Here is a 72,089-nt window from a genome sequence, read left to right as displayed (position 1 = left end):
TTTTTTACAAAAATGGTCCACAAATGCAGCCATTGGTTCTGTCTTTGAGCCCTTTGCAGAAACAATTGGTCTAAACTGCACATTTTCTATCCCTTTGTGGACCTCCGGGATTCCAAAAAGTTTGGGCATAGTGGGAAACTTCACAAAAAGAAATTCATATTCAACCTCATTAATAACTCCTTGATGTAAAGCATCAAGCAGAAACATATCTATTCCTCTATAGGCTCTATTAGTTTCATTAATTGATGCTCTAGCATACGTGTTTTCATCTCCAAGCAGCCTAAATATACAATGCCTGCCTACACTAGAGTCTGATCTGCTTTCACATTACCTGCTTCTTATGTGCATGCAAACTCAAGATCACATACTATCCTAAAGGATACTGCATGAGAACAGCTTATTAGAGCCAAGTTCATGTCGCCAGCCAATATACTGCATTCTGTGCACCACGTTTCCAGTGGAAGTCAGAATTGCAGTAGACCAACTCACTCCTTTGCAATAGTAAAGCTGTTATCAGGCCCTCACTTCCACCTCCTCTAGCCAACCACTCCACCATATAGCTTGTTAACTGATCCCACTGCATCTAAGACATAGTTACTAAGCTGGCATCCTTTACCGTTTTGGTACAAACAAGAATCAGGAACAGTATCCAAGTCTGTACTGGTTTTGATAAAGCTCCTGGATAGCTCTTTTCTAAAGAAGATCCTGAGTTTTTTTCTTGCTAAATTCACCCGATGAGGGAATATCGTGTGAGTGTAGTTACAGAGCAGGAGAAAGGAAGAGAATATGGCTTGATGATATTTGACTATGCCATTCCTTGTCCATATCTCAGTGGTAGTATGGTGGGTCTACTTCACATTGTCGTAAACTGACAATATCGAGTCTGATATTGTAGGCATGACAATATCAAAAGTGAAGAACATTGTGCAAGTAAAATGGAAATCTCTGTAAGGGGAGATTTCTGTTTATCTCAATGTAGCACAGTCTCGGAGTTGGTATATTTAAGTGGGGGGGGTGTGGGGGGGGCACAGTTTTTTTTTGTTTTAATTTGTTTTTTTATGTTATTCAATGTTTTACTTAATTGATCAATAAAGTTATTGTTTCAATTAAGTAAACTTACCTCCTTCAGAAGGTGATGAGGACATGGTTGAAGACTGTTAAAGGCTCCAGTGGTACTGTCCACAACTACCTTTAAAACACCAAGGACGTTGTCTTCTGACCCAACATTTTTGCTGAACCTCAGCTGGATGTGTCTGCTGGTAACCATAAGTATCTTGTTGTTTGAGCTGTTGATTTGTACAGAACCAACAGCTTCACTGACTTTTCTGAGTCCTAGTGAAGATGTTGTGGAAACTGAAATCTCACACCAGCAGCCATAAAGGTTTGGAGATTTTCCTTCTTCAGGTTTAGCCAACTTCCTATGGTTTAAGCAACAACATTCCCAAAACAGGGAAACTGCAAAGGACATCTTAGCAACTTCAGAAGATGGGGTAAGGTAAAGACAAATGTGCCAGTGAATTGTTATACCAAATGCTGCTATTATAGCAGTGCAATCTACTGTATTACATACAACACAGGTAGTGAGGTTGCTCATTATAGTTAATGTGAATCTCTCTTTCTCATGACTTTCCTTAGAATATGTCACAGTTTTTTTTTTTTTATTTATGTACTGCCTTCAGAATTATCCTGTATTTTCCCATGTTGGTTCCTGTTTAAATCACCAAATTTAAAGTTAAATGTTGCATAAAAATATATGTTTCTACATGATTTCACCAAAAAGTTAATTGAATTTTACTTTCAGTACTATCAATGTAGGACATGCATGCAAGTGCATCCATAGACTTAAATGGACACACTAAAAAAACTTTCATGGGTATATGTCTGTTAAAGTAAATGGTCTCAATCTATGCAATCCCTCAACTTATATTAGTGAAGGATTCAGTAAAATTATGTGAATGTATTCTTAATAAAAAGTTAATTTGGGTAAAATGGGGTGTAACATACATCACAGCACTTTAGTTATAAAGTACTGCAATGTATATTAAAACTGCAATGTAACACTTTAAGGTTATTTTACATTAAGATATCGCCCGGGATTCATGAAGCTTGCGTCAGGTGTAGCGTAGGGGGTATAATGCCAAATATGGCCACCGAGCGATTCAGGTACGATCCAATTCCACGTGCACTACCAGCGTACACCAGATCTGCGCAGCTCTCGGCGTAGGTATGCTAATCACCCCATGTGCAGTACTGCAGCATGCAAATGAAGGTACATAGCGATTCATGAAGTTGCGTAGGTGTAGTGTAAGCCTACAGAAATGTAAACCAAAAAAAAAACGGTTTACATTTTGCCAAATAGAACATCGGAGCCGTGAAAGCGGACAAGACTCATGTATTACAAAGTTAACATATGCCAATTGCTAAATATATAGCCAATGGCATAAGAAAATATGCACAACACATAAAAAAATAACAATGTCATGGCCACAGTAACGCAAAATACAACCACAGGGCATGTGTGCGCAAACGGGAACACAAGGAAAATATATACAAATGTCATAAAATACCAATGTAACACAAATCATGATTTCACCATAATATTCAATGGTATGCATGCTACACCACAACCAAGCTACAAGGGTTGCTAAGGGCCTGTGACAGTGTTTGGCATGGTAACTATGAATTAGTAGTCAATGCCATGCAAATGAGGCAAGTAATAGTGAATCACAAACATCTCGCCGGCCTAAGGATGTACCATATGGCGCAGCACTACAACATAGAGGAGTGGTCTGGAGGAATACATGACATCAGCAGTGGGGTGTGCCACTGCAGCTGTAAGCACAGTGGAGCAATGCAAATCCAGGCTGCCCATTGCTAAGCAAAGCCGCAGGACAGGGGCATGGATGTAGGTATAGCTTTGCTTAGCTGAGAGCACACATGGTGCCCGAAAGCGCATGTGTACATGGATGAAAACATGCCCAAAACCCAGTAAGCAGATGCACGCGCTGTGCACCACAACCCAAAAAGGAAGTTTAGGGGAAGATAATAAGGAAATGCCGCAGTAGGGTAATTGGAGTACAACTGATCAATTAACACCTATTAACTCACAGTGGGCCATTGACAGCAGCTAACAAGGCTGCTAGCAGCAACCTGCAGAACAGGATAGGGGATGTGTCGGATTGCAAAGAAAAGAGAACTGTAACCGCAGAGCAAAGCAAACCTGCAGTAGATCGGTTATAGAACACATTTCGCAAGACAATCCTGGTTTGGGAAAGTACAAAACAAGAAAGCAGGCTGCTGGATGCATGCCAGACAATGGGAGGGGAATCATTAAGAAAAGTTAAGGCAAGGGCAAGACGTAATCCACGGCAGCTAAATGTAATTCAACACCAAAGGCAGCACAATAGCAGTACCTGTGGTAAAACACATAAGATACCCTGCAGCTCTGAATGTACATACACACCCTATCACATCATCAGTGTTCAAAGCACAAAAGTATAAAGTGTGAAGGCACCTCACACACACTTGTGTATTCCCAAACACTGCACCATTGGTGTAAACAGATGGGGAACTTTTACAATGTACTTAATGGGAGCTGCCATAGCTGTGATTCATCAGCATGTGTTGGAGACTGAAGGTGTTGTGGAGGATGATGCTGACAACCACCTCAGGCCCCAGAGGAGGAGTAGAGTGTTCAGACCAAGGGTAACCTACCAGGGGCTACATGATCTGGAGATAGTAGAGCATGACAGGGTGGACAGGGACATCATACAGCAATTAGTTGAGCTGTGCCAGCCACGCCTGAGATCCAGAAACAATAGAGGGGAATCCATCCCAGTGGACACAAAGGTATGTGTAAGCTTGAGAATACTAGCCACAGGTACCTTTCAAAGGCCAACTGGAGATATCATGGGGATCTCACAGGCATCAGCATCCAGGGTACTTCACCAGTTCCTGGATGCCATGTTACCACATGCCAGTGAGCATATATACTTCCCCCGAACTCAGGAGGAGTTGGCCAGCAATATGTGTCTCTTCCACCATGTGGCAGACTACCTGGAGGTACTGGGCGCAATAGACTGCACACACATACATATCAAGTCACAACCCAGTGAGCATGGTAGGCGCTTCATAAACTGCAAGGGATAACACTCCAACTGCCAGGTCATGTGCAATGCCCAGGGCATTATCACGGATGTGTGTGCAGGCAGCCCTGGAAGCTATCATGACTCCCACATCTGGCATGCCTCACAGCTGTATCAGGTATTTGTCAGGGCGGACATCCCATATGGCCACCTTGTGGGGGATGCTGACTATGCACTGGAGCCGTGGATGATGACTCCCATCAGAAATGCACACACACACATGCAAGAATGCCATAATGAGGCACACGCACAAACCAGAATCATCATAGAGCGTGTGTTTGGGATGCTGAAATTACAGTTCCGTTGCTTGGACATATCTGGTGGAGCCTTGCAGTACTCTCCAGGCATGTGTGCCCACATCTTTATAGTATGTGCCATGCTACATAATATGATCCTGCAGAAACAGCTGCAGCAGGGACATAATGGTAAAGGGCCTCACAGCCCACTGCAATTGCCAAGGCCATCACAGGCACAGAGGGATTCAGACCACGAACACCCTGTGCCAGCCCCAGTAGGCAGACTGAGGTGTGCCCAATATGCCCATGCCTTGGCAAAGAGGGAATGTATAGCACATACACTGACAGTGTAGGCTGCTATGGACTGACACACTTCTCCACCTGCACACACAGTAAAACAGATGGCACACACACACGACCACCTGCAAATTGTAATGTATAGGTGGCCTACTGTGTGAATCCTACATAGGCATCCCTCAACTATTGCACACACACCAGCTATTGGAACAAGGACAGTGGTCTCACCTTCAATAACCACATCGCCACAACAGTCAGGAAATCCTTCTATGGGGCACACCTCATAATGAAGGGCTTTTCATCCAGAAAAAAGGAGGTCATTGTCCCACTGTACTCATCCCTCATTAGACCCATTATAGAATACAACGCCCCATTTGGTATGTACCTCTCAAGACATCTGCAACAACTGGAAAGGCCTCAGAAATACCTCACTAAAAGAATCACAGGCCTAAAGCAGATGCCCTATGCTGACCGCCTTAAACTCCAGCTATACTCTGTCGCATATCGTCTACTCAGAGGCGATCTCTGCTTAACATACAAGGCCATGTCAAACCCAGAGCTGTTGGACATGCTACACTTAAAGAAATCCCAATCCTTCAGAGCTACACGCTCCAGGGATCTAAACCTTGTCATCACAATAAACAAAACATGCTGGAGGGATAGGTTCCTGACCCAGAGACTCCCCAGACTCTGGAATAGATTGCCCATACATGTCAAGCAGAGTGCCTCTTTGGACCTCTTCAAGAGGAACCTTGACGATTGGATGGGAGAAAGGAAATTCACCCCAGGGATCACGTCAGTCGCCCTGCTAGACAGGGGTCCAGGAAAGTAGAAAATGTGGGAAGAAATAGCCAGGGAATTGTTATGGCTAGGCTTGTATAGGCCCTAGGGCTGATAGCCTAGTACCAACCTATGAACACCTGAGCAGTAAACGAAGCTAACAGCATATGTTGATACTGTATGTATAGGTTCCTAGGTATATCAGTAGGTACATGCCCGATTGTCAGAGGCCATTCATCAGCCTAGGCAAAATGTGTCTGCTATCGCCACCCCATTGATTACCCAATTGTCCCTCTGTGGAGCAGAGCCAGTTGTGAGATCCATGTGTGTAATCACTGTTCCCCACCTACTCTGCATGGATTCCCCTGTGTGTTAATGAGGGCCTCCATATAATGTAATCAGGGATGTGGTGCCAAAGCATGGGGAGTACCCATGACAGGTCTCTGCCACCCCAGCATTCTCCAGTTATGGTTGTGTCAAGGTGTAGCACATTACAGTCTGTGGTTCACTGTGACATAGATTCCCAGTACTGGAGCACATCCATTAAACATCACTTGGACATGCCATTAATAGGTATCATCCATATGTAAACTAACTGAGTTACACATTTGATTGCAGTATGGAGGAACAGCCATAGTACAGTCCACATACATAACACCATAACACTTGTACAAATCCCAGACAACCAAGTGGTAAAGCCACTGACTGTGTCATGCATGTTCCTGGTTCCACGTCCTGCAAGGTCCGTTATGTAATCCTGATGGCATGAGTAATGGATGTTGGATGCAGGTCATTAGAGCATGTTTAAGCACATGTTAGCAAGTTTATGTGGCGGCAAGTGACGGTAAGCATCGTTTAAACATGACTACACGGATATGCGCAAAACAGGTCTAAGCTTTGCTGAATTCCATGCAGATTACGGTCAAAGATGTCCAGAACAGGTGAAACCAGCATTATTCACCCTTGTACTAATAGTGCCTGCTCTGAGAGGTAAAAGGACCACTGCCAGGAGTAGAACATGCAACCATGTACACAATCACCTACCACTAAGCTACCCGAGATGTACCAATGGCGGGTGTGTATTGTGACAGGTTAAAACACAAAAGGGCGGAGTTCAGGATACTGTATACACCGCCATGTACCCAACGAAAGGTGTGTTCACTCTCTCTCTCTCACTCTCTCTCTCCCTGTCTATATATATATATATATATATATATATATAGGGATAGAAAGGGTGATAGAGAGATGTATGTCGATATATATGGATATACATATATCTGCAAATTTATAGACAGGTTAACAACTTGTACACAACCATGGAGGTACAAATAAATAAGATACTGCCAACTACCGAATGCTTTACATACTGGCGCGTGTAATCACGAGGCTTAAAGACCGAAAGACCACAGTACCGGAACACTATAACCGCGTGTAATATTATCACGATGTTAAGGGACATTTAGTTATTGCTGCTGGTGCTGCGGCCCAGGTAGGTACTGTGTTTAAGTGTGGTTCTGATTGCTGTAGTGTGTGTAACTGCATGTTGAGAGTGCGGTGTGTGTTTCTGTGGGACTGTAATGTGTGTGTGTGTGTGTGTGTGTGTGTGTGTTTGTATCATGTGTCTGTTCGTGCTAACTCAGTGGTAGATTATTACAGTAGTTGTGGTCATAGCCGGCCTTAGGCATACGGTTACCACCTGTCCCACTTTGAGAGGGACAGTCCCTCTTTGGGCAGCTGTGTCCTGACAACAAATATTAAAAAGGGCAAATGTACCGAGATTGTAGGACATAATGATGTCCCATATATTATGTAATAGTTGCATTAAATAGATATTCCTGTATCTAAAATACGTAAATTGTACAAGAAACATAATAAGCGACTAAAGTGCTACAAGAATAAGGTTTTATTTTATTATTTAGGACAAAAGTAACTTCTATCCTTTGTACTGAAAGTGGGTATGTTTCCGCCTCTAAACCCTGATGTGTGTCCTGCAAATGTCCCACTATGGCCATTTGAAAAGGTGGCAACCCAAGCCAAAGAGGTTCAGTCACCAACACAACTGCAATGAGTGCAAATATCTGTGACAGAAATTCATGAGACAGCTTTCATGTAGCAACATTTCATTACATATCTATGTATTTCGGAGAGATTGAAGGATCAACATCACCTGCATGCTATATAGGAACCAATTAACAATGGCTTAATGAATAATCCTACAATAACCATAGTATTAGTCTACTAAATGCAGGTCTTCAATTAGGGAAGGAGCCTCCACACACATATGGAATATGTATAAATGTAGTCCCCACAAACCTTTATCTGCTATGTACACCCACCTACATCTCCCCCACACCTGAAACAATTGCAATACAGACTGTAATAACATCACAAACATCCACTCACTCAATGACATCTGCAGAAGTGTTAACATACCTTGTGAGAGACACACTTGTAATGGCGCCATGGGAAATTGTTGCTGTTGTACAATGGAACAGACGCCGATGTTACAAGTTTTGTTTGCAATAGTCTCGTACCAGATGGTTGAGATAACAGCTACACTCACATGTAGAACTATATACTCTAGCCATCACACACAATCCACGGGGGACATGAATTCAAAATATCTCTGTCTCTCCATATAGCAATTGCAATTCATCACAATAAAACACATCCAGACCGTCTCCCCCGAAGGTAGGGCAAAAGTACAACGCCCAAGTGGAGTATTCAATTATACCCCAATGTTGTCGTGTAATTGGCCAATGGAGTAGCTGCACAGCTGATGTGCATGTAATAATTTACTCCAGAACACCAATTGGTGGCAGGATACCACATGTTACAGGTATCTACGTATAAAACGATGGCTTGCCATACATTCAAACCGTATGCTCATACCATAGAACCATTTAAAGAGGAAAGGAGTAACACAGATATTATCGTAAATTCGGACAACTAAGAAGGTATGTAGAACACTCAGTATGTTAGTGTATGTAGTGCCTGTTCTGTATTAATGAAAGTGTACGCAATGCATACAGTGGGAAAAGGTATTATGTAGTGATGTCTTGTTGAGCATAGTAACGCTTGTAGAAATTGTGTGTACTGCTGTGGGCCACAAGGTAAACACCTCTTACACCACAAGGGATGCTACATAAGGGCTTTAAACATAACAATTCCACTCCAGCCGCTGTCGGTGGTAGGGTTTGTCCAACAAGTACGTGCCATAACAAGGGGTAGTATATGTTGATATACTGTAACAGTAGGCATATGTATGGGCATATAACGAGAATAACATGCCTAAGGTGGTCCTACTGTGCAATTATGCTTTGCATTATGGGATATGGTTTCAAAAATGTGAAATGTACAGTATTGTAGGTAGATATGTCAAATATTTTACATAGCATAACTGTTATATTATGCAAAGATAAGGTATGTCTATTGGAATGTACAATACACAATAACAGGATACATATGACTTGTAGTCACCAGACAGTGTAACAGCATGATAGCTAATTGAAATGGAAGAGCTAATCAATTATCCATGCACAAAGGACATGTAATAGCTTCATAGGTTCATAGTTAGGTACTATGCTGCCTGGCCAAGTCCATTTGTAAGCCCAAATACAGTGTTTTCACTGGCGGCACCTCCCTAGGATAGTGCCCTGTGCCTGTGAACAGCAGAGCCATTTGTTTCCTGCACCTTTGTACAGTACAGCCACTGCAGTGATCCCTGGTGTACATGTCTGTTCCCCATCCACCCATCGAGGTATCTCATGAAGAGTGCTAGTGAGGGTCCCTGCCAGATGTACATAGGAATCAAGTTCCAAAGCATGGTGAGTGTCCGTTTCAGGAATGTATCCCTCCAGCACGTGCTACTCATCGTTGCATTTGGGTACATATCCCAGAGCATGTTGCTCTCAGTGGCTTTTGCTTATGTTGCTTATGTGGAGCATATCCATCAATATTGTTGTGGACATGGGCCTTGTATGTTCAGCAGAGGTCACCTCTGAGTATGCAGTATGCAAATGAGTACAGTTGTGGTTTCTGTAGTTGTGCTGCATACATCATCCTTCGGAGGCGAGTAATCCTGTTGGTGTGTTAATGTTGTGGTATTTAAAGTCATTGCTGTTCCGTAAGGTACACCCCAAATGGGGTGTTGTACCTTTGAAGTGTTTCATAAGTCAGGAGTATAGAGGTACAATGGCAGCCTTTGTTCAGGCTACAAACCCATTACAGATTAGGGTGGCCATGTAGAAGGATATCCACGTCACCTTGGCAATATGGTTATCAAAGGAGTGAGTGCTATTTACGTGTGTACTAAGATCCCTTATAATGTCTTATGTATGTAGGGGACTACCACCTATGTGATAGTCACTAGGTGATTGTTGTAATCCAAAGGGGATATCTATGCACCTTGTGGCATGCCACTTGAGGCCCTGTTACCGGCACCAGGTATCAGTCACAGTGACAACCTTATGGAGGGAGTCTGTATTAGCTGGTGAATCAAACATGGCCCCTAGTTTGCAGTTGTCTGGAAACCTATTCAGGGAAAGTCCTTCTGTGCTAGACTGTACCTCAGGGAAGCATATAACGAACATGAGGGGCACTATGACCGAGGACTGGGGTACGCCAATTGTAACTGATGTACAGTAGGAACTACAGTATGCTACCCTCACTGCGTGTGTCCTGTCTGTGAGCCACTTTGCATAGCATCTCGAGACGTATGGGTCGCTGTGCAGGTGGATGTGCATATTGACAATACCAGAATGGTGAACGGTGTTGAAAGCCAATGAGAGGACAAGGTAGGCTGTGTGGACCTCCTTACCATCATCTACTACCTTGGTAACTGTCTCAATGGACTCCACCAGGTGTAGGAGCCATGGTGTGGCCCTAACAAATCCAACCTGAATGGTATCAAAGGTTTGGAGGCCACCAATGTCTCTGTGAATGACTTCCATGATGATGTTCTCCATAGCCTTGCAGAACAGTCTAGTCAGGTGTATAGGGAAATAGTTCCTCTGGTCCATTGTGGTGCTACCTTTGTGGAGTGTGATAACTGTTGCTGTGTGCCATTCAGGGTCCACAATGCCTGATACAAGGCTATTATTGAATTTGGTGCCCAAGTGGGGAGCAATGTCATTCTGAGGTTTGTGTAAATCGCAGCCTGGGATGTTGGACGGTCACATGGAGTTTGTGTTCCAGGCTTTAGAAAGAGCAGGTTTGAACTGCGTAGTTGTGACTGCAAGGACTCCACATTGTTCCTGTATAGATTTGGGCCCTTTAGGGTGTGAGAGGGGTGCAAAGTTAGCTGCCAGGATGTTGCCAATATCAGTCGGTTCTGTAATGTTTCTGCCTAACCATTGTATGTCAGAGCAGATGTGGGTTTTGCCATCGACAGTAGTGACATACCTCCATAACGCTTAGTGGTAGTCCTTGGAATGTGTCACAGTAATGTTTACATAGCTAGCTTTGGAGGATGTGATAAGGGATCCCAGATTCCTACTGAGGCTGACCAGGGAGCTACCCCACTCATGGGAGTGTACCCTACTTTACATCAGTCTCCTCCTTCTGTCGTACATTATGTCCATGGCAGTGGACCCCCAGAGTGGCATCCGTTATCTAGTGGGTACCATCATGGCTCTGTTTGGGATAGCATGATCCATGCAGTCGTGTAAGTGCTAATGAAGTGCAGTTGTGAATGTTTCAGCATTTGTAACTATATTGTCCATCTGCACGGGTGTCATGGTGTTTACTACTGCTGTCATACAAAGCCTGAAGTTGGTTTTGTAGAAATATTGTACTGTGTTTTCTGTGAAGGGTGTGGTGCTGGGATGTGGATAACAAGGGTGATTAGCATACTTTCGGAACTGACCAATGAGGGTATAACCCCAGGTGTGGAACACCAGTCACACATGTTGGTAATGTCCAGGTCTAGGATATTGTTGGCCTTGGTGGTGGTGTGTATAGGTTGATCCAGCCGATTGGAGTTTATGAATCCCCGAATGTGTTGGCCTAATGTGTCGGTACATGAGTAGGTATCACAGTTAAGTGTGGGGTAGTGTCAGTCTCACATCAGTAGTTCCTGTCTGAACCATACTTTCCAGTACACCAAGAAATGAGGGCCATTAACCATGGGGTATGGTGTGGAATCCGTAGCAAGCTACAATTTGTATAGCAGTTCTGGCCACAGTTATTTGCACTTGGATTACCTCTGATGCATTGTGCTAAGCAACCAGCATGGAGGTGTGTACATCCTTGTGAAATATGGACACACCTCCACCATGGGTGTTCCAATCCTGGTTACATGACTGAAAGGTGTGGTCTGCGTAATAGCCTGTCAGTGCAGGGGTGCTCTCCGGAGCGTAGAAGCAGGTCACAGTCACTGCAGAGATATTGAAGTGGTCCATTATAAGGAGTGCCTCGGCTGAGTGCGTTTGAGATGATGATGTCAAGCACTGAGTAACATTACCCTCAGGTTTTGCTTGCCTGTACCTGTTCTGATGATGAATAGGTTATTTGAAATGTGTCTAAAACAGGCAGTATTGGAGCAGCAAGAGCCTTTGATGTTATCCATAATTCCAGGGCTGACAGGTGCAGGTCATCTGTGCCAAAGCATTGTGGTTTGTCAACCATGTCATTCAAAGCAGACAGATACTGGATACCCTTGGAATGACACCAGAAGCATAGGCAACTGTTGAAGTGAATAATTCTGTCGTTGTACTGTGTCATCAGTCTAGACTAATGCAGAATGCTTCTCAGGGCTTGGGCGATACCTGCCTGGGCTACAAGATCGGAGAGCTATTGCATGTCCCTGTACATGTAGTCCAGGAAGTTACATCTCAGGGCATTCACACTAACGTGGAGAATGACAGTCATATTGTACCTGTTGAGGAGTTACCTGAGTGCATAGGTTATGTTGTGGATCCTGTTACCCGACAGCCAGATGACAGTGACTATCACCTTGTGTAGCCTGCTGAGTGTGACCGCCTACAGAGTCACCTATGACTAGTGTGTTGGGTATGTTATAACACCCTATTGGCTGTAGTTGATGGGCACACATGAGTCTGTGGGCTATAAGTAATTGGTGTTGTGTTTGGTGATGGGGGCTGCCTCTGTTGCCTACACAGATTAGTATGGAGAGGCTCCGCATATGTTGTAGTCTTACTATGTGTGGCCTGTGGTGGTGGAGATCTAGTGAGACTATGTGATGAGTGGGGTGTGCTGCAAATGTTTAACATCCCCACATGATTGTCAGGTTAAGTCTGGGTTGGAGAGAACATTACCTCCAGCATGGCTACATATGTGCATCTCCCACAGGCTGTAGTGTTGTATGTTAGGAGGTAAGCATTGACTGTGTACATGAGACAATTGCTATATTGCCTTATGTTGCCCATATTCATCATATAGACAGGCAATAACACTAGTAATTGACATTTGGACATGCCTGTATATTCAAGCATTTATCACATGTGAGGTAAGTGTGTACAACAGCTGTTGTACTGTAAGCATGCTGGAAATGTAAGGACAAACAGTGTTTACCTGTAGGAAATGAGTAGGATTGAGTGCTATAGTAATTAGTAGCTCATGAAGTGCTTACATGTTCTGAACAAGTTCTGAGCATGAATAAGCAATACAGATAGGGTGTTGGATAACATAAACTCATTACCCCCCCCAACAGGTACACAATCACATATCCATGAACACTACAGAGCCCCTGTAACCATAACTATGATGGTACAAGGTGCACTCAGGCTGCATGTGACATGTTCAAATCCCTGGTCGTATAATACACATATGGCAAAACAGTTTGCTCTACACATACACTTCCATGTAAAACATAGGTTCATGGCAGTCTGTGAAAACACTGAATGGATCACACTAACAGTTATCACAACCCACAAAGTGGAGATGCCACTCATAATGGGAGGCACTGCACTATTACCCTGCTGAGTATGGTCTGAAAGTCTTAATCAATGTAGATGTTGTTAGCAGTAGAGATGTAGATGACAGTATGGATGAATTCACACAGCATAGCATACCTGTGACAGATCATAGGACATCATCACCCATACTGTGTTCCACCTACACTCAGTATACTACATGTACCTTTGTATGTCACAGGAGTGTTCTACCAGTGGCCTGTTCACAGAAGCAACACTACAAAAGGTGTCTGAGTGACATGTGCATATCACACCAGTGGCAGCTACAGTAAAACAGGGTTAATGTTTTGTACTCCCGCATCATTGTAGCCCATACCACACAGACAAATGGGAGGCATCTGCATATGTGATTATGTGAATGGCCATGACCTAGGAGCAATAGCTGACTCAGTGTTGTGGACAACATACAGAATGGGCTTTGTGGGTGAGGTGCGTGACATATGTGCACAATCTGACAGCTGCTTATTGCATTGTCACCGCTATGTTAATAACCCTGTACCCATTAACTACCACCTAGGCAGTGGTCAAATTATGGACACTGTGTGCAAGGAATGGTGCTGTGCAGTTTACCTTCCTGAGCTAATGACATCATCAGGCCTATTAGGTAGTCATAAGAGGCAACCCAAGTTATGACAGGGTGCCATCCGTGAGCATGTAGATCATTGGACAGCCATACTCAGCACTCAAGTGACCAATATCGGATCACATATCACCTTTAAGGGGTATTGGCCATGCTTGGATGGGCAACACCAGCCTTCACAATCCTCATCTCCACTATGCAGCATGCTGTCTACCCTACAGTAAGACATGTGCAACACTGTGATGTTGGACATGCTACACGTACATATCCTGATCTGAAAGACATACGTCATGGACAGCCACCTTCTTAGTACAAGGGTCGCCACATGCTGGACAGATCCCTGTGCCATACATGTTACAAACTCCTGCCATACCATACAACCCTGTCCAGCAAAGCTGCACATGTCATCTCTGTCATAGATGGTGCGATGACCACATGGTAGATGTATCATTAACTGTCTGGATCAGTAATGTGGCACTGATTCACCTGTCGGCGGGAACATGGCTGTCAGATACAGCTAGAAAACCTTACATCCTATGCCCGTACATGGCCTAGGGCATACACACTACTATATGATCTTGGCCGTACATGCTATAGTTTATAACCATCCATGTGAATACCATCTGGCTAGCCATTGTCCCATGTGTATCACATGTGCAACACAGGCGATACATGGCAAGATGTTGAACTGCTGTACAGTGCCATGTATATGTATACGGCAAAACACATGCATGTAAAGGTTTCCATGCGTATGTCTGCATTGTCACTGCCCATGTCCGTTAAGGCAGTGTATGTGATGATATGTGACATATACACAGCATCAAGCTCAACAGCATTAATGTGCACACATCCAGGCATGTGCTGATAGGTAAGAACACCAGTACAGGCAAACAGACATGCCCACATCAAGACAGCATCCACATGGAGTATGAGCAATGTAATGAGGTGACACATATATATGGTGATAATATCCAATCCCCATCAGGTACTACATGTGTGTGAAACAAACATGTCAGTCATGTCAGTGTCATGATTTGCAAAGACAACTGTTCATAAGTACTAAATGTAATACACATGTATGTGCCGCTGTATCTCTGTGCATCTCTGAGATGCTGTGACCTGTCTCCATCATTATGTCTTCCAGATAATGCCTCGATCACGACTGCCGGCATATAGCCGCTTGGAGGTTGATGCCCTCATACCATACCTCCAGGATAACTATGATGTACTGTTCAGCCATGTGCCACAGCATGCCCAGCAGCGTGATAACCCATGGCAGGAACTTTGCAGGAGGGTTAATGATGTGGGTGGCCATAACCACACCTACCGGCAGGTGCGTAGACACTGCACGGACCTGATCCGACATGTGAAACAGCATGCCAATGCAATCACCAGGGAATAAGGTAGAACAGGTGGGGAGCCACCAACCTAGCCCCCACTCACACCTACCGAGAAGCTACTGGCCAGCCTGGGGACCCTATCAGAACAGCATCCACAAACTCTAGCTGCCATCATGGAGGTGGGTGTCTCCCAACTACCGAGCCTGGAGTTGCCTGGTAAGTCACTACTGCACATATAAATATTATATCCCATTTAGTCGCATGTGTCACTCTACAATATGTAATGTAATATCATATGCAAGGTATGTTTACACACATGCCGCAAACTATAGTATGCTACCCTGTGTATGCACACATGTGCATACTCCATAGTATATGCTATTGTACTGGTGAATGTGTTAACATGCACAGTGCACCCTGTAGCTGTCATACAGTCATGGATGATGATCAAACTGCTGTGTCACCCCTATACAGGTACCTTTGGCATGCCGCAGAGACAGCAGGCCATTGCAGGTGAGACAGTTATCAGTATCAGGCATGTGAATGCACAGATCTATTTGCCATGTGGCCAGTTAACACATGTACACATAATGTATGGTCCAGTCATGGTACACAGGTCGCATCTTTCATCAATAACACTGGCTACTCATGTGCAATATATACAAACCAAATGAAACACCAACATGAAACCACAGTAACTGTCATTGCTAGATGTGTGGACAGCTGTGCATACAACGGTGGAGGCATTGTTCAATGTAGGAATATGTACTATACATCAGAACAACACATGTGGGGTATGCAAACAGTACTACACAGTGAGCTGGGATATGGGCAGGCCACATGATTCACCATTGTGGAATGTGCCCCTGCAATGAGTGTAGACATTGTGATGTGCCATCGGACATGTCCCAGACATGTAGTGGTCCGGCTGCAACATTGTCACACTATCCCATAAAACATACCCCACATACCAAACATACAACCCTTTGTCTGTATAACCCTGTGGACACTGGAGTATCTGACATCTATGGGTGTATGTCATATGGGACAACACAGACATGTGAAATATACGGCCATCACACACATTTGGCCAACACATGTTCACACGTGGCCATGGAGGATGGCCAGAGACATGTAGTAACACAGTAGATGTGATGTGTATGTGTGTACACCCTGTTGCACATTGTCTACACATGGTCCAACTATAGTCTTTGTTGAATGGTTATATAGTAGATGTGGAACACTGGACATCCTAACAGCCTGTGCACAGCTTGTGGAGGTGTCACTTAATTCGACCACATAAGATGTGTTGAACATCATGACTGTGTCACAGCATGAAAGTAGTCACCTGTACAGCTTCCACATACATACATACACAGACACCACATCAGGCCAGAGATACCGTACATTTCCCTTGCTGCTGTTGGACATCACTGTCAGCCGTGTACCTCATGTATGTGGTACATAAATGGCATGTGGGACATGGTGTATTGACCAGTCTGCCTTGTGTGGACACGGTTGCCAGGCAGATGTGTGTAAAGGATGGTGCTGAAATGTTAGCAGTTGTGCAGGGGTGTCATCTGCATGTCTTCCGGTGATCTGTCACACATGACACAGCATGGTTTAGTGTGTATACACCTCAGCGACATGGGTCACAATCCACAGTATTTATGTATATGCACGCAGCCATGGCTATGCACTGTATGTGTATTCCACACTGTATAGCAATAGAGACGCCTCATAATTCCATGCAATGGCACTTTGTCTGTACTTTACACTGTATAGCAATATAGACACCTCATACTACCCTTCAATGGTCATGCACATCTGCTAAAAGTGCATTCTATCTGTACGGCATACAGACAACACTGCAATGTGACACCATTACACCGCTGTACATGTGTCAGGATACCATTGTGTCAAACATGTATGCATGTCACTGCACACATCAGCAAATTACATGTCATACTACATGTTAATGGCAAGGACATATGCCTCACATCAGCCATGTGTACTGGTAACCTGTGCTGGTCAACATGGTGTATCACAGGGATGCATGCTTACTACCATGATTGTGTGAAATGCATGGCTTCTGCTATGACACATGCTTGCTGTTGTGTGCAACCCAGGGATGTATTCTAACTAACACTATTAATGTCTGAGCTGCATGCTGTCTGCTGTATTACAAGCATGCTGCATGCCTTCTGTCATATCACATGCATGGTTGTCTGTGTGTGTCTGTGTGTGTGTCTGTGTGTGTGTCTGTGTGTGTGTATGTGTCTGTGTGTGTGTGTGTGTCTGTGTGTGTGTGTGTATGTGTGTGTCTGTGTATGTGTGTCTGTGTGTGTGTGTCTCTAATGCAATGTAGAGTCTGTTTGCCTTCACAGGTGACATAGGTCCAATTTCCCTCCTGCGGTCCATCTGATGTTAGTGTCCCCACAGACTCTAGCAGTGATGAACATATGCTTGAGGTACAGGCAGGGTTGTCAGGGGCTGAGTCTGTGCCATTGGTTGCCATCCCACCTATATCCCCCTCTTCCCCGCACACAGTTCTCATGCCAACGCATACCCCATCACCAGTGGCCATAGAGGAAGGACAGTTACCATGTGTTAGCTTGGAACAGGAATGTGTGGTGGCTACGGAATGTGTGTCTTCACACCATGGTGTCAGTGAAATGACTGCAGATGTGCCACACAGGCATGTGGCCAGTACTGCTCATAGGAGGACCTCTGGCCGACATGCACCTGCATGACAGAGCGCAGCAGCTGGTGTCACCAGACACATGTTTCAGACTGTAATCGCAGCACAGGCACATGCTGAATGGCAGAACAGAGAAGGGCAGAGGCTTCAGAGGGCTGCTATCCATTCTTTAAATGAAAACATCCAGGCATTGGCAAATGCTCAACAGCAGATTGCTGACATTTTGGACAGGCGATTGGTGATATGGTTGGAATCCTTGACTGTGGCATGGCAATCTGTGAGTGTGAGCTGTCTGTGCTGGAACATCTGGTAGGAGTGAGGCATGGGCCAGGTGGACATAGGCCAGCTACACCACCTGGTGCAGGTCTAAGCAAACAAGCTACCTCACATGTCCGCTCCCATAGTGCCAGTAGCAGCAGCAGTGCAGCTGGTGCTGCACTGTCCACACCAGGACACAGCAAGCCATGTGGATGTGGCCCTGGATGGTCCCAGCAGGGGCATGGTTCCAGTGGACATGTGTCATCGGACAGTACCCAATCTGTACCTCTGTCTGGTAGTGCCCGTGCAACCCTTGGCAGGCACAGGTCACGTGGCCGTGGCCGGACACAGTGAGCTGTAAATCCTGGTCTGTACAATCTGGAGCTGTCAATAATACCCCTGTATAGGCCGGATACATGGCAGAACTGTGTGCACACATACACACACACACACACACACACACACACCAGAAACATCTGTAGGGCACCGCAACACCCACATGCATAATAACCACACATGTCCGATTAGATCACAGACCCTCACCCACACACATGATGTCATCCACTGGTGCAGCCTAGGCCCCTGTCAAACATTATCACCCTGTGCATATGATGATGCCTGTGCCGCATCCCTGTCACCACACCATTGGTGCAGGGACATGCTCATATGGTCTGATGCCCAGGGATGTGAGCTGTATACTAGGCAACAGTGGCTAGATATGTGACATCACAGGTACTACATGGTGCGGGGGGTTTACACAGCGGTCTAGCTGATGTCAAGGGTAGGGGCCAGTTGATAGCATGAGGCCTCACTGTGCAGCAGTAATATACTTTCACATTGCAGGTTGAGAACACACAGACATACACAGACACACACAGTAACACGCCCACACTCACAGGGTCAGTGACACTATAACACACACTTGATAGCATTGAGGTGAGGACCCCTGCCTATGTGGTAATCACCATTACAGTACTGTGCACCCTCATGATGTGACACAGAGAATGAACATGTACAGGTAGTCAGTAATGCCTAAGAGTGACGGCATCAACAGGGTAGTAGATTGCATCACCTTGAGGGGTCAGGGGCCCTATCTGTTCTAAGTGGTAGCATACATCCTCACTCCATGCACCAGACAGCCATACATACATGCACACACACACTGGTGTCCACAAATATCATGCACATACAGATAGCTAACATGTGTGTGATACACACACCACCCCTGCCTATGTCTTGCTTTCTACACTGCAGTATGTACAGATCTCTACAACAGTGTACAGGGTTGTGTAACAATTGGGGTGTATCCCCCACCATACGTGGCATATATGGTCACACAAGCAAACACACATGGCAGTACTGTGAATCAAACACCTGCTATCTTATATGTCTGATAAACATGCAGAAGTATTGCCCGCATTATAATGTGTACCGATGCTACCTTCCACAATTGTGCTGCTATATGCACATGGGAGGACTTAAGTGTTACAGGTGTCAAGTGATTTACAGTCAGTGACACCCTGACCGCTGTGTAGATTGTATGTCTTCACCTTCAATTACCAGAAACATAGCTTACTGTTTGCACATGTTATGGTAGGATGGCTTGTGACACACCTGTGAGCTCTTCAGCAAACATCCATCTGCAAAGGTGGCCCACCACTTTATGTACACACATCCATCCATACCTGATGTACATCTTACCATACTGTCAGTATTTCGCCATATACAAGTGTCAATGATGGGGTTGCATTGCAACTGCATGTTGCAGTAAGACACATATGAATTGCAAACATCCGCTACTGCTCATGCATGGTAGCTGAATGCACACCACTGCCTGTACATGTGTATAGGTCCTACATTCCTGTCATGTAGCCATGTTTGTATGCATTGCAATTGGTGAACATGTGTGATGACATACATGACACATGGACTGTTGTATGATATGATAGTTGTCATGGGGTAACCAGTACAGAGGGAATGTTAACTCAGTCAACATTGCTACCTTATGTACTGTTAGCATTCAACAGCCATGGACCTATCTTACATGTGTATGCATGTAATCGCTGTAGCCACGTGTCTGCACGAAGGTCAGCAATAGCTATACTATGTACATATGTGTTGTGTGTGTGTGGGGGGCATGTACATATCCATGGCAGTTACACGTATGTCATATCCAAACATGAGTGTGTTGTCTGGTGTACAGCAACAGTTATCTGTTACAGCTGTATAAGACCCAGGGCCCCTGTTATGTGTACAGCCGACCTGGTTATGAATAGTAGTATCAGTGCATTGATAACACATGATGGAACCCTGTCAGTACATGGGTAGTCTGCACAGTTGCTGTAGAGCTAGGTACAGTCCACTGATCATGAGCAACATGGCATTGTACTAATGTATGGATGTGTGTTGCTGGTCCAAGGACATGGTGATGTGTGAGGGCTACATACTAGAGTCCGGCATTTACCACTGTGATCTGCACCTGACACATCAGTGATGGCTTTTGAGAGTGTACTGGCCAATACATGTGAGTGGCCTTCATATATGTGGGGACACCTGGAGCGGTCCGTAACAGTCTTATGGCTCACATGTCTGTATCTGAGGTATACAGTGGTAGTGCTATTGTGCACAACTGAGCCTTATGCCAGGTGTTCCTCACTGCGCAGATGTCAGTATTCCCCATTGTTGGATCTAGATTGGCAGCTATGATTACGAACGCTACACATCTAGCACTGTTTAGCATACACATACAATGCAGTTGTCCTGTAGGTGTCAGGGTGTTTACCTGGTCTCAGGTTCTTTGTCTATGTATGGTACTACATGTGCAAAGTACCCACTCCTGCCAGAACAACACCACGGGTGGTATTAGTGTGCCAGGTTTAGATTGGTATAGCTAAGGTGATGGACAGCAGCAGACATTGTGTAGAAGACCGGTGTCAGACATATGTAGTGCAGCGTTCATGCAAACAGTGATGACTATTGACACACTGTGCCCTTCTGTGTTTAGAATCTGTGTGCATACAAGACAGCCCTTCACTACTAAGTGTGTGAGCATGCCCAGTATGCCGTTGTTTAGATGGACACATAGTGCATTCCAAACTGACGTGTGCTACTAAGTGTATGATCATGCCCAGTGACACCTTGTGTCGGTTGTGTGCCTCTGTGTATGGGCATGACCATTGTAATCCTGTATAGCGATAGTGGTCATCCAGGCAACAGATGGCCATACCCCACTTCAGGATGGATTCCTACATTTAACACACTGGTTCACAGGTATGTACACCGTAACTGCCAGCATCCATGTCGATGTCTGCAGTCCTAGAAGGTCATATTGACTGTCTTGAAAGGTGTACTGTCTGTGGCATGTCTCGCATCTATGTAGTGTTGTAATAGTGCTCCGTAGATAGCCACTTGTCCTGCTCACACCACTACCGTGTGTTTATCTCCATCTGCCTTGGGACAGCAATATGCTTTTAGACTGCTCACACTTCATACAATCCCTATCAGCGTCTTTGCCTTTGCTGATGATGTCACCCACCTAGAAGTATGCCTCTGGGAGTGCTGTGATGCAGCAATCTCAGTAGCATGTTCTGTAACTGCGTAATGCTGTAGTGTGATAAAGTAGTCAGGTCTATGTTCTAATCCCAGCCCTGCTCTGTGTGTGTGTGTGTGTGTGTGTGTGTGTGTGTGTGTGTGTGTGTGTGTGTGTTTCCAGCTGCCTGGGGACAGAGTAATGCTTTCAGACTGCTCACTCTCCATACAATCCCTATCAGCGTCTTTGCCTTTGCTGATGATGTCACCCACCTAGAAGTATGCCTCTGGGAGTGCTGTGATCCAGTAATCTCGGTAGCGTGTTCTGTAACTGCGTGATGCTGTAGTGTGATAAGATAGTCAGGTCTATGTTCTAATCCCAGCCCTGCCGTATGTGTGTGTTTCCAGCTGCCTGGGGACAGAGTAATACTTTTAGACAGCTCACTCTCCATACAATCCCTATCGGCATCTTTGCCTTTGCTGATAATGTCACCCACCTAGAAGTATGCCTCTGGGAGTGCTGTGATCCAGTGATCTCTGTAGCGCGTTCTATTACTGCGTAATGCTGTAGTGTGATAAAGTAGTTAGGTCTGTGTTCTAATCCCAGCCCTGCCATGTCTATGTGTTTTCAGCTGCCTGGGGACAGAGTAATGCTTTTAGACAGCTCACTCTCTACACAATCACTATCAGAGTCTTTGCCTTTGCTGATGATGTCACCCACCTAGAAGTATGCCTCTGGGAGTGCTGTGATCCAATAATCTTGGTAGCACGTTCTGTAACTGCATAATTCTATAGTGTAATAAGGTAGTTAGGTCTATGTTCTAATCCCATCCCTGCTGTGTTGGTGTGTGTTTCCAGCTGCCTGGGGACAGAGTAATGCTTTTAGACAGCTCACTCTCCATACAATCCCTATCGGTGTCTTTGCCTTTGCTGATGATGTCACCCACCTAGAAGTATGCCTCTGGGGGTATTGTCATCCAGTAATCTTGGTAGCGCATTCTGTAGCTATGTAATGCTGTAGTGTGATAGAATAGACAGGTAAGTGCTCAATTCCAAGGCATGACAGGTGTGTGTGTGTTTGGTAGTCATATCCTATGTGCTGGTATCTGTGGGTGGCTAGCTTCAGGATGTGCTGAGTGTGTTTTGTTGCTTTCCTATATAGTGTCCACAAATCTCATAATCGCCCAAGACACTGGGTTGTCAACACATACATTCGCCAATAGGTCTGGTGCGTAAATGTCAGCACCTTACTCTTACCCTTAATACAGTCTGACCCATGTGAAGCATCGAAACACACTTGCCTTGATAGTAACACCACTACATAATGCAGGTGGCACATGTGGTTTCCTTTTCATTCTTGTCTGCTTTGGTGTCATGTGGTCCGCTGTTGTGATATAAATGCAATATCTATGTGTGTGTGTGTGTGTGTGTGTGTGTGTGTGTGTGTGTGTGTGTGTGTGTGTGTGTGTGTGTGTGTGTGTGTATGTGTGTGTGTGTGTGTGTATATATATATATATATATATATATATATATATATATATATATATATATATATATATATATATATAATATACATAGCTATAGATATAGATAGATAGACATAGATATATACATATATGTCTGTGGACATTAGCACTATTGAATGTTTGTGCTGGATGATCTGTATGTGATCACCTCAGATGTATGTATATCTGCCATGGCGTAGTGGTAAAGCAAATCGTCTCTGGTGTGCAAAGTCCCGGGTTCTAGCCGTGTAGAGACTGGCTATTTTGTTGCTGGGAAGACCAAGGGACATCGATTATGGTGATACTAAGGCACTTTTAACCAGTTGTGTATGGATCTGAGTGACAGTAAGCAGTGGTTATTAATTTGGAGGGTGAGTATGGGTCATATAACTATGCATTAGAAGACTATACTATGCAAATGAGGTTGACAATAGTGAATCCTGTTTATCCCAAGGGTGTGATGCAGATCTCAAGAGTGTATGTGTGTAGATAGCCAGGTGCAGGGCTCGAATATAGGTGAAAGCATGGGAGTGGGGTCGGGCATACTTACGTACATTGGAGACCTGTGCCTCAGGATTGTTCCTGCCTTAGCACGCCTAAGCTAGGGGTGTGTCTATACCTGCCTGGTAAAATTGGGAAGGACAACAGCGGTAGTGAAGTAGTCAAGGTGAACAGGCTGCACAAACATGTGATAATCAGCACAATCAGCAGATTACATGGCCAGCCCGCCCCAGAACACTACGGTAATGTGAGCAATCACCATACACACAGGTGTCTTCCACACTCTACACCACCGGTGTATACATGCGGGGACATTTCTTAACACAGTCCAACCAAATGAAAAGGGCTGCAGCAGGCAACATAGACCAACATGTGCAGGAGGTTGAGGGTGGTGAGGATGTGAATGCTTCCAAACAACCCTTAGTGAGGTGACATAAGACTTTACAGACCCAGGGTAACTTACCAGGGGCTACATGAGCTGGAGATAGTGGAGCGCTATGGGGTGGACAGAGACCTCCTACAGCAGCTTGTTGAGCTGTGCCAGCCACACCTGACACATCGAACAGGCCGAGGGAACCCCATCCCAGTGGATACCAAGGTATGTGTTGGTCTAGGTATACTAGCCACAGGTACCTCCCAAAGCACAACTGGGGATATCATGGGGATCTCACAGGCATCTGCATCCAGAGTATTGCACCAGTTCACAGATGCCATGTCATCACATGCCAGTGAGCACGTACATGTCCTCAACACATGTGATTTGTTGACCAGCAATATGCGTCTCTTCCACCAAATGGCTGATTAGCCTGGGGTACTGGGTGCTATAGCCTGCATGCACATATGCATCAAAGCACCACCCGGTGAGCGGGGTAGGGCCTACATTAACTGCAGGGGCATACCCTCCAACAGCTAGGCCATATGCGATGGCCAGGGCATTAAACGGAATGTGTGTGCTGTCTGTCCTGACAGCTATGACTATTCTGATATATGGCATCTGACGCAGCTGTACCACACCTTTGCCAATATGGATATCCCCTACAGTCTCCTAGTGGGGGATGCTGGGTAACCACTGGAGTCGTGGCTGATGACACCCATCAGCAATGCATACACACCTGAACAACCACACCATAATGAGGCAGACGCACAGGCAAGACATATAATTGAGCATGTGTTTGGGATGCTCAGGTCAAGGTTCTGGTGTCTGGATACATTTGGTGGTGACTTGCAGTATTCACCAGCTACATGCACCCAAATTGTTATGGTATGTGCTATGCTACACAATCTGATCCTGCAGTAACAGTTGCAGCAGGAACAGAATGGGGCAGGGCCACACAGCCCCCACCAATGCCAAGGCCTGTACAGGCACAGTGTGACTTGGAGGAGGAACTACCTGAGCTGGACCCAGTAGGCAAAATGGCCATGCATAGTGTGACCTGCCCTTGGCAAAGAGGCAACACATGGCATATGCACTGACACAGTAGGTACCCGTGGATTTCACCCTCTCTGACTCGCACAGATAGTACAATGGATGCCAAACATGACACTACCTGTGCTCAGCCATGTATAGGAAGCGCACTGTGTGCATCCGACATAGGCAGCCCTCCAGCACCATCCTCAGGTCTGGAACCCCCCCAAGGTAAGTCAATTGACCTACCAATTGGCAGTTGTATTAGAATGTGTATTTACCCGTAGCTATGGTATGGATGTGAGCATACAAGAGTATTTGGTGGCCGACTGTTAGGGCAGCAAACAGTACACATCCATAGTGGCACCATGACATCTGTAGCACATAATGGGGTCACAATAGTAGCCAGTAATACACAGGGTGTCCTAACCCACTGCGGGTTATGGGCTGAACATCATGTGTGTCCATACAGCCCACACAAGTCTCATAGAGCAGGACAGGTGTAGACCAATGCAGACAAATGCTATACAATGGCCTCTGGATATGCCCAATGAATGACCCCAACCCCCACAGACACACATACAGACTACAGCAGGCCAGGCAGTTGGATGTAGGTTGTGAAGGCTAGGACGTCCAATACCACTATGCTGGTAATTAAAGCTAGGATCTGACGTACACTGGTATGCCTCCAACCAGCAATTTAGGTTGGTCCACACACTGAAATGGAGTACTTGGCATACCAGTACAGTAGTAGCAAATGTGTACAACTGTCAGGTGTGCCCCCCTTCCAACGTACACATGTGAGAGTCATATGCACCACCCCCTGTTGCTGTGTAGGACTGTGGATACAGTTGGATGTCCCCCCACGCTGTGCAGAAATGTAGCAACAGTCAATGCCACATGACCATTAGCTACCCTGCAGACAAAGCATGCCACCTGTCAGTGTACAATGCAGGGGTCGGCACCACAGTACTGACTATCTGGACATGTGACACATGCGATCCAGTTGACCATACTTGGCATGCTCAAACACATGAAGGTATGACGGTAATGTCAGTCGACAACATGCGTAACAGTCATACTGGGCATGCTCACACACTGAAACACAGGACGGCCAGGTCTGCAAACACCAGTGGTCCAGACATATCTGCCAGTACATTGATATACTGTTGGATGACTGTGCTGTATGGTATGTGTGTGGTACTGTCTATTGTCTGTACATATGCCATGGTGTATTGGTAATTCACATGAGCTGTGTGCGCAGGGTATTGCTACCAATACGTGCAAAGGATGGTTCTTTGTTTGCGGCCAGAACGACGCCTTTGGATACGAAGTGGGTAAGGCACATTCCAGCAGGTGTGAGCAGTTGTGCATGGGTTTGCAAGGTGTTAAGCACTGCTGACCTCTGGTTACAGCTCCTTATACTTGTTTAGACTCCACATTTCTTTAACAGTGCAATACTGGCATACTGGTAGACAAACACGCTTACACCCGCTCGCTCACTCACTTGCACGTGTACCAACATTTGTGCTTACATTTGTTACGCTGGGTGGGAATGATCCCTTGTGATGCCTATTACATCGGACTACATGATTACAGTATCGGGTATGTCTAACCATAAGGTGACGGCAGGCGTTCGACTGTATGGACTCGGCGGCCTGTTCAGTGACATAATCATATTACACGCATGTTCCTCATACAATCTGCTCCCATCTGGCTGATACATGGGAACTGATACTCTGCAATGCTGACATGTAAATGTTTTTTGGGAAACGCATCTCTCTGTCGGGTCATGCTACCGCATACCTATTGTATGTTTTCCACCTTTTGGATTGGCCGACGTGAGACTCTAAGAGTGACACCTTTCCCACATTGCATGAGACAGTCCCTCATTTGGCATATGTGCCATGCGAGAATACTCTAGCCATAGCAACTGTCCTGATTAGAGGACATTATTATATTCTATGTGTCTGTAATAGTTGCATGTAACGGTTATTGTATACATGACACGTCGATATGTTATGTGAAGTAGCATAAGCAACTTGACTGCTGCTAGACTAAGCTTTGATTTGTGCTAATATGTATATTTCTGCACTATGCATGGCTGTAGGTATGTTCTGCCCTGGTACGTCTGACATTTCTACAGAGCAGGTCCCACTTTGGCCATTCGGAAAGGTGGCAGCCCTATAGGACCTATATGTAGAGCTGTCACATTTGGCAAGGCAACACATACCCACAGCCAGTAGTAAACTGACTACTTCACCAGCTTGCATACATTAAGGTTATTCTTGTAGCATTATAGTTGCTAATACTGTTTCCTTTAACATGTAGCTGTTTCTGATACAACAAAATCATTTTATGACACCACTACACACACTATATGACCTGCTTTCCCTAAATCACAGGCTATGTGCTGTAACATTCATTTTGCAGGACACAACTGCCAAGAGTGGTGTGTCCCTCACAAAGGTGAACAGGTGGTAATCCAAATCTATTATGCTATCATCTACCTAAGGTGGTCAGTGGAATATGCACTTTCCGTCACTGGCAGACCTCACATACCAATGGGGGAGAATGAACACTGTATCAGGGACACTGCAAAACACCCTGAGGGACACATTTAGATTGGTTCTATTAACCTGACACATTGACAGTCACAGGGCATATGTATTCATTCACGTTTGTTGAGGTACATGCTGTTTATGACTCATACATGTTGTCATCAGTCATTACCTGTATTCCACCACCTGTCCACCTAATATCACTAGTTCTGGAAGTGTTTAGTTGGACTTTGTTACATTCTGATTCATAAATATGGATGTCCATGCTAATCGGGTAAACGGCACTGATATAGTCCCTTTGTGTTCCCTCAATGGTTTACAGACTATCCAGTAGATGTTCTCTTCAGGTTTGGGAGGTATAGGCGTCTGCTATGCCCACATAGGAATATTAATTACTTCCACTGGGCGGGCCTACTACATCTCTGCCAACGAGCACCTGCACACTTAGGCCCATTATTGCATACCCATGATTCACCTACCTGACACCCCTCTACAGCACTCATGACAAATACTTACTGTGAGCGCAGCTGGGATATGAGCAAACCCCTACACATTGCCCACACTCCCTGTCTCTATATATACATCTGTGTGTCCGATGACCAATACATTTCCCTGACAAACACACTTACACATGCATATTGGGTTTTATCACTGCTTCAACAGCATACTATTGCCTTAGTCATTATGACACCGACACTTCACTCCGGTTAGTTTGTAATCAGTATATGGCACATTATACAGTGGACAGATGTCGCACTTTGTTCATGTATGGGGTACCGCTGATAGGTGTGATATGATACTGTGTCATTTGACCTATTCCTCGGCTGCACAGCCTATTATTCCTGCTACTGTATTTGTTTCTGTGCACATTCATATTATTTATGTTAATAAATGGAGTGCATGTGTTACAGAGTATGTACGTCAACATATTGATGTCTGCATGTTGTTGTGTCTTTCAGCTTTCCCCGGTTAGGGGTTGCCACAGCAGAACTCCAGTCCGCTAATGATTGGCAGATAGGTTTTACGTGCTGAGATGCCAGCCCTGACGCACAACCTTCAATGAAGGTACGCCCATTCACGCATGTCTCCACGCAGAAGACGCTCTAGCTGGGAATCGCACCTACGTACTAGCTGACCTACACGGGCCACTCTATTGCAACCGGTGCAACCAACCCTGGCACTCCTGTGTCCATAATCGCATAGCCATAGTTTCTCCAGCCCACCCGTGTTGAGTTTCCATGCATAACAGCCATTATCCACCTGATATCGCAGCCATGACACACCTTTACACATTGCCCTCTCCAAAGCGTTAGGGGCCCTACACACATTTTGTACTGCCTTGTGTATTCACAGGGTCTCCCTCCATTTATATTTGCACATATGTGCCTTTCCTGGTGTTATGGATTATGAACATTTTGCGGGTTACAAGTGTAGGTGGTCACAACATGAACTACATTTTGTCTGTGTGTAATGTTGACATAGCAGTTCAACGATATTATGGCCACTGGTATAACCCTGCCTCTGGTGTGAATAGCGGTGCTCTACTCACTCTTGTGCAGATTTATCTGACATATGCTGCAAGCACTATATAATACCTTAGTTGTTCTAGATTCCCTTCACAACCCTTGTGTATGCTTTCTTCTTTTGGCGTTCATTCTATATTATATATATAATTTCATATTTCTTTATTTTATGTCTGTGGATATTTATCTATACACACACACACACATATATATATACACACATATATATATATATATATATATATATATATATATATATATATATATGTATATAAAGTTACATCTGTACAAAACAACATACATTTGCTATGCAGGGAGCTGCGTACACCCGCGCAGGCCCACTTGCATCTCCTTATTGTGAGTTACATATGTTTACTGCCACTTCTTTGTGCTTACGTGTGCCTTATTCATTATGACAGTACCACTTTGATGGAATCCGGTTAATGGCCCCATGCGGAACACACGTTCACCTTTACATGTTTAAATGTTAGCTTTACAGCACAGAGGTATTCATTACACAAGAAAATGATATGTGCTATAGTCGTACTTGAGCTCCAAAATGAAAAAAAGCCAGCACCCTGGAGAATCTGATATAATGATTTATTTAAACTGTTTCAAACTAGACCGGTTTCAGCACAAGGCTTTCCTCAGTAGTACATAGAAATATAACTGGGTCAGAGTCTTATATAGCTTCAACCAATTAGATTCATGACATCATTTCCTGTTGTTAAAAAAGCAGTTATAATAAGTTATCACAGATAATCACATATAAAGATTGATATACATCTATTCCAAAAAAAGTCAAGTTAATATTTGTGTGTATAGCATAATAATGCAAAATCAAATTGTCAATATATATGTATAGCATAAAAAATGCAAATGAAATAAACATGATGATGGAGTTACTGAAAAGGAATGGTGAATAAAAATGGTTACATATACAATAAAGTAACATAAATAATTACAAAAAATAGTTGGACTGACTAGTAAATACTACAAAGTCATAATTTGTCATTTAGTCCTGGGGAAAAAAGCCCCCAAAGTTTTATTATCCACCTCCTTTCTTTTTTACTAGTCAGTCCAACTATTTTTTGTAATTATTTATGTTACTTTATTGTATATGTAACCATTTTTATTCACCATTCCTTTTCAATAAATTATGACTTTGTAGTATTTACTAGTCAGTCCAACTATTTTTGAAACAGTTTAAATAAATCATTATATCAGATTCTCCAGGGTGCTGGCTTTTTTTTCATTTTGGAGCTACTGTACTTGCTTGCCTGGCACCAGCCTAACTTGCTAGCTATCTCCTCATAGTCGTACTTGAACCGGGAATGCCTTTATGTTAGGCGGATGCTCTAACCACTACACTATTGGTGCTCTGCCTCATTTATATGTATACCCATGGTTCATAGCTACCCTAACATATGCCTCACCGCTTCACTTACACAGCAGGCATCCATTCTCCTGCTGGGAAAACCGCAGTACTATACATGCGACATTCCCTATTCCCTACTGCTCTGGACCCGTGCTGCATGTTTACTCACTCCAAGGATATTCAGAACTCCAAAGCTTATAGTCCTGGCACATACATGTGTTTGATTGTCAGGGAGTTCATGTGCTGGTCTGGGTTAGGCTTGTCTGACTGGTGATCGGAACTGCCCTGTACCTGTTCAAATGTCAGACGTAGCATATGGACATAGTTGGTCCCAATTATAACAGTCTACCTGTGTTTACAGACGCAGGGGTTTGAGCACCTCTGACCACATTATTAGGTTGAAACTACATAATATAGGGTGCGGGGTTGGTTCCACTACATAATACAGGATGGGGGGTGTTTCCACTGGTGTTTCCCTTCAAATTTGACTATTTCATTCATTCATATATATGATGAATATTATTCTGGACATCACTTATGAATTCACTACAGGTATGCAATAGTACTGTCAACAAATGTGATAGTTGTTTGGTGTACATATGTGTATGGACCTCTGTGATACTCAGGGACTAATTTCAACAGTGACAGGGACAAGGAAATGACAAATCAGGCACAATCACAGACACTTCTACAATATTAGTACTATTAACTTGAAATGTGTTGACAGATTCAGAGACATACGTATTAATACTTATTTTCTGCAGTTAAAAGTGTTTATTATGTTTAATTATTGTTATTAGTCATACAAGTGTCATTCAGCACCTTTCCTCCAAAGGTCACTGGTTTTGTGAGTGATTAAGAGGCTGGCCAGTTATTGTGCGAATGCTCTGACCATTGGTAGGGTTGCCACATTTTCATATGTAGAGGATGGGATATATTCTGGACACACCAGATTGTTTAGGCCAACACATACCCACGGTCAGTACAGGGTTTAGAACATTCATAATTTTCCTAGCTGAGAGCCTATTCCTTTAGCACTTTAGTTGCTTATTCTGTTTCTTGTACGATTTATGTATTTTATATCCAGAAATAACTGCTTTAGGCAACTGTTACATGAAGTATGGTACATAGTTATTTCCTACAATCACAGGACATTTGCCATTGTATCATTCTTGGTCAGGACACACCTACCCAAACAGCCCCTCTCACAGTGGGTCAGGAGGTACCCTGTTTATATCAGTGCCTTCCTTAATCACCCTATTTCCAAGTGCCATTATGTGAATGCGTACAATATATTCTCTCGATAATTCATGTGGGGAGACGTGCGTCATGGGCAGGTGTTTGATCTTGGATAGGAGGTTCTGCATGACCGTCTAGAGGCTGAACAGTCTCGTACACCACTACTGCACATACAACTTGTGTCCAGATGTCTACAGGACTGGACATCATGTCATGATACCAAAAAGTAGATGAAGACTGTAGAAAAAATATATTTAAAATATTTATAATACTTAAATTATACATACTTATACTCATATTTATACTTATTTTCATTTCTATCATTCTCTTACGGCATTTTAGTATTTTTAAGTAATATTTGACACAGTTTTATGTAACCTTTAACCAAGGAACAACTCTGAGTTTTAAACAAAGTGTGACTTAATCATTTTAGGTATTCTTGTATGTTAATTTATTTCAATTGATTTAAATTGTTTCATCAAAATTTTAAATTGTTTAATTGAATTATTGAATGGGAAAAGTTTCTGGATACAAACCTATATATAAAGCCTTTTGTACTAGTGGGATTTTATCTGATGAAGTTTGCCTACTTGCAGATGAAAGCGCTCATTGTGTTTAACTGGATCTGTTGTTTTTTACTTCATTAAAGGAATTGGCTCCAACCAGTGGAACAGTATTTTTTCATCATGTCATGATACCAAGTCTGATGTTTACACAGGATACTTATCCCATGAGGGATATCCAAAAATTGAACAAGCCAAATACCATCCATTCTTTTGGATTTACAAAAATGTGTTAGGGTTTTACATGCAAGGGATACATAGTTTGCAATCCTGACACTGCCTAGGGTGACACTGTCTACTACATATGAGTAGTGGTCACTATGTGTAGCTATGGCGGCCCCAAGCTAGTAGCCCGAGTATGGCTGGATTTGGTGGACGTTCATAAATGGGGGTTGGTTGTGTGCTGTGGAGGGGATGATGGGTATTCAGTTATGCATCCAGGTGTGTTGCATTTGGATGGGCCAGTTCCATCCAGACCATTCTGTGGGTATGTGCCAGTGACGTTTCTGTAAATGTGTATTGCACATTGTAATATTCATATATTTGTGTGATTGTGTTCTACAGTATGGCCTGTCAGGTTGTATTGCGGATGTGTATGATTGTTCTTTGTGTTTCTTTCTGATTCACCTGCTGCTCCCTCATACACCTCCAGTTCACCTATTGTGTATTCAACACAGTCTCACCTTTGTGGATTATACCATTACCCATCCCCCCCACACACATATTCCTGACACTCCATCCATCCCTTCCTTGGGTGATGGCCCATGGCACGGTCAAGGGAACACATTGCATACACTACATATGTCAGGTACCTGTATGATTGTGAGGACTACCCTGGCATTTTTCACCTTCCACATGCTGTACATCACGCACATAGGTACATGCACATACTTAACTTTCATGACATGGTAGGTACACCCAGGTAATACCCGTTCAACTTTGACACATCCTGACAAGAACGGCTTGGGCCACATATGGGCGGATTTTGGCCGAATGTTCTGACCATTGGTAGGGTTGCCACCTTTTCATATGGCCAGGATGGGATATATTCCGGACACAAATCAGATTTTACAGGACAACACATACCCACGGTCAGTACTACGGATAATACTTTTGTTTTATGCCTACATGTTAGCTTATTGTTGTAGCAGTTTATATGCTCCTTCTGCTTCGTTTTCTTGCTTATTCTATTTCTTGTAACATGTGGTATGTTACATATGGAAATAACTATTGTATGTGACTATTACATGTGATGTGGGACATAATTATGTCATACGGTCGCAGGATATTTTACATTTATAATGGTTTTGGTATGGACACAACTGCCCAGCTGTGTACTATCCCTCACAATGTGGGACAGGTAGTAACCCTGACCATTGCGCCAGACGTAGCTATTGGCGGCACGCTAACATGATGCGTTTCACTTCCACTTGGTATAACTATCTACACTGCATTAGAATATGGGCACACGGTTTTAAATGTCATTTGTTCGAAGGATGGAGACTCGATAATCACTACCGTGCATTTGTGTTTGCTTCTTAATTTTGTGTTCGCAAGAACTGTCTTGCATGCTTTGCATACGTTTCAGTATCCACGGACACTGACAGGTGTGATTACTATTGCAGGCAGATTGTTATATTCAAGCATTTTAGGTTGCACGTCAACAGCCGACATTTCCATGCCTCTGTGCAGCACTTCGACACACCCAATGCACTCGCGCTCATTTCCTATGCACGTGGTGGCAGCGCACCTTCATTAATATGCATATGGCGCTACTGTGTCATCTACACGCCGCATGGTCGCCTAACGCCGACCTTGCACCGAGCTTCATGAATCCCGGGGATCAACTGAATTTTCAGTTTCATTTGAGTCAGCCCTTGCATGCAGGTAAGGTGTTTGAACACCCTCAAAGACAATGTAAGTAAAACAAAACATGATTCTTAAACCTGTCTAGATTACTACACTCTTCTTCTGGTATATGGGAGATGTGGAAACTGAAATATCATGCCAGCAGCCATAAATGTTTGGGTTTTTTCCTTCTTTAGTTGAGTCTAGTTTTTAAGGAAGACAGTATCAGAGTATTTTCAAACATATTATATTACAATCTTAAAGCTATCCATTCAAGAAAGAACCTCCCACAAAGAATACCTCCTTATTTACATGGCTTTTTGCAAGCTTCCCTTTTGATAATCACTACTTCTGAAGGCAACCTTGACATTCTGTTTATCAGTTTCAGGATCTTCACAAATGTGGGGTCCTCAGGAGAAGGCTAAGAGATAACCTTCTTCTCCTTATCCACATCTTTAGAGAAGGGATCCATATTAAAATGGGGTTTCAGGTGTGTGGCTTAGGAAACCATATTTTGATCTTTTTAGCCTCAAGAGACCCTGAAACTGATAACTCTGAGGGGCTATTCAGGAGAATTACACCTCCAGGAGGAATGGTATAGGGGCAGTATACCACAGTGATAGAGCATTTGGAGGAGGTAGGGCTTGGTAAACTCAAGAGGCAATTAAGACAAAAGAGTGGTGTGTGTTCTTGGGAGAGAAATCACATTTCCTTGGAATATTGAAAAAATGGTGCCCTGCCAAGAATGGAAGAGAAATATGCCATTTGCAAACACATGGCCTGAAGAGCAGTTGTCTGGCGAATAGATAAAGCTGATGCAGATGGGGTTGACACTTGCTCCTGCCATGCTGCCAAAACTGCATTTGTATAAAATTACACATATAAGGCAACTTCCATGTAGAGTGACTCTGGGTAGGTAGATAAAAATGCATCAGGCATCTGCAAGACCAGTGCTGAAGGGGAATCCATCTAAGCGGACAACAGATAAGAGGTCAAGGTGACAGGGCACTGTGTCAGAACGGCCAGTAAACAAATTGGAGGAAAAGCATACTGCTTGAAAGCTGCTGTACAGAGCAGTCACTATGCACATAAAGAGAATGCATTGCACAGCACTCCTTGCTTTGCATGCATGCTTTCAACATGTGTTGTGTCCCAAGCAGCAATAAACAGCCTAGAGAACTATGACAGCAAATGCATTAGTAACATAATAAATGGAAGAGACTGAAGAGACCACAAGTACAGTAGTGAGGGACCAAGATCCCAGTAGTTAAGCACCTGTCATTTTAGGCCATATATGCAGCACACTCACAAGTTAGCACTGAGAAGCTAAACCTAGTGGTTGAGGGATACATGCACTATACAGAACACAGTACTGCCACCCACAACTACTGTGCTTGTATGGTAAATCAAAAAAAGACATGCAGAAGCAAGACATTCACCAAGAGTGACAAGGAACTGTTAACGTCCATAGTGCACCAACATGTACCAGACACCACAGCTCCATCAGTAGACAATATTATGCTACAGAATGAAGGGCTGGGCATTGCGGACCACCAAAGCACCCAGTAAAATTATACCACATGTCATGGCAAAGGCAGATGCTGAAGTGGTGCAGGAATAGGATCTACCCTTCTGTGCCATTCTAAGGCAAGCTATAACATGGGCATGGCAGAGCAGAAGGGCATGCTAGGTATGGCAACATACCTCAGTACATGACATCTCATTGGATGCATATCCAGTGTGCATTGGCCACTTTGTACTCAGATGACTGCAAAATCACAGACTGACAGCAAAATCTTTGCTTTAACAACACGACTAAATGTGGAGGATGTATGCAAGTCATCCATGGTATTTGCAAATGAGAACATAGGCAGCATATAGAGATACATCAACACTGAAGTGGGACATCAAATTTGAGGGTGGTCATGCACTCAATCCAAAGTGCACAATGCCTGACTTTGAAGCAGTATTGATCAAGGCAGCATTTATGGTGTTTCCCAAAGTGGTGTTGTAGGACTGTCTATTCCATTATGAGCAGATCATCTATAGGTATACATCATCACCACCTGGCACCATTGTGTGAAACCAATGCCAAATTCATACTCAAGACTTGGATGGTCATAGTCCTCATATTCCTACCAAGCAAGGTTCTGCCTACCTCCTTGAACATGACATCTGCTATAACCAGCTTTTCCTGAAAGCTAGCAACATCAACATATGTCCAATGAAGCCTAAGATATTTCATTCTCAGTTGTGAGGTGAAGCAACTGCCAATTTCCTACCATCTTCAATTTTGGATTGTTTCAGAACTGAATGAAGTGGATATGCCCTGCACAAGTAGGCAGGTGTAGTTGTGGCTTCATTGCCTTAAGCTAGCTATGCTATGGATATGTTACACTGCTGAATCTGCTATATGCACTTCATCAATTACAGAGTCTGACAGATGCATGCAGTGAAACACTCTGTGAGGCACTACATTTACCTGCCAAGACATGATCTGCAGTATTGGAAGCATCATCTGAAAGATGATGGAGAATCGCTCTGACATGGAGTTATTGAGGCTGTGGCATATTACCACAGGCTACAGGCTATAGTCTCATCTATGTAATGAACATCAGGCACACCCACAAACACACTTACCCTTGTTACACATAGATAAATAAAGGTTAGCATTGTATTTGTGAACCTCCTTCACCCACTGTGTCCATCATCTCTGGGATTTTTATGTTGCAGCTGTTCATTCCTCTTCCTTCAATAACATGACCGACATTACCATGGCAACCATGGGGGTCAGGATTCTAAATGGACCCTGTTTTTCACAAACTCTCACCAAGATGACACGGATATATAGACTATATTTATATAGCATATATCATGGAAAGAAATACGTCAAATACTAAAAAAGCTGGGTGCACAAGACCCAGGATAAGAAGTTCCTAATCCTGGTAGGCGCACTGGTGCCAAGACGGGAAAAAATGACAGTGTAGAATCCTTTAAATACGGAAACATTCCTACAAAGGGGCCAGGCCAAGAGGAGGATGCCCCCCCCCACCTGTTGTAGAAGGAAGTAGCAGTCCACAAAAGTCACAAAAACTAATAGGCCAAAGAAGAGCCATAAAGATGACATGGTGGACTGCTGAGGATAAGAAAGAAATTATGTATTGTTAGCATTATAAAAAAAAAAGCCCAGAATTTCCAGAAACAAAATATACAAAAGGATTGAGAGAAATTTGAGGAAAGAAAAATACTTTTACAGGAAAAACTGTCAGAAACCTCAAATAAAAATTATGTTCATTAATGCAACAGATTTGTGAAAACAGTATATAGACTAAGAAACTTTGATCTGTTTGGAAAAAGAAGCATCTGAGGAAGTGCGAATACATAAACAGCAAAAACAACAAAACCTAGAGATTTTTGAAAAGTATAAAAAAGAAATATGGACATGGGAAAGAAAGATAAATTTGATATGGTACAATATTTATGCAAAGGTGAAAGCCAAACTATCAAGATAAAGAAGGCAGCCCCAAAGATATTCGAAGAGAAATATAGGCAAAGGCATCTATATATGGAAAATTTCACAATAAAAAATAATATCACAAAGAGGGAATGTAGTATAGAATATTAGTAAAGTAGAAGTTAAAAAAAAATAGAAGATGAAGTTATGGAGTGCCTGCGAAGTGAAGGAGTTGGTGCAGAACGTCGAACACAGGTTATATCACAGCATGATAGAACAAGTCCCCAAAGTAAGGAGAAACAGAGAAGTCAGGAGACATCTGAAGAAGAAATATGGATATGGGAAAGAAAATGATATTTAATATGGTGTAATATCTATGTAAAGGAGAAAGCAAAACTAATAAATACAAAAAGAAAACACCAAAGATATTTGAAGAGAAATACAACCAAAGGAATCCGGACATGGCAAAGATGACTAGCAATGGAGCAGTTAAAGAAACAGAAACTGAGGTTATAGAGTAGTTGTGAAGTGAAGGATTCAGTGTAGAAAATCTAATTCAGAAAGCACCACAACAGGATAGAGCAATGGACGTCCAAATTAAGGGGAAACCAGTGAAATGGGAAGCAATTGATCAGGTGCCATATGAAGATATCTTGGGCCTTCTACAGCAAACCAGTATAAACATTCACTTGAAGCTGGACAGCAAGGGAAGGAAAAGGAAACTGTGGAAACTCTGACACAGTCAATGTTGAGGAGTGATAGGCCAGTGAGTTCCCATATGACAGAGCAACGGATGGCACAGGATGAAATTGAAGAAAATGTGCCACAGGAAGATGTTATAGAACTTTCCATAGAATGCCCACAGGAAATGGAAAACAAAAAAATATGCCCTCAGTTTAGAAGAAAATGAGCTAAGAGAAGAGCTGCTTAATTTAATAGAGATAGATAAACATATTAAGATCAATGAAAGAAATAGACTGCAGAAGGACAATAAAACCCATAAAGTCAGAAGTCTGATAATACAAGTGAACACAATAATTTGGACTGTCCATAGAGATCCATGCAACTTAACAGGAGTAAAGAGGATATATTACTGTGCAGCTAAATTAATAATTGATAAAGTTCTACCACAAGAACACATGGTAGTGAGGGAAACGAAAATTGAATACCATCAAGGAAGTATCGAATTGAGAAAACTATAAACCAATTAAGACAAGAAGTGTCACTTTTAGAACACCGTAGAAGAGGGAACAGTTCAACAAAAATACTTAGAAAGATAGACATGATAAAAGCAATGGGCAGTATTACAAAAGATTAGGATCTATCAGGCACTGTCGCAATTAAAAAACTAAAAATCTCAGCACCGGTGGAAAATTTTAGAAGATACACAAATAAATATAAAGGAAAAATACAAAATAAGCAATTTATTGATTACCCAAAAAAGTTTTATAGAGACTTGGGAAACAAAGTAAAAAGAATTGAAAGATCACCAAAAAAAAAAGAAATAGATATATTTTGGAGAAGTATTTATGAATGTCTTGTGGAGCATAAGAAAGATGTTAAATGGATAGAAGAAGTAAAAAAAAAAAAAAAAGAAGTTTAAAGGTACAAGAATATGAAATGGGATGAAATAACAGCCAGAGAGACTTGAAACAAAGTTAAGAAAAGCTTCTAAATGGAAAACGCCAGGCCCAGTTGCAGTACTTAACTTCTTCTTAAAAGTATTAACATGTTTTCATGAAGATTTAGCCATGAGTAAGAACTATTTATATCTGCCGAACAGACACCAACCTGGCTAACATCAGGAAAAATTAAGCTCCTATTTAAGAGTGAAACTGCAAGCTACCATGATAATTATAGACCAATAACTTGCCTTGTGACGATGTATAAGCTATACACTGGAATGGATGCCGACAGAGTTTATAGTCATTTAGAAGAAAACTCAATTATGGCAAAAGAACAAAAGAGCAATAAATGAAAGTCATATAGGTTCATAGGTAGGTACTAGGCTATTGGCCCTAGGGCCTACATAAGCCTAGCCAAAAGTTACCCTGGCTTTTGCCACCCAATAAAATTATTTTCCTGTGTCACTGTCTAGCAGAGCCACAGAAGTTATCCCTGGGGTGAATTTCCTATCTCCCATCCAATTGTCAATATTTTTCTTGAAGAGTGCTAATTAGGAGCTTTGTTTGATATAGATAGGTAGTTTGTTCCAGAGTATGGGAAGTCTCTGGGACAGGAATCTATCCCTCCAGCATGTTCTGTTTATTGTGATTACAAGGTTTTGGTCCCTAGAGTGTGTAGCTCGGAGGGATTGGGATTTCTTTAAGTGGAGCATGTCCAAAAGCTCTGGGTTTGACACAGCTTTGTGTGTTAGGCAGAGATCGCCTCTGAGTAGGCGATATGTGATGGAGTAAAGCTGAAGTTTTTTGAGATGGTCTGCATAGGGCATCTGTTTGAGGTTGGTAATTCTCTTTGTGAGGTATTTCTGCGGCCTTTCCAGTTGTTGTAGATGTCTTGTGAGGTACATACCAAAAGGGGTGTTGTACTCTATAATGGGTCTAATGAGTGACAAGTAGAGGGGAACAATGACCTCTTTTTTCCTGGATGAGAAACCTTTTGTGATGAGGTGTGCCATGTAGAAGGATGTCCTGACTACTGTGGTGATGTGATTATCAAAGGAGAGACTACTGTCCACCTGTGTCCCAAGGTCTCTTACCACACTTTCGGTGTTAAGTAGACTAACGCCTATGTGGTAGTTCATGGGTACAGAGTTTTTACCTAAAGGGATGACAATGCACTTTTTGGCATTGAGCTTGAGGCCATGGCTTTAACACCAGGCATCTGTCTCAGCGAGGCCCTTTTGTAGGATGTCCACATCTTTTGGAGTTTTAATTATGGCTCCTAGTTTGCAGTCATCTGCGAACTTCATTAGGCAAAAACCTTCTGTGTTAGTCTGTACTTCAGAGAAGTAGATACCAAGCAGGAGAGGACCCAGGACTGAACCCTGTGGTACTCCACTTGTCACTGGTCTGAAGTTGGATTTGGAGTCTGCTACTTTCACAGTGTGGGTTCTGTCAGTGAGCCAGTTGGCAACCCATCTTGTGAAATAGGGATTTATACCTAGTTTAGTGAGTTTATCTATAATTCCAGAGTGGAGGGTGGTGTTGAAAGCCTTGACGAGATCTAGATAGGCTGTGTAAACCACCTTACACTCATCTATGGCTTTGGTGACTGCTTCAAAGAAGTTTATCAGGTTTAGAAGACATGATCTGCCTTTTACAAACCTGAACTGGGTTGGGTCCAGAGTTTGGAGATTACCAATGTCATTGTTTATAAGTTCCATGATGATACGTTCCATAGCCTTGCAGACCAGGCTCGTCAGACTAATGGGGCGGTAGTTTCGACAGTCCAAGGTGGCTCCCCCTTTGTGGATTGAGATAACCGTCGCTGTGCACCATTCAGTGGTCACATATCCTGAGATGAGGCTATGAGTGAACATGGTACTAAGGTGAGGTGCCAGTTTGTTCTGTAATTCATGTAGAACGCAGCATGGGATGTTGTCAGGTCCCATGGATGCTGTGTTCTTGGCTTTTGAGAGTGTGTTTTTTACCTGTGCAGCCGTGATTACAGGAACTTTGCATTCTTCCAATATAGAAATGAGCCCTTTAGGGGATGAGAGGGGGGTAAAGTTAGCACTGAACCTATATGCCAGGATGTTGGCAATATCAGTTGGTTCAGTATATTTAGTGCCATTGTGCTGTAACTCAGAGCAGATCTGAGTGTTGCCATTGAGATTCTTGACATAGCTATAGAATGCTATGCGGTTGTCTTTAGAGTCAGTGGTGATTTTGTTTTCATAACTAGCTTTGGAGGATTTTATGAGGGATCTCAGCTTCCTACTGAGGCTGTCCAGGGAGTTACTCCAATCATGGGATTTTACTCTTTTTTTGCAACAGTTTCGTTCTTCTGTTGTAGAGTTTGTTTTTGGCAGGGAACCACCAGATTGGCTTCCTTTTTTTGGAGGATAGCATCTTGGTTCTGTTAGGGATTGCACGACCCATGCACTCATGTAAGTGCTTATGAAGTGCATTTGTGTAGGATTCAGCAGTTGGCTTTGGAGAAATTTTTTATGGTGGTTTCCCTAATGGGGGGTGGGGGAGGGATGTGGATGTTTAGGGTGATTAGCTTGTGGTCAGATCTGACAAACGAGGAATTGACCTCTGGTGTGGAACACCGGTTGCCCATTTTGGTAATAATGAGGATATTGCTACCCCTGGTGGGGGTGTGGATAAGTTGATCCAAGGCATTGGAATTTCTGAATTCCAGAAAACCTTGAGCACAAGACTTGGTACATGAGTAGTTTTCCCAGTTAATGGTGGGGTAGATGAAATTGCCCATTATTAGGGTGTTAGGTTGTACCCAAATATTTTCTAGTGTATCAAGAAATGAGGAGTGGGAATCATGGGGCATGGTGGGGGATCTGTAGTAAGCTACAATTTGGATTGCGGTCTTGCCCAGAGTTAGTTGCACTTGGATAATCTGGGATGCATTATGCTGAGCAACTAGCCTGGAGGTGTGGATATCCTTAATGAATATGGACATGCCTCAGCCTTTAGTGTTTCAGTCCAGGTTGTGTGGCCGGAAGGTGTGGTATGAGTTATACCCTGGTAATTTAGGGGTACTCTCTAGAGCCCTGAACCTGATCTCTGTCACTGCACAGATGTCGATGTTCTCCATTTTAAGGAGTGCCTCGAGTGAGTGCATTTTGAGGTTTAGACTTCTAGCACTGAGTAGCAATACCCTCAGATTCTCCTTGCTTGTACCTGTTATTGTGGTGAATTTGTCATTTGATCCTTGCCTAAAAAAAGGCACGATAGGGATGGCTAGAGCCTTAGCCAGTATCCGGAATCCCAGGGTCAACAGGTGCAGGCCATATTTGGCAAAGTACCATGGTTTGTCGATCATGTCATCCCAGGCACACAGATACTGGATCCCCTTAGAATGACACCAGATGCTTAGCCAATTGTTAAAGTAAGTCATTTTGTCCTTGTACTTTGATATCATTCTGGGTGATGGCAGGATGCTACTCAGGGTCATACCTGCCTAGGCTACAAGATGGGACAGCTCCTCCACGTCCCTTTTCATGTAGTCCAGGGAGGTATGTCTCAGGTCATTCACACCAACATGGACAATGACAGAGTCATATTTGTACTTGTTGTGGAGTGACCTGAGTGCATGTATTATGTGGTGGATCCTGGCACCCAACAGGTAGCTGACAGTAACTTTCTCCTTGTTTAGCCTGGTGAGTGGAACATCAGTGTGCCTGAATATAAAGTCACCTATGACTAGGGTGTTGGGTATGTTGTTATGCCTTATGGGATGTGGTTGAGTGGCACACTGAGTTTGTGGGCTATGTGTCATTTGGGTTGTGTTGAGGGGTGGAGGTTGCTTGTGTTTCTGCTTTGGAGGTCCCTGTTGCTTGGGCAGGTTATTACTGAGAGCCTCCATGAATGTAGGTCTGCGTTTTATGTTTCTATGTGTGGGTTTTGGTGGTGTAGGTTTTGAGGGACTATGTGATGAGTGTGGTGTGGTGCAAGTGTTTACCTTCTCCTCTTGACTGTCTAGTCCAGTCTTGGGTGAAGAGAACATTGCTTCCAGTTTGTCTATATAAGTGCATCTCTCACAGGTTGTAGTGTTGGGTGGTAGGAGGAGAGGGTTGTCTGTGTATATGAGGCAATTGCTGCATTGCCCCAAGATGCCCAGAATCAGCAGGTAGACAGGAGAAAACACTGGGAGCTGACCCTTAGACATGCCTGAATAGGTGCTTATTTGTTAAGTACTAGAAATTGTTTTCCTCTAGACAAGTGTGGAAAGTTGAGTGCTCTAGTAATTTGTAGCTTATTTAGTGCTAACAATGAGTTCTGAACAAGTGCTGAGCTCAAAGAAACAGGCTTGAGTGCTGAAGCTAAAAAAAATGGCTAGTTCTAAGAAACAAAATTACGCTAGAATGCTTCTCTCAAACCCAGAAAGGCTTGGGGGCTTAGAAGCCCACAAACAGTCCTGAACCCAGCAAATATGTATCCAGACTAGACTACCCACAGGAAAGGCAGGAAACAAGCTTAGATTTTTTTTAAGTGGAAATAGAGAAAGGAGAAGTAGAAACTAAGTGGATTGGCCTTCTCAAATGTTCTCCCTGTATTAGGTAGAATGAGGTAATAACACTAGACTGGAAGGAGTGTCCCAGATCAAATTTACAGTAGAGGCGGGCAACATCAAAGCCACCAACTATAAGAACAGCATACAAATAGGGAGGGAGGGTAGGAAACAAACTGCAGAAATGTTTCTCACAGCAGAAAAGCAGCAGTGAGCCTTTAAATGAAAGTGTTAAACAGATAAAGGAGCCTCTAGAGAAAGCTTATAACTGCAAACAAGTTATATGACACTCTCCTTGGCAGGAGATCAGAATCAAACAACCCAAACAGATGCTTAATAAAAGTGGACAATTTCCAGTTAATACCTCACACACAGTAAAACTAGATAGAAAAGTATGCAGTAGACAAAGTGCTATAAATAACTCAAAAAAAAGCAAAAAAACAGGATACTTAATGTTATATATTATAGATCTGAGTTTGCTCAGTGCCCTTCCTTCGAGAAGCTCAGTGTGAATTGGCAGAAACACTCACAAACTTAACTTCTTAGGTAACAGAAAGTTGAAACCTCTGACAACTTTAAAAAAAAGCTCAAAAGAACCAATGAGGTGCTTACTCTAAGCTGTAGTCCAGGTGATCCCAGTCAGCCAATGACCTTAAACAATCCTCTCTCACTGAAATGCCTAATGGCTTTGGCTAAACCAACATGTCCTTGAACATGTGCTCAGACACACAGCCTCCACAAACACTAGGCTCAAACACAAGCCTGAATACGGACAATGCTACAAATATCCACACTACTTAGGTAGAAACAAACTGCAGAAATGTTTCTCACAGCAGAAAATCAGCAGTGAGCCTTTAAATGAAAGTTTTAAACGCTTAAAGGAGCCTCTAAAGAAAGCTTTTAACTGCAAACAATGGAACAAAGGGTCATGGTCATTTGTTGTTAACGTCATAGTGGAGAACTGTAAAAAACGGAAGAATCTAAGTATGGCAAGGATTAACGACAAAAAAAGCATTTGATAGCATCCTACAATTGTGGATAAAAGAGTGTTTAAAAATGTATAAAATACACCCTGCACTAATCAGTTACATTACAGTGACCATGAAACAGTGGCAGACCACTTTGCAATTAAGCCATGATAAAGGACAAATTAATATCCCAGGGATAAAAATTCAAAGAGGGATATTCCAGGTGACTCTTTGTCATCACTACTATTCTGTCTTGCCCTTAACCCATTAAACTAACAACTTAGGACACGGCTATAATTTGGCCCCTAGAAAACAACCAAGTGTAAAGACTTCTCATCTTCTCTTTGTCAATGATTTAAAACTGTATAGCTCACAAGATGAACTAAAAGCACAACTGCAAGTTGTCAAAACTTTTTCTGATGATATAAGAAAGTCATTTGGTCTTGATAAATGTGCAAAAGTGACCTTTAAAGCAGGAAAATTGCAGCACCAAGAAAACATCAGTTTGGGACAAAAATGTGATATAAAAAAACTTGAGCAAGATGTAGTGTTTAAATATCTGGGAATTGATGAAGGATTAACAATAAAACATGAACACACATGAAAAAACTTAATAAGGAATACTTTAAAATACTTAAATTAATCTTGAAAACAGTGTGGACACCTAGGGAACAAAATTCAAGCTATAAACCAATTTGCTTTTCCTATCCTAACATAGTTTTGGAGTGATTGACTTGCCCCAAAATGTGTTGGATAGATTAGACAGGAAAACAAGAAGGATGCTTCATGCTCACCAAATGATTTATAAAAATCAGTGCATGCCAAGATTATATATTGCCCATTCCGAAGGAGGGATGGGCATCCTTGAAACTGATTACATGTATAGGTCTGCAATCGTGGGACTGCACACACGTGCTGACCTCAAAAGACCCAAACATAGTGAAACTTTTGAAACTTGAAGAGAATATATCTAAGATGCCTTATCTTCTTAGTCTATTAGAAGCATATTGGCATCAAGCAGGAATGGAAATCATGCTAGAAATAGAAAAAAATCAGGCAGCAACAGAATGTGCCAAAAAACAAAAGAAAGAATATAAGGTGATGGACCAGATGAGAAGGCAAGATATATGGAAAATGCATAAATATGGCTGCAAGTATAGAAAACTTCTGGAAGAACCTCATGTTGACCAGGACCAAATGTAGGAATGGTTAAGGAGAGGCGAATTCAAACCAAGAGATGGAAAGGTTAATATTGGCGGCCCAAGATAATGGGCTACGTACACATTGGTTTACGAAGTCCATTGAACATGTGGGAGAAACAGACAAATGTAGGTTTTGTAAAACAGAATTGGAAACAGTTGCACTCCTTGTTGCTGGTTGTGACATACATGTCAGAAGGACTGTATACTGATAGGCTTAATAATGTAGCAAGACTGTTGTACTGGGGATTGTACAAAGATTATGGTATTGAAGTGGCTGAAAAACACTGGAAACATGAGCCACAATGCATTATAGAAAATTAATTTTATTTATTTATTTTACATTTGTTGACCAGGATTGTCCAACTGGATATATGTCCATTTTCAGCAGAGGCCCGGGGAGAAAAGCTCCAAGGTAAAAATACACATTGAACAGTTAGTAAATGCTAGTTTCAAGCAGATTACAGTCATAAGAAATACCAGCATTTAGCACATATAGTACTAACTTATTGTAAAACACTATAGAAAACATAACATTATTTTCAAAGTTATATATACATAACATTACATTCAGGCTTAAGACACATTGAGCAGCAGTTATACAACTGAACCTTCCTGAAATGGAGTGGTAGAAAAAAAGTTAGATGGAGTTGAAGGTAAGGCACGTAAGAAATAGAGAGGTCACTAGTTGGGGTTAGTGCAAGGACATAACCAATGAGTTTTGAAGTAATTCTTGAGTTTGTTTTTGAATTGAGTTAGAGAGGGTTCTAGAGACAAGTCAGCTGGGAGTCTGTTCCATGTTTTTCCAACAAAGTTGGCAAACAGAGAGTCCCCAGCTGAGTAGTTGGATTTGTATGTTTGAACTAGGAGTCTAGTGGATGATCGCAGTGGCCAGGTGCTGGTGTAGGGGCTGATAATATTTTTTAGTGCAGGTATATTTTCTGGTTGGTAAAGGACCTTATGTGCCACTATTAGCTGGTTGAACTGCAGTAGGCTTGGCAGTTCAAGCCATCCTAGGCGATTTAGGTTGTGACAGTGGTGTGTCCGGTAGGCTGTGCCAGTAGCAAATCTGGCAATGTGGTTATAGCAGGATGAAAGTTTATTAAGATCTGTTTTGAAGTTGGAGAATAGAGGTGAGGCATAGAGAAGAGTTGATAGTAGATGGGAACAGGCAATTGCAGTTCTAGCAAGTGGGGTAAGGAAAGGTTTGATTTTGTAAAGAGAGCCAAGTTATTTATTAATGGTTTTGATGGTTTGATTGATATGCACATCGAACTTCAGGTTGTTATCAACTATGACACCTAGTAGTTTAGTTTGGGCTTCTGGGGAGATGATATTGCCATTGTTAGTGGTAATGTTGAAGGATGGCAGGGAGGTACTGCATGTGGGGGAGAAGAGGGGCAGCTTAGTTTTTCTGGGGTTTAGGATTAGATGTTGATTGGAGAGCCATTTTTCCACTGTATTGAAGGTATTGTGGGTGAATGTGAATAAAGCAGCTGGTAAAGTGTCAGAACAAATCAAGGTGGAGTCATCCACATATTGAATGCAGGTAGCATCTGGGATGACTGAATGAAGGTCATTGATAAAGATGGAGAAAAGAAGTGGTCCTAGTATTGAGTCCTAGGGGACTCCTAATGTGATGGGTAGGCAAGATGATAGCTTTTCCTGCCATAGGACTGCCTGTTGCCTGCCCTGCATGTAGGATTAAAACCATTGGAGTGCATGGTTGTTTAAGGAGAAGACCTTCAAGGTATTTATAAGCATTCTGTGGTCAACCATGTCAAAAGCCTTGAATAGATCCAGAAAGAGTGCTGAGGACAGTTTGTTATTATTGCAGGTGTGGTTAATGATGTTAGAGTACGAGAGGAGGGCAGAAGTAGTACTGTGCTGTGGCTTAGAGCCATGCTGAAAGTTGGACAAAAGCTTGTTCTGTTTGAGGAAATGCATGAGCTGTATGTGTACACACTTCTCCATAATTTTAGCTAGAGGCAGCAGAATGGCTATTGGTCTAAAGTTTGACAGTTTAGTGGAACTGCCTCCTTTATGGAGAGGTATGACATGGGAGATTTTCCATGTAGTGGGTACAGTAGCTTCAAGTATAGCTCTGTTGATCAAGATTGAGATTGGGTATGCTATGGTGTTAGCAGCCTTTTGCAGATAGTCTGCTGGGAGGAGGTCAGCAGCCAAGGTGGTTGGTCTTAGTTCCTTAAGTAGAGCATGAATAAGTTGAGTAGGAACAGGTTGGAAGGTAAAGTATGTTTGGATACTGGGTGTGGGTGCATTAGAATTAAAGCCATTGGGAGAGAGTTGGCTGGCTAGGACTGGAAAGTCTCTGTGAAGAAGCTGTTGAAGTTATTAGCAATGTCTACTAGGGATTTTTGTTGGAAAGCTGAGGGGGGTTGGAGTGGCAGTTTGGCCTGGGTGGAGTAGTTTGTTTATTCCTGCCCAGAACTTTTGAGGTTTGTTTTGGTGTATTTGCAGCAGATGGTAGTAGTGGTTCTTTTTGTCTAAGGTTATTGATTTTTTTGGTGTCATTCCTTAGCTGTCTGAATCTTAGTTGATCAAGTGGAGCTTTTGTTTTTTGGCAGGTGGCCCATGCTTTGTTTCTGAATGAAATGTTGGTTTTAGTATCTTTAGAAAGCCATGGTGCAATATTAACTTTGGTTCTAATAGAGCAGCTGGGAGCATGGGAGTTAAGAATAGCAAGGACTTTCGTGTTAAATTATGCTACTGCTTCATCTAGGGGGAGACTTTTTAGTACTGACCAGTTGCATGCCTTAAGTTCATTTTGAAACTTGGTGAGAATAAAATTCTTGTTGTTTCTTAATGTTCTATAGGTGGGTTGGCAGGAGCAGTCTACTTTAAGCTTGATTACATAGGTGAGACACTGGTCACTTAGGTCAACAGGCAAAGTGCCTGATTTATAGGATTAAAGATGGGTATTGACGAGTATCCAGTCTAGGGTACTTTCCTTGTTATTGGGTTTTCCTGTCCTGGTGGGGGAGGTTATGATTTGAGTAAATCCATAGAGATTTATGTGGGTTGTGGGGGGTTTCACAAGAGCAAGTGTTCCAGTCAATGTCGAAATCCCCAAGAACAATTGTTTCTTGGGGGTAGTTATTGGATAACCAATATAAAAAGTCTTCTAAGGTTTCTGTGTTCCTCTCTGGGGGAATGTAGACACAGACACTGTTTACATTTTTGTTTTTATTAATTTGTAGTAATTTGTAAAATGGTGAAGTCTACATCACATGGGATCACCCATTACCAACAGTTCAAAAGATAGATGTTAGAAAACTGAATATATGTAGTAGTCCATGAAAAGAAGACAAACATAGCACTAATCATTGAAATCACCACACCCAGTGATTACAGTGTCTTGCATATAGAGATACAAAGTCATAAAATATCAGTATTTGCAGGCAGAAATAAGAGTGATGTGGAAGAAAGATACCCAGACAGTTCCAATAGTAGTAGGAGCAATGGGTCTTGTTAAAAAGAGTCTGCAATCGTATTTAGATATGTTACCAATACATGTAACCCCGTAAGAATTACAGAAAGAATCTTTACTGAGCACATTGCAGGTGCTGCAAAGAGCACTTCTGGCTGACATCAAAGACTGAAGCAATACTAATTTCATGAACTGTAATTGTATTTTAACTTAGGAATGGGGTCCATTCCTGTCATGGTATTAGAAACCCAAAAGACTTGGAGAAATTAAATAAGGGAGTAACAATTGCGTTCAGTATTAGGTACTAGCAACTGAAGATTAACTATACATGTCCTTATGCTCATTAAGAGAAAGGTGAGCTGCAGCCACTACTCCTTGAGTCATATTGACTGCCCTTCTGATATCTGCACCATGCACAGCCTGTGGCTGACAGTCCATCAATCTCACAGCTAGATTATGGTGCAGGACTTTGTAGGTGGTAGGTGATTGAAAATACAGCAAACACCTAAGTGGTCACATTGCTTTTGCCAAGCAATGGTGGAAGATAAGAGTTTTTACTTTGAAATATTTAATAATTTGACCAACTGTTTAGATTCACCTTTCCCTGTCCAGACTGACTATCCCACATGGTGTGTGTGTGGGGGGGGGGGGGGGGGATAAAGCAAGACAAGAAGGATCTGCAGAAGATGGAATAAGAGTAGTTTTCATTGATAACTTGAAAAGCTGTTCATGTGTGCTGTGAGATTCCACAGCAGTTAATGTAGAAATTATCATGTCCCCCGATGAATAATCAATACACAATAATTCAGAAAAGTCTTGTTTGATCACTGCAGATCAAGAGAACATTTCCTTTACAATCTACAGGCAACCATTGAAGAAAGTGTCTTTGAAGTAAGTGTTTTTGCAGGGGGTGAAGTTTCTTGCCCCTCCACACATTAAATTATATATACTAATTATGTTGCACAACAAATGGGAATGGAAAATTTTCCACTGAATTAAGCAGTGGTCCCAGAAACAGTGACCACATTCTGACTTAAAAAGTAAGCCTTCAATATGCAATGAAGGATAACTTTGAGTAGGTGAGATCGGAAGTTAGAACATATTCAGCTAATCCTCAATTACCTATATAGAAATCACAGTTTTAGAGAGTTTTGACTTGAACTCCATTGTATTTTTTTTTTTTTTCACCAGAGAGAAGCACAGATTCCTGTGGTGTTATCAGCCTTGCACTTTGACTTTTCCACAAGTGAGACTTGGAGAAGAAGTAGGCTGAATGGCTTTCTGTTTCACAGGCTCTTTCAACTGCCTAATTTTCTGGGATACAAAAAAAAATATTTCTCTAGACCATCCAATAACAAGCACTTGGTCATCTCACTGCAACTAAAACAAATTGCACATATCTTGGTATTTCAGGCAATGCATAGATAAACAGACACCACATGAAGACTTTATCCTACATTCACTTCTGTTGAGCAAAGACATTACTGAGAAACAGGGACCATCTCAGCTCAAATTACCAAAGAAGACAACAATAAATAAGAATGAAAAAGATGCAGATTAAGAGACAGGTAAATATGATCACACAAGTCTGATGATGAAAATGCCATGTCCCCTAACATAATCCAAAACAGCAGCATGTGGCCATGTAATGCACCATGAATTCTATTCTCATGCCAGGAATGAATTCCAGAGGCAGGAGAGAACAGTGTATTATTGGATGGTGAAGTGCATTAATGGATATAAGAGGATGGGTTAGCAGCCTGACAAAGTTTTCTGAATGACCTAATACCTATGGTGTCAAACATTTTGATATGTAGCCAGAGCTATTTGATACCAGATGCATGGTGATATTAAGGTGGCAGTGCTTCGTTTCTCATATTTTTTACCTCTGGTGTGCAATATTGAACCATTGTTGCTGGTAATTTACTACTAAACATTCTGTGAACAAAAGGCCTGTATGGACCTATTAATAACTATTGCAACTTACTGTCATATTATCCACTTGTTAGGACCAGTATGGGAAGGTCTGATATATTAATCTTTAAATGTAAGCAATAATTTTAGTCTGCCAAGTGTAATGATTTCTTTCACACCAGGATTTGAAGTAAATATAGTCACCTAAATGTGCAGAGATTGTGAAGTGTATCAGTATATTTTGGAAAATGGCAGGTTTGTTCATCCGTGTGTGTGTGTGTGTGTGTGTGTGTGTGTGTGTGTGTGTGTGTGTGTGTGTGTGTGTGTGTTTCTTTGTTTGTTTATTTTTTAAAGTCTACAGGATTGACCCTATATGGCTTCCATTCCTATAACTAGTTCCTCCCCTGGAGCAAGAGCCATCCAGAACCTTAGTTTCTTAGTGGAGGTGAGAGCTGGATGTTAGGCAGCAGACCAGCCTGCAATTCATAAGGATTGTTTTATCCTAACCCTAAGCTCTACTATTGCTACTTCAGAAGGTGCATGTGCAACCCAACCTCCTGACCAGGTAACATGGGCACACTAGGCTCTTCATGCTGCAGCGATAGATGTGCACTCATACAAGTGTCTCCAGTGAGAATCACATTGCCTATCTTTCACAAGGATAAGTAAGCCAGTGCTGGCTGTTCACTTATTCTCCATCATCCTGTCCCTTCAACACCCATACCAATGAATGACCATGGGTTGTCTGGAGTGCAGTCAGTGCTTGATCTCTCTGCACAAAAAAAGATAGATTTTCTTGATTCTATTTTTTTAAAAATAGCTCAGGTATTTTGCACCCTTATGGGGACACATATTTGATATGATTACTCAGCAGGATGCTACTAATTTTGATAAACATTTGATTATATTTATTAAGGATAAAGGGGGATATTCCACCGAGATTTTTTGTTGCTGCTGCTGCTTTGTCTTTCCTTTTTACCCATTAAGCTGCTTACTTTATAGATCAGAATATGGTTACAGCTTTTCTCCAAGAAACCAACTAATTCAAACACATCTCACCCATGTTTTTGTGGATGAGTTAAAATTGCATATTTCAATAGATTAGGGTCTGAAAGCACAATCACAAATGGTTACCTTTCTCAGATGATATAAGAATGAATTTGATATTGATAGATATGCAAAAACTATTTCAGAAAAAAAAACTGCAACACCAAAATCATAAACATTTGCATTGTGTGAGACAAGATTAAGAAAAATTTGAAGAAAAATTATATAAATATATTGAGCATAATAGAAAACCATTTTATATATACATAAAATGTGGAAGGAGTAAAGACAAACAAATTGATAAACTGTGTGTAGATTCTAAAATTTATTCTCATACACAAAAGATTATGGGCAGGATTCACGATGGCTTGCACAGAATCTAAGAGTAGCGTAAGACTCCATGCAGCCATCGCGATCCAGGAACAGCCAGATTGTGCGTGTAAGAGAGCACCTAAAACGGCTCTTACACGGGCAGGGCGTGGATATGCTAATTAGCTCACTTGCAGCCAAAAGGCATGCAAATGAGGTTAATTTGTGATCCAGGAAGCAGAAATCTGCCCATGTAAGAGCCGTGTTATCTGCAGAAATGTACTCAGTTGACAACCGAGTACCATTCTGCAAATAACACAATGGAGCCATGTCAGCTCCAAATAAAGATTGCAAATGTTGCAGGCAGCATGCCAATGGCCAAATATGTGGCCACTGGCAATGTACCCTGATGCAAATATGAAATAAATTTTTTTTTTTTTTCGGCGATCACTGATGTTTAAACGTAGTGCAGCATCGCGCAAACAGGCTGCGCTATAAAAAAACAAAAAATAAAAATATTAAACCCACAAATGTGGGTTAATGCAAAGCATGAGTATACAATGGAAGGGAATAGCAGGGTAAAACAACATGGCCACCGAGTAGGGGTTGCTAAGGGGGGAAGCGGAGTGTAAGACATGTAACTAAGCATTAGTAGGCAATCCTATGTAAATGAGTGGTAGGATAGTGAATTGCACTATTACATAGAAAATTAGCACAATCCATGCAGTGTAGGAGTAGGATAAGGGGGAGTAACAGAGTAGGAGATAGGTGACATCACAGGGGGGAATGTATGAAAGGAATGAAGCTCATTGGAGCACAGTGGCATGTGAAAGCTGTCAGTCACACATCATGGAAAGAGGAGTGTCAACAAGTAGGCATGGGAAAGCCAAGAAATGGAAGGTGTACATGATGGATAACACCAAAGTTTCTTGCTGGGCGTGCATGCGCGCGTGTGCGTGCTGGTAGGCACGAGTAAGACAGAGTGCGCACGTGTAAGCGTGAGTGCGTGCGTTTAAGGCAGAATGAGCATGTAGGAGCCTGTTTAAAAATTTGTAAACTTGTTTGCGCTGGTGTGCATGCGTTTTAACCCGAATAAGCAGATTCTAGTCCGTCTAAGCATGTGTGCGTGCATGTTAGCCACTGTGAGCATGTTTATGCTGGTATGCACATTGCTCCCCCCTGAGGAAACAGAAGGGAAAAAGGAAGCATGGGAATTAGTAGGAAGCTAGCAGAAATTACTGGCAGAGCTAGCAGGTGAAAACAATGAGAAGCAGGCAATTACACAGGCAGAACAGTAGCCCAGCCCAGCACTTAAAACACTGCAAACAACAGTGCAGAATGTTTCTCTCAAGAGACACTGCAACAGAGGAGTAAGCTACTAGAAGTGAATACAGAAAAAGCTTCACTCAGACAAAAAAAATACTAGGGGCTGCCATAGCTGTTATAAGGAGACATATGCAACTTGCTGAGGGTGGTGACTATGCAAATGCTGCCAGACAACCCACAGTGAGGAGACGGAGAAGAGTGTACAGGCCCAGGGTCACCTACCAGGGGTTACATGAGTTGGAGATAGTGGAGCTCTATAGAGTGGACAGAGACCTCCTGCAGCAAATTGTTGAGCTGTGCAGGCCACGCCTCACACACAGAACCAACAGAGGGGAACCCATCCCAGTGGAAACCAAGGTATGTGTTGGCCTAAGAATACTAGCAACAGGTACCTTCCAGAGACCAACTGGTGATATGATGGGGATATCACAGGCATCAGCATCCAGGCTACTGCACCAGTTCCTGGACGCCATGTCAGCACATGTCGGTGAGCATGTATATTTCCCCAATTCCCGTGAGGTACTGGCCAGCAATATGCGTCTCTTACAGCAAATAGCGGTATACCCTGAGGTAGTGGGTGCAATAGACTGCATGCATATATGCATCAAAGCACCGGCCGGTGAGCGGGGTAGGGCCTACATTAACCACAAGGGCTTCCCCTCCATCAACTGCCAGGTCATGTGTGATGCCCAGGGCATAATAATGAATGTGTGTGCTGGCTGCCCTGGAAGCTACCACGATTCACATATCTGGCATCTGACGCAGCTGTACCAGACATTTGCCAATGGGGACATCCCACATGGTCACTTAGTGGGGGATGCTGGCTATGCACTGGAGCCGTGGCTGATGACACCCATCAGAAATGCACACACACCTGATCAAGAACGCCATAATGAGGCACACGCACAAACACGAAATGTAATTGAGCGTGTGTTTGGGCTGCTCAAGTCACGGTTCCGGTGCCTGGACACATCTGGTGGAGCCTTGCAGTACTCACCAACTATATGTACCCAAATCGTCATGGTATGTGCTATGCTACATAATATGATTCTGCGAAAACAGCTGCAGCAGGACCAGCATAGGGCTGGGCCAAACAGCCCCCCACCATTGCCAAGCCAATCACAGGCAGAGCATGACTCGGAGGAGGAACAACCTGAGCCTTCCCCAGTAGGCAGAAGGAGGCGTGCCCAGTATGCCTTGGCCTTGGCAAAGCGGCAACGCATAGCACATACACTGGCTCAGTAGGAACCCAGGAAATGATACCTGTCTCTGACTCACACATATAGTAAAAGGGATGCCTATGTTGACACAACCTACTATCAAACATGTATAGGGAGTGTAGTATGTGCATCCAACATAGACAGCCCTGCAGCACCACCTGAGGCATGATTGCCATGTGTTAAGCAATGCAACACCATGTAGTATATGCAAACATGATGACCCTGACTAACATCCTACCCTCACCAAGCATGATGCCACAATATGAAGACGAGATGATCAATTACAATAACTGGCTTAAGTATTGCCATTAGTCAAAGGGGATCCAATGCGTGCCAGCCTGGGATGACATGCTGAGCAAGGCACGATGCTCCACCTCCATAGGTATCACAAGGGATAAGAACATAGATGTAATGCTACACAATGCCAGATGTCCAAACTGAAAGATGCATGCAGTCTAAACTCCCCTCAGCATGGAGAATGTTGATATCTGTCCTGTAACAGAAAACTGGGTTAAGGCTCACAAGAGCACCCTAACACTACCAGGTTACACCTCATACCATGCTTTACAGCCCCAAAACATGGAACAAACTACAAAAGGAGGGTGAGTAGCAATAATTGTCAAGGATAACCACACCCCCATGTTGGTACCACAACAAGAAGCAGCATGGATTATCCATTCTCAAGTAACAGTGGCTAAGACTGCCTGCCAGTTTGTAGCCTGCTACAGACTACCCTCCTAATGCCAGGAACTGCACTTGGCCTACGTTGGAACACATGGAAATATCAAGCTCTCCAAACAACATTATATTGGGTGACTGAAAATACTCAAACATAGACTGGGAGCATTATCCCAGCACCAACACCCTAGGCCAAAGGTTCCTAGAATCCATAAACCAAGATGCTCAGGAACAATGTACCACTCCCACAAGAGGGGTAAGCATACTGGATGTGATAATCAGCAACATGGGTACTCTATGGCCAGATGAGAAGTGTATTCCTCACTGGTAAGATCAGACCATAGAGTAATCACACTGGATATTCACAGCCAGACCACAGTCCCTGTCCAGAAAACCACAGTGAAAAACATGTGTAAAGGAAATGTTGCACTCCTCCAAACTGATGTGGAATCCATTAAAGGCCCTGTGCCTGTGGAAAATATGGGCCACACCTCAGAACCCTTTATAAATGCATTCTATGAACACAGTCAGGAATGCATGGATTATGCAATCCCAAATAAAACCAAGGCCCAATACCATACACACAGGCATCTTGCATGGTGGACCACAGCCATTACCAAACCATGCAAGAGAATGAGAAGTCACCACATGATAGAGCAAACCCAAAAAGGGAAGTAATCTCTGATCAGTATTATGGCAATAAAATATGGCCAGTCATAAAATCCCCTAAGGCCAGCTACAAGTTGAATCTGTGAATCTTGGCCAATGTTACACCTGCCCCATGTACACAGACAACCCCCTCCACCCCCTAAGAAATTCAAATATATGTGACAGATGCAAGCATGTCTCCAAACTGGAGGCTGAGCTCACTCAACTCAGTACTGTCTAAACTAGTCAGGAGGAGAAGGTAACCACACACACCACAAACCCACTCACATAAACCTATCACAACTGCAAACCAAATACATAAACACACAAAAACATTCCTGGAGGCTATAATTAAAAACCACCAAATCAACAGAGGCTTCCAAAGCAGACACCCAAGCAACCACTACCCCCAAACATAGCACATGCAACACATAGTACAAAAAGTCGGTGTGCCAAACAGTCACAGCCCGTAAGGACAAAAAACATGCCTGATACACTTGTAATAGGTGACTCCATAGGCAGACACACTGATGTCCCACTCACCAGACTGAACAAGGAAAAGGGTACAGTAAGCTGCCTGTAGGCTGCTACAATCTGCCACATAACACAATCATGCAGGTCACTCCAAAACAAGTACAAATATGACTCAGTCATTGTCCATGCTGGTGTGAATGACCTGAGACGTACCTCCCTGGACTACATGTAAAGAGACATAGAGGAGCTCTCCGATTATGTAGGCCAGGCCGGTATGACTCTGACCCTGATCAGCATCCTACCCCCACCAAGAATGATACCACAGTACAAACACAAAATGATCAGCTTTAACAATTGGCTCAATTACTGGTGTCATTCCAAGGAGATACAATCTGTGTCTGCTTGGGATGTCATGCTTGACAAGCCACGCTGCTTTGCCAGGGATGGATTGCATGTGTCACCCCTGTGTGTCTGGATATTGGCTAAGGCTCTTGCCACCTCCATAGTGCCTTTTGTAGGCAAGGCTGAAAAGACAAGCCCACCTCCCCAGAAAACATAAGTGGAAAAAACATGAGGGTAATGCTGCTCAATGCCAGATGTCTAAACCACAAGATGCACGCTCTCGAGGCCCTCCCCAGTATGGAGAACATCAATGTCTGTGCAGTGATGGAAACCTGCATCAAGGCTCCTGAGAGCACCCCAGCACTACCAGGTTATACCTGAAATCATGCTTTTCGGCCCCAAAACCTGGACCAAACCACAAAAGGAGGGGGAGTATCCATATTCAGCAAAGATACCCACACGTCCAGGTTACTGACAATGCACGAAGCATCAGAGACCATCCATGTGCAACTAACTGTAGGCAAAACCACTGTACAGTTTCTAGCATGCTACAGACCACCCTCTCAGACTCAGGAACACCACTCAGCCTCCCTGAAGACACTGGAGAGTAAGAATGTCTCCCCAAATACCAAACAAGGTACTCACAAATCACCACATAGGTGGTAATGCATTACGTATGGAAGAAGTAATCAGGGTCCTAGGGACACAAGTGGACAGTAACCCCACATGCAACACCCACTTTGCCAACATGGCTAGGAAGACCACCTATATTGGCCACCTTATCATGAAAGGATTTACATCTACATCAAGAGAGGTCATTGTGCCCCTATACTCTTCTCTTATCAGGCCCATAAGTGAGTACAATGCCCCATTTGGGATGTACCGTACCCGACACCTGCAGCAGTTAGAAAGACCTCAAAAGTACCTGACCAAGAGGATAAAGGGTGTCAAACATTTCATAGGTTCATAGGTTCATAGGTTTATACTAGGCTATCTGCCCTAGGGCATTTATAAGCCTAGCCAGAGTGTGTTTGGCTTTCGCCACCCATTTTAAATTAATTTTGCTATGCCCTTTTTCAAGGTTAGTATACTGTGCCTCTGTCTAACAGTGACACAGAAGTGATACCCAGGGTAAACCTACAATCTCCCATCCACTCATCAAGATTCCTCTTGAAGAGAGTCAGTGAGGGACTCTGCCTAACCTGGACTGGGATTTTATTCCAGAGGGAAGGGAGCCTCTGGGTTATGAATCTGTCCCTCCAGCATGTCCTATTTATTTCAGTGCTGAGGTTCAAGTCTTTCGAGCGTGTAGCTCGATGGGATTTGGATTTTCTGAGGTGCAGCATATCCCTTAATTCCGGGTTGGACATGGCCTTATACTTCAGGCACAGGTCACCTCTGAGCAGGCGGTATGCCACTGAGTAGAGCTGGAGTTTCTTTAACCGGGCAGCATATGGCATCTGTTTGAGCCCTTTGATCCTCTTGGTGAGGTACTTTTGGGGTCTTTCCAGTTGCTGCAGGTGTTTGGTAAGGTACATCCCAAAAGGGGCATTGTACTTGATTATGGGCCTGATGAGGGATGAGTAAAGAGGCACGATGACCTCCCCTAATCTAGATGTGAATCCCTTCATGATTAGGTGGGCTATATAAAATGTTTTTCTAACCACTTTGGGCACGTGGTTGTCAAATGAGAGATTGCTATCAACTTGGGTCCCCAGGTCCCTAATTACTTCTTCTGTACTTAATGGATTACCACCTATGTGGTAATTTGTGGCACTTTGTTTTGCCAAAGGCGATGACTATACACTTTTTGGTGTTTAGCTTGAGGCCATGGCTCTGGCACCAGTTGTCTGTTTCTGTGAGGCCCTTTTGGAGGATGCTTGTGTCGGCTGGAGAGTCGATTATGGCGCCCAGTTTGCAGTCATCTGCGAACTTGGTCAGCCACAGTCCTTCCGTGTTGGCCTGTACCTCCGAGAAATATATACCAAACAAGAGAGGTCCCAGGACTGAGCCTTGTGGGACGCCACTTGTAACTGGTTTGGAGTCTGACATGGCTCCAGCAATTGTAACCATGTGGGTTCTGTCCTTGAGCCAGTTTGCAACCCATCTAGTGACATAGAGGTTTATATTTAAGCAGGCTTTTGCGAGGTCCAGATAGGCTGTGTGGACCACCTTCCCTTCGTCAATGGCCTTGGTGACTGTTTCAAAGAAGTCAACCAGGTTTAAGAGGCAGGATCTGCCCTTAACAAAGCCAAACTGGGTAGGATCCAGTGTCTGTAGGTCCCCAATATCTTTATTTATGAGGTCCATGATGATCCTTTCCATAGCTTTGCAGACCAAGCTAGTCAGGCTTATGGGGCGATAGTTTCCAGGGTCCGTTGAGGCACCACCTTTGTGGAGAGGGACCACTGTTGCTGTACGCCACTCTTTGGGTACATATCCTGTAGTAAGGCTGAGATTGAACAGTAGTTTTATGTTTGGGTTTAGCTCTTCTTGGAGTTCATGTAGGGCGCAGCCTGGGACACCGTCTGGTCCCATTGATGCTGTGTTTTTGCTTTGGAGGCGGCTCCCACCTGAGCATCTGAGATGTCAGGGGGGCAGCACTCTGCTGGGATAGATATTTGCCCTTTTGGTGGGGAGGGGGGGGGAGAAGTTTGCACTGAACCTGTCAGCTAGGATGTTGGCAATGTCTGTGGGATCAGTGTATTTTTTGTCATTTTGGACTAATTCTGAGCATATCTGGGATTTCCCACCCAGGTTCCTAACATAACTAAAGAAAGCCTTGTAATTATCCTTAGTGTCCTGTGCAATTTTTCTCAAGCTGGCCTTTGACGATTTTATGAGTGCCCTTAGTTTTTGCTAATACTGATCAGAGATGCCTTCCCTTTTAGGATTTTGCTCTATCATGTAGTAGCTTCCTCCTTCTATTGTATAGTTTGTTTATGGCTGGGGTCCACCAGACAGGTCGTCTGCCTTTGGAGGATTGGGTCTTGGTTTTATATGGGATTGCATGATCCATGCATTCCTGAAGGTGTTCATAGAATGCATTTATAAAGGATTCTGCGGTCTGGGCCATATTTTCCAGAGGCCGGGGCTTTGAAGGATTCCACCTCGGTTTTGAGGAGTGTGAAATTTGCTTTAGAGAAGTTTTTCACTGTGGTTTTCTGGGCAGGGGGTGGGGTCGGGATGTGAATATCCAGTGAGATCAGTTTATGGTCTGATCTTACCAGTGAGGATACACTTCTGGTCTGGAGCATAGAGTCCCCATGTTGGTGATGATCAGGTCCAGTATGTTTTCCCCTCTTGTGGGAGTGGTAACAAGTTGTTCCATAGCATTTGAGTTTATGAATTCTAGGAACCTTTGGGCAAGGGTGTTGGAGCTAGAGTAATGCTCCCAATCTATGTTTGGGTAGTTGAAGTCGCCCAATATAATGGTGTTCGGAGAGACCTTCATATTTTCCAGTGTTCTCAGGAAGGCCGAGTGGGGTTCCTGGGTGTGGGAGGGTGGTCTGTAGCAGGCTATAAACTGGAAGGCAGTTTTACCCACTGTGAGTTGCACATGGATAGTCTCTGATGCTTCGTGCTTTGCCACCAACATAGAGGTGTGGGTATCTTTGATGAATATCGATACTCCCCCTCCTTTTGTGGTTCGGTCCAAGTTTTGGGGCCGAAAAGCATGGTATGAGGTATAACCTGGTAGTGCTGGAGTGATCTCGGGAGTCCTGAACCAGGTTTCTGTTACTGCACAGATATCGATGTTCTCCATGCTAAGGAGAGTTTCGAGTGCATGCATCTTGAGGTTTAGACTTCTAGCGTTGAGTAGCATTACTCTTAGTTTCTTAACCCTTGTGATACCTATGGAGGTGGATTTGTCTTTTGAGCCTTGCCTAAAAAAGGCACTATGGGGGTAGCAAGAGCCTTTGCCAATATCCGAAAGCCCAGGGGTGACAGGTGCAAGCCGTCCCTAGCAAAGCATCGTGGCTTGTCGTGCATATCATCCCAAGCTGACAGGCATTGGATCCCCTTTGAATGACACCAATACTTAAGCCAATTGTTGAAATTGATCATCTTGTCTTCATATTGTGGCATCATTCTTGGTGAGGGTAAGATTCTACTCAAGGTCAGGGTCATACCAGCCTGGGCTACATGCTCAGAGAGCTCCTCTATGTCTCTTTTCATGTAGTCCAGGGAGGTACGTCTCAGGTCATTCACACCAGCATGGACAATGACTGAGTCATATTTGTACTTGCCTTGGAGTGACCTGAGTGCTTGTGTTATGTGGCGGATCCTAGCGCCAGACAGGCTGCTCACCGTGACCTTCTCCTTGTTCAGCCTGGTGAGCGGGACGTCAGTGTGCCTGACGATAGAGTCACCTATTACAAGTGTATCAGGTGTGTTGTTTAGCCTTAAGGGCTGTGACTGTTCGGCACATTGGCTTTGTGAGATATGTGTTGCACGTGTTTTGTTTTGGGGTAGCGGTTGCCTGGGTGTCTGCTTTGGAGGTCTCTGCTGCTTAGGCAGATCTTTATTTAGAGCCTCCGAGTATGTTTTTGTGTGATTATGTGTTTGGTTTGCTGTCGTGGTAGGTCTATGTGAGACTGGAATTGTAGTGAGTGTGGTTTCCTTCTCCTCCTGACTGGTTATGCCAGTACTGAGTTGAGAGAGCTTAGCCTCCAGTTTGGCTATATGGTTGCATCTCTCACATGTGTTGGAATTTGTTGGGAGGAGGAGAGGGTTGTCTGTGTACATGAGGCAGTTGTAACATTGCCTCAAGATTTCCATATTCACCAGCTGGACCGGAGAGGAGATTGGCAACTGACCTTTGGACATGCTAGAATAATATTGGGAATTCCTTTATAATTGAAAACAAGGGCCAATGGGGAGTGAGGGTGTAGTGCTTTTACTTGTTAGTGCTGACTTATAATTGCTTTAGTGAGCAAGTGCCAGGTAACAAGTGCAATGTGTTACAGGTAACTTAAATGCAAAAACGACAAACAGTAACTTTCTTTCAAGCGAAGCAAGGAAATAAGTACATTAAGCAATGCAGATATCACTAGGGATCCACAGAAGCGCTGAGAAGCCGCGTTTTAGGTGGAATTAGCGTTCCAGGGAAATAACAAGCATACAATCAAAGCTAGATTCAGCAGACCTGGATCTAGTCTATGCTACAGCAAACAAGGTGTACCAATTTCAGTAAGATACAGTTCAAATATTCAGGCACTATAAACCTTTAACCAGAAATTCCCAGCTCAGAAGGGCAGAGTCCAGCCTCTCCTCCCACAAGACTGCAGACCACAAACCTTCTTAATGTAAAATAACTGGCCTGAAGCCCAAGTGCTTAAACCAGAGCTAATACACTTTAAGAATAACAGACACTGAGCTCTCAATCAGCAGTTCCCAACTTAGAAGGATGAAAGCTACCTGTCCTGCCACCACAGTGCATGCCACAAACCTTCCTAATGTAGAACAACTGGTCTGAAGCCCAAGTGCTTAATCCAAAAGACTTAGAATGATAGCTACACTTTAACCAAGTTACTACCAAGCAGTAATAAATACAACTGAATACTTTAAATAATGCCTGGATTAGTGCTCAAGTTATACAAACAAAGCTAGATTCAGCAGGCCTGGATCTAGTCTATGCTACAGCAAACAAGGTGTACCAATTTCAGTAAGAAGAAATTCAGATATGCATGCACTAGAAGCCTTCAACCAGAAATTCCCAGCTCAGAAGGGCAGAGTCCAGCCTCTCCTCCCACAAGAGTGCAGACCACGAAACCCTCTTAATGTAAAATAACTGGCCTGAAAGCCCAAGTGCTTAAACCAGAATTAATATACTTTTAGAATAACAGACACTGAGTCCTCAATCAGCAGTTCCCAACTTAGAAGGATGTAAGCTACCTGTTCTGCCACTACAGTGCAGACCACAAACCCTCTCAATGTAAAATAACTGGTCTGAAGCCTAAGTGTTTAAACTAAAAGGCTTAGAATGAGTTACACCAAGCAGTAATAAATACAATTGAGAACGTTTAAGATGACGCAAAAGCAAAATAAAGTAGGAAGAAACACAAGTACAGTAAAAGCAGAAGATTTTTTTTTTTTTTTTTGTCATATGCTCTTCAAAGCAAGACACACAGCATCAATGGTACGAGATGGTATTCTGGGCTGTGTCCAACATGAACTCCAAGAAGAATGGAATGCCAAATAACACTACTGCTCAGTTTCAGCCTTACCACAGGATATGTACCCAAAGAGCAGTGTACAGCAACAGTGGTCCCTCTCCACAAAGGTGGTGCCTCAATGGATACTGCAAACTATCACCCCAGAATCCTGACAAGCTTGATCTTCAAAGCTATGGAAAGGATCATCATGGACCTCAGAAATAAAGATATTGGGGACCTACAGACACTGGACCCTACCCAGCGTGGCTTTCTTAAGGGCAGATCCTGCCCCTTAAACATGTCTGACTCATTTGAAACAGTCATCAAGGCCATTGATGAGGGGAATGTGGTCCACACAGCCTATCTGGACCTTGCAAAAGCCTTCCATACAATACCCCACGTGTTCATTATAGATAAGCTCACCAGCTTAAATATAAACCCCTATGTCAGTAGATGGGTTGCAAACCAGCCCAAGGACAGAACTGACATAGTCAGACATGCTGCAGCCATGTCAAACTACAAACCAGCTACAACTGGCATCCCACAAGGCTCAGTCCTGGGACCTCCCTTGAATGGTATATATTTCCCATAGGTACAGGCCAACATGGAAGGACTGTGTCTGAACAAGTTTGCAGAGGACTACAAACTGGGCACCTTATCTGACCCTCCAGCTGACACAAGCATCCTACAAAAGGGCCACATAGAAACAGACAACTGGTGCCAGAGCCATGTCATCAAGCTAATTGCAGAAAAGTGTATAGTCATCCCCTGTGGATAAACAGTAAGTGCCCACCAATTACCACATACTTGTTAACCCATTAAGTACTTTAGAAGTAATAATAGACCTGGGGACACAATTTGATAGATATCTTGCATTTGACAACCATGTGGCTGTAGTGGTTACAGAAACATACCATATACCCACCTAATCATGAAGGTAGTCAGTTGGACACAGCCCAGGATACCATTTCGTACCATTGATGCTATAACAGAATTGCCCGCTTTGCTGCAAATTGCTCATATATAACTCATCACTGTACTGCTTTGAGACAGCTCCACTGGCTTGAACTGCCCAACCTCCTAACCTACAATCAGCTCTGCCTCTGTCATTCTATCTATTACCTCCACAATAAGTGTCCTGCCCTCAAAAACCTAGTACAACATCACTCAGCCAAAAGGCCTCTTAGATCATCAAGCAAACTACTACTAGAAGTCACCAACAGCTACAATAGCTTTGGCGATGCACTATATAGTAGTTCGGTGGCCAAAAAATGGAACTCTGTCCCTACTAGCATTCAAAACACATCATCCAAACCCTCCTTTAAAGACCTCATCAGGCAACATCTCAAGCAAAGTTGGCAGTGCCATGATTGCTCCCCAGGCTAGTGAAAGCGGATAACATATACATACTAAATCTAGAGCAATTGATAATAGTTTTTCAATCTTACTCACAAACACTGGCTAATCTACAATGTGTGTACTGTACCTGTGTACTATGTATGTATTCTACCTACATTCCAAAGTTCAGCTGTACACCACAAATCTATTACTTACCTTTATTTTTAAAATTAATTTTTTTTGATTGTTCTCTCCACTGTAACTGTTTGTGCCGCATACCACTGTAAAAACATGTCTCTTGTAATTTGTGTGTATACTGATTATGTCTAAATAACTAAATGTGTCTGTAATTTTTCTTTGTGGAGCTTTTCTCCCCGGGCCTCTGCTGAAAAAGGGCCTTTTCAGCTCAGTCAGACACCCCCGGTTAACAAATGTAAAATAAAATAAAATAAAATAAAATAAATAAATAAATCTAGATCAGGGGAGGTCATCGTGCCTCCTCAGTCATGCTTCATCAGCCTCACAATTGAGTACAATGGCCCCTGTGGCATGTACCTCAGCAGACACCTCCAGCAACTGGAAAGACCCCAAAAGTACCCCACCAGGAGGATCAAAGATCTCAAACAGATGCCATGTGTTTCCTGATTAAACAAACCGCAGCTCCACACAGTGCCATACTGCCTGCCCAGAGGCAATCTGTGCCTGATGTATAAAGCCATGTCCAAGCTGGAATAAATGAACATGCTGCACCTTGTACAATCTGAATGCCAGTGAGCTATGCACATGAGAGACCTGATCCCCAGCACTGACATACATAGGACATGCTGTAGTGATTGATCCATAACCCAGAAGCTCACTCCACTCTTGAGTAAACTCCCAGTACAGGTTAGCCAGAGTCCCTCATTGACTCTCCTCAACAGGAATCATGATGAGTGGATGGGAGATGGTAGGTTTACCCTGGGTATCACTGTTATGTCATGGGTAGATAGAGGCACATTATAATAACCTTGAAATATGTGATGTCAAATTCCAGTTACAATGTGTGTTGAAGGACAAACACACTCTCTGACTAGCAGTAGAAATGGCCTAGGGCACATCGCTAGTGTTTGTCAATGTCCACCCAAGTTGTGGAATACACTACCAATGATGGACAAGCCTGGTGTAAGTAGTCCATATCCGAACAAAATGCAGCATGGTCATATGTGCACAACTGGCCCTTAACCAGTCTGGTGTGCTCACTATGAATATTGAAAGCAGTGATAGGACTGAAACCCAGGATACTGTCCACCACAGTGAAAGTACTGAACCAGTACACTATATAATAGTACAGTGTATGGTCATTATGAAAGGATGTTGACAACTGTATGCAAACTATCCCATGGAAACCCTGCAGGCACAGTATAATCCCTGTCAGGTTCAGACACAAAGCAGTTGGGCAGTATGTACACAACATGACTCCCAACACACAACTATAAATGTGAAATACTGTGGAAGTTCACACACCCACAAATGTGGTGGACTGAAGATCTCAACATATGGAAAGCACACACTGGGCATGCTCACACACTTTGATAAATGAGACATATGTCAGGCAACAAGCCATGGAATATGCCTGAACTGGGCATGCTCACACACTTAGGCCATGTCTCAGTTTAGCAGTTGGCCACACATATGTGGTATTTGTATGTGTTAAACCAGGAACCAACCACAAGACAGCAATCTGCCCAGTGCACACAGTTAAATGACTACAGAGACATAAGTTAAATAGAGGATCCCACACAAATTCAAACATCTTCCACAGATACACAAGTTGTACATAGAAACAGGGAAAGCTATGACAATAAAGACCTGCAAACAGTTTATCAGCAACAAATATTGTGCAGCTGACAATTAAACATATGGGTGTAGAGGTCAATACTAGGCTGTTTGCCCTAGGGAATACATGCTTAGCCAGAGTGTGCTTGGCATTTGCCTCCCCAGTACAGTAGGCTACTGTGCCTCTGTAAAGTAGGTCACAGAAGACACCATGTAAGGCTAGTGTGTCGTGCCTCCGTCAAGCAGGGACACAGTGGAGATCCCAGGGGTTGAATTTTCAATGTCACATCCATGTTTGAATCCTGCAAATGCTCAGTGTGTGTGTGTGTTTGGGTGAGGGGGGTTAGTGTGTGTGCAATTCTGTGTGAAAGAAATGTCCCTTTTGCCAACTAGAAGAACACACTGCATGATGCACATTCCTCTTTCTAAACACTGATGATGTCAGCACCCTATAAGTATAGAAGGAGAAGGAAAACCTCCTAGTAATGTGAATTGCGTACTCCGCTAATGCGTTTTTCTCAAGTGTCATAACATAGTTAGGTAGGGGTTTGAAACCTGCAAATACTCAGTTTGGGTGAGGGGGGTTAGTGTGTGTGCAATTTTGTGTGAAAGAAATGTCTCTTTTGCCAACTAGAAGAACACAGTGCATGATGCACATTCCTCTTTCTAAACACTGATGATGTCAGCACCCTATAAGTATAGCAGGAGAAGGAAAACCTCCCAGTAATGCGAATAGCGCATTCTGCTAATGCATCTTTCTCAAGGGACATAACATAATTAGGTAGGGGTTTGAAACCTGCAAATGCTTAGTATCTGTGTTTGGGTGAGGGGGGTTAGTGTGTGTGAAAGAAATGTCCCTTTTGCCAACTAGAAGAACACACTGCATGATGCACATTCCTCTTTCTAAACACTGATGATGTCAGCACCCTATAAGTACAGCAGGAGAAAAGAAACCTCCTAGTCACTTGAATAGCGCACTCTGCTAATGCGTCTCTTTCAAGTGTCATAACATAGTTAGGTAGGGGTTTGAATCCTGCAAATGCTCAGTGTGTGTGTTTGGGTGAGAGGGGTTAGTGTGTGTTCAACTCTGTGTGAAAGAAATGTCCCTTTTGCCAACTACAAAAACACACTGCATGATGCACATTCCTCATTCTAAACACTGATGATGTCAGCACCCTATAAGTACAGCAGGAGAAGGGAAACCTCCCAGTAATGCAAATAGTGTGCTCTGCTAATGCGTCTGTCTCAAGTGTCATAACATAGTTAGGTAGGGGTTGAATCTTACAAATGCCATGTGTGTTTTTATCACACAGTTTGTCCATGTGTGTGGGATGTTGCTCTTAATATTGTATGACATAGATCATATCAGTAATGTCAATGCACGCATGAGGTATGTGTGTGCCACATAGACATATGTACCTGTGACCTGAAATAGTTCCCATGTGTGAAGCCTGCCTCATGTGAATACATGTAATTTGCATTACACAACTTTATGACTGTGGTTTTCTGTGCAGGGGCTGCATTTGGTATGTGAATATACAGTGAGAGTAGTCTATGGTGTCATCTTACCAGCGAGGGATACACGTCTGGTCTGGAGCATATAGTCCACATGTTGGTGATGAACAGGTGCAGCATGTATTCCCCCACTTGTGGGAGTTGTAACAAGTAGTTCCATAGCAATTGAGTGTAAGGTTTCTAGGAACTTTACACCTAGGGTGTTGGAGCTACAGTAATGCTCACAGTCTATGTGTGGGTAAATGAAGCTGCCCAATATATTGTTGTTTGGAGACACCTGCAGATATACATGTCTTCTTAAGTAGGCCAAGTGTGTTACCTGGGTTTGGGAGTGTGGTGTGTGCCAGGCTATGAACTGGACGGCAGTCTTACCCACTGTTAGTTGCACATGGATAGTCTCTGATGCTTCGTGCTGTGCCACCAACCTGGAGGTGTGTGTATCTTTGATGAATATTGATACTCCCCCTCCTGTTTTGTTTTGGTGCAAGTTATGTGGCCGACAAGCATGGTATGAGGTATAACCTGCCAGTGCTGGGGTGCTTTTGGGGCCTTGAACCAGGAATCTGTTACTGCACAGATATTGATGTTCTCCATGCTAAGAACAGTTTCCAGTGCATGCATCTTGACGTTTACACTGCTGGCATTGAGTAGCATTACTATTAGTTTCCTATCCCTTGTGATACCTATGGAGGTGGTCTTGTCTGTTGAGCCTTGCCTAAAAAAGGCAATATGGGTGTATCAAGAGCCTTTGCCAGTATCCGAAAGCCCATGGGTGACAGGTGCAAGCTGTCCCTAGCATAGCAGTGCGGCTTGTTGAGCATGTCATCCCAGGCTGACAGGCATTGGATCCCCTTTGAATGACACTGAAACATAAGCCAATTGTCTGAATTGATCATCTTGTCTACATATTGTGGCATCATTCTTGGTGAGGGTAAGATGCTACTCAAGGTCAGGGTCATACCAGTCTGGGCCACATGCTCAGAGAGCTCCTCTACTCCTCTATGTCTCTCATCATGTAGTCCAGGGAGGTATGTCTCAGGTCATTCACACTGGCATGGACACTGACTGAGTCATATTTGTACATGCCTTGGAGTGACCTGTGTGCTTGTGTTATGTGGCAGATCATAGCGCACGACAGGCATCTCACCATGACCTTCTCCTTGTTCAGCCTGGTGAGCAGAACATCAGTGTACCTGACGATAGAGGCACCCATCACAAGTGTAGCAGGTGTGTTGTTTAGCCTTACATGCTGTGACTGTTCGGCACACTGGCTTTGTGAGCTATGTGTTGCACGTGTTCTGTTCTGGGGTAGCGGTTGCTTGTGTGTCTGCTTTGGAGGTGTCTGCTGCATAGGCAGACCTTTATTTAGTGACTCTGAGTATGGTTGTGTGTGTTTATTTGTTTGGATTGCTGTCGTGGTAGGTCTACGTGAGACTGGAATTGTAGTAACCATGGTTTCCTTCTCCTCCTGACAGGTTTTGCCAGTACTGAGCTGAGAGAACTTAGCCTGCAGTTTGGATATATGGTTGCATCTCTCACATGTGGTGGAATTTGTTGGGAGGAGGAGAGGGTTGACTGTGTAAATGAGGCAGTTGTAACATTGCCTCTAGATTCCCAGATTCACCAGCTGAACGTGGAGGAGATTGACAACTGACCTTTGAACATGCTAGACTGGTATTGGGAATTCCTTTATAATTAACAACAAAAAGGGCCAATGGGGAACAAGGTAGATAAGGTGAGTTTGTGTGGGTGTAGTGGTTTTAATTTGTTAGTTCTGGCATATATAAATGCTTTAGTGAGCAAGTGCCAGGTATCTCAAATGCAATGTGTTACAAGTAACTTAATTGCATAACTGACAAACACTAACCTTCTGTCAAGTGAAACAAGGACATACATACAGTAAGCAATGCACGTCACTAGGAATTCTCAGAGGCGCTGTATAGCTGCATTTCAGGTGGGATTAGTGTTTCAGGGAAATAACAAGCAAACAAGCATACAAACAAAGCTACAATCAGCAGCCATGGATCTAGTCTATGCTACAGCAAACAAGGTGTACCAATTTCAGTAAGAAACAATTAAAATATGCAGGCACTATAAGCCTTTAGCCAGAAATACCCACCTCAGAGTCCAGCCTCTCCTCCCACAAGAGTGCAGACCATGAACCTTTGAATGTGAAATAACTGGCCTGAAGCCCGACTGCTTAAACGAGAACTAATACACATTTACAATGACAGACACTGAGCCCTCAATCAGCATTCCCCAACTTAGTAGGCTGTATGCTACCTGTCCTGCCACCACAGTATCCCTGACATTTAATGAAACTCACCTCCTGTCATAGTTAGTTGTGTGTTTTGGGGCTGTCAAGCATGGTATGAGGTGCAACCCGGTAGTGCTAGGGTGGTCTTGGGAGTCTTGAACCTGTTGTCTATTACTGCACAGATATCAACAATCTCCATGCAGAGTAGAGGTTGTACTGCATGCATCGTGCAGTTTACATGTCCACCATTGAGTATCATAACTTCCATTTACTTGTCCCCTGTGCTACCTATGTAGGTAGCCTGCTGTTTACAGCCTTACCAGCAGAATGCAAAGATGTGCAGACATTACACTATGGTAATTTATAGGGGTGTACCAAACAATACAATGACAATCATACTGTTAATGCATCAGGCATGCTGGGATATACCCACAATGATATCATTACACTGCACAGTTGACAACATGATAATATCACTACACATCTATGTAGTCACCCTGTGCATCAGCACCATGTTAACCAGTCCTGCATCGATGTTACAGATTGCAGGAGGTGGCACAGTTTCATCATATGCACAGGGTGTGTACTTGGTATGCCTGAGTCTGCCACTGATACAATCAATCAACATGTATGTGTGTGTGTGTTAGTGAGGGACAACCGTAGAAGATGGGGCAATGTTGATGCAGTGTGTGCGTGTATGTGTTAGCCCTAGGTGTTAGCATTATGCATGTGTGTATGCATGCACACAGTTCCACCTTGTGGTCGCCATATACGGGTGTTTGTGGACATCCACAGACTGTACCGGCCAGGTCGTACAGATCACTGTCTCTGGCCACGGACATGGTACCTGTGCCTGGCAGGGGTGCTACGGACAGTATCAGGTACTAAGCCAGACTGGGTACTGTCATCAGAAGCAGGTGGTTGTTGACTGGAGACATGTCCCTGCTGGGACTGTCCAGAGCCACGTGCACGTGGTCTCCTAGGGTGGTCTGATGACAGCACAGACCCAGCATTGCTGGGGCTGGTACTGGCATTATGTGAGTGGCAGCGAGTTTGTTGTCGTCTGCGACGACTGCCAGCTGCTGCTGTTGCTGGCATTCGTCCACGTCGATGCCTCAACTGCCCTGCGTTGCCCTGGCTCATGGACATGTAGTTGTGGAACAGATCTAATGTGTCCCCCCAACATCTGTCAATGACCTCGGTGAAATTATGGATGGCAGCCGCAACATCACGCATAGTGTCATTCATAGCAGTGCGATGTGCTCTCAGCTCCCTCAGACCCTGTCTGGTGTACTGTTCCATACGTGACTGTGCCTGCATTACAGCCCAGAACATAGCTGAGGTTGAAAGACCTCTGTGAGCACGTCTGACAGGGGCAGTACGACCACGGATGCTCCCACGAGAACCCCTGGACATCTGCCTGTGTGGTACCATGTCAGGACTTTGGCCATGGCTGCTGTGTGGGGATGCATGTGTCACTGATACCACATCACCCTGG

Source organism: Protopterus annectens, chromosome 4.part0, assembly GCF_019279795.1.
Source record: "Protopterus annectens isolate FY-2018-M chromosome 4.part0, PAN1.0, whole genome shotgun sequence".
Taxonomy (NCBI): domain Eukaryota; kingdom Metazoa; phylum Chordata; order Ceratodontiformes; family Protopteridae; genus Protopterus; species Protopterus annectens.
Note: the sequence above shows the minus strand (reverse complement) of the source record.